The sequence below is a fragment of the Notolabrus celidotus genome, chromosome 12 (assembly GCF_009762535.1).
Source record: "Notolabrus celidotus isolate fNotCel1 chromosome 12, fNotCel1.pri, whole genome shotgun sequence".
Lineage (NCBI taxonomy): Eukaryota > Metazoa > Chordata > Actinopteri > Labriformes > Labridae > Notolabrus > Notolabrus celidotus.
The window spans coordinates 4188468-4259452 of NC_048283.1; the positions used below are offsets into that span (position 1 = coordinate 4188468).

Genomic DNA, 70985 nt, shown 5'->3' on the forward strand with positions numbered 1-70985 from the left:
GTCGTAACTGGCTCCCATAGCAACAGTGGCTGAGGCTCATGGGTATTGTAGTATGGGCTCAGCCATTTGTCATACCAAGCTGCTGCAAAAATTTGAAATACCTCAGAAGGATAAACCAAGCATAAAATTAAATTATGTATGAGCCTCCGTGATAACTTGTGTTCCCATGTAGAGTGTTTTTTTTCGGGTGTGTCTGCTGAGGAACCCTGAGGATATCATTAAAAGAATTATGGGAATTTACAGTGCAGGGAAATCCTTCTGAAACCATAATGCTCCTCCTCATTCTGAGTGTTGTCATACGCTGTAAAGAAATCTCACATGTTCACACAGCAGGACATTTTGTACAGTATTCAGCTGCATGCCGCCCAACCTGGAAAATAACTGACAAACTGGATCCTGCCTCAGGGCGACTGCCGCTCGGGTACAATCTGAAAGCATGGGTGGGAATTGTATGGATGAGCTACTCCAAACAAGCCACGCTGCATGGAGCAGGGTGCTTTTATTTTGTGTGGGTTTGAGTGTTTTCCTGCCAAGCACACCATGTGAGGTTAATGGGTTAATGGATGGCCTCAAGAGATTTATTCCCCCTAATCCAACTTTCACGTAAGACTTTACAGGAACAGGAGCGGATAAGGCTGAGACATACAGGGAAAGTGACAGAGTAAATCAATTTTGGTTGTGCAAGTCCGTCCACATGGATTTAAACATCAGTCATGAGAAGTAAAACACAGGACTGGCAGTAAGACCTCCAGCAGATCAAAAGAAAATGACCTGAGGTTAATTTTAAGGAAGGGAAGCAGGACAGGACATTTGGATTGATTTACACACACTGAAAGCTGACCCAGCAGGAAAAAGTGTGACTATACCTTTACCCTTTAGAGTTTCCTTCCTTGGCAAACACATAAGGAAGAGGCACCTGGGCTTCACAGCACAAAAACATGATTCATCAACATGTGACAAAACTGGGGCAACTCTGGGAAGCTGCCAACCAACACTTGACGTTCAGATCAAGCCAGGACTCTTGAGAGTCATTCATCCTCACTCTCTTGCCTGCCCTGTGCTTCAAACTATCTTCATATGAGAGCCTTTAAAGCTACATTCTGCTGCTGCGTCAAACTCCCACCAGCGTGTGAAAACTGGTGCTAAGGACATGTCTTTTCTAATTTTAAATGCAAAAACTCCCATGAGACACAGCACCAAAACCCCACAGCAAGGTCATAATTATCACATTTTAAGTGGAGCAGACATTTATGTGGAGGGGATGTTTGGCGATTCAGCCTGTGAGCAATGCAAACTTACCAATCTGCATCACACAGTTTATTTTAGACAGCCAGCTGCCACTCTGGCCTTTTGGGCTTACAGTCATTGATTGTTTTAAAGGAATGGGGGAGCAAATGGTGTTAATGCACGAGGCTGACACGTACACGCCCAGCACACAGTCCTAAAATACTCAGTAACAGCCCTGCCTGCACGGCCTCCTGTCCCAGCCTGTTGTACTGGGTCCTGCCTCCAAGACTGGACTGACGACATTTCACGTCCTAAAGACTGCCTGTGTACTCTGCAATGCTTCACTGCATCTATTAACCTTTTACACAACAACACAACTGCTAAGACTTTAAAGCTTTCTGACTGTGGAGGTACTTTGAGTCTTGTTTGTGTTGGTTGTAGACATCAATTCTGTGCACTCGGCTGACCTTGTGTGTGAAATGTACAAGACACACGGGAGTAATCTTACCTGTGTGAGTTAGCTCATTAGACATCATGCAAATAGAGCAACCAGGAAATCAAATTAGCAGCTGCCACAACCAACATTTATCCTGCAGCTGACAGGTGGCAGGAAAACATTCATGACACCAGCTTCAGAGATGTAGAGCTTCTTCCTCATTTCAATAAATCTTTTTAAAGCAAGCCTACGTAACGAATATGGAGGCGTTACGGTAATGAGGTATGTTCCATATGTGTAATATCACACACCCTTGTCTTTTTGTTCCTCCTCTGAAATCTTTGTACAATGATTCAGAGATGTAAACACTAACAGGTCAAACCGCCAACTATACTAGCAGTACGTACTGATTTGGCCAGAATTCAGTATGTAGTATGTGAGCAAGAGCAAAATCTGCAGTATGTCAAAATTACACAGATGCCGTACTGATTCAGGAAAATTTCACAGTATGCATCGGACCAGTCTCCCTCGCGTACTGTTTCCCACAATGCACAGCACTCATTCTGCTTTTTCTTTTTCTTCTTTTTTGACGGGGGAGCTCAGGTTTTAGGTTGTTGTTTACTTCTGCTTTCTGAAACCGGAAATCCAGCGACGTCTGGCCCAACATCTCACAGAACAGATCCAACAGAGCAGTCATACTACCTTCAAACGCAGTATATAGTAGGCAGTCAGATACAAAACTCTAATCATGACTTACAAAGCAGTAACCAAAACCACTCCTGTTTACCTGGAACCCCTCATCCAGGTCTACTGCCCTTCTCGCCCGCTACGCTCAGCCTCTGAAAAGCGCCTAGTGCTTCCAGCACACAAGGCCTCAAAATCACTAGCTCGACTCTTCTCTTCTGTTGCCCCTAAATGGTGGAATGAATTGGCCAACTCCATTCGATCTGCAGAGTCCCTCTAAAGACAGCTAAAGACCCAGCTCTTTAGGAAGCACTATGCACTTAGCTAGACTGTTCTCCACTGTTGTCCCCAGAGGCAGATCATGTCTTCCAGCTACAATTGACTCACACTGTCCTGCTCTACTCTGGGAATCTGTGTTCAGGTCTGGAGTGACCCAGCACTTGGTACTTTGGTCCTTATTGTGGTGATGTTAATTGTTGATGATGATAATGGAAGGTCTTAAATGGTTTGGTTGCTTCATTGTAGATGTTCCTTATTTTGTAAAAAAAAAAAAATAATAATTCCTTACTTACTTTTGTGCATTGCCTTTACACTGCTTGGCAGTACCTGCATGCAAATTGACTTGAAGCACTTTGTTACTCTTACTGATCTTGTTTCCTCTTGTCTAGATCTTTGCTTGTGTTGTTCTTTTTCTCGTATGTACGTCGCTTTGGATAAAAGCGTCTGCTAAATGACATTGTAACATTGTAGTATGTAGCAGGCCGTTCCGAAAACAGCCTTAGTATTAACATTCCTCCAGGGTGATCGGATCAGAAGTGGACAGCCCTGAGTACAAGCTCTCACACTTAGCTTTATCATGAAGCTCCAAATGTGTGACCACTTGTGATCTTCATGTTTTCTGATGTTATAAGAAAGTGAAAATTGAAAGATTTCCTATAAATAAAGCAGAAAATTTGAGAAATTAAATCACTCATATATAGAGCAGGTGGTCTGTTACTTCACAATTGCTATCATGGATAAAGGGAGGGTGGGCGGTCCATAATGTGGTGCACTCATGCCACACCAATGTGAACAAATGTGTCCCAGAATGACTCTGACTGTGGCCTGAATGATGATCTCCATGGGTGCTTTCTACCTGTAGTCCACTTGTGATTCGATCACCCAGGACAGATGTTGATAACAGACATAAACAGGGTAGAAGTGGGGATTGCAAATATTAAGTGAGCTGCCGATGAGGAGGAAACTTTCATCACAGACTCTGGATGCAAATCAGCATGAGCAGCGTTTGTATCAAAGCTATGATGCAGCATCAAATCAGGTTTTAGGTGTGTTCCTAAAACAACAGTCATTATCTAAGTTATTAAAAATATTACGGAGGAAGATTAGTTAATAATGCAAAGAGTGAAGACTAATGTTTCAGGTGTTTTCTTTTCTTTTGGACACGCCTAGGATCACATGTGATGGAACAGGACAATCAGTCCTGCAATGTCGCAATTCAGCAGCTCCACAGGGAGAACCGGTGGTTGTTTGGCTTCTTTCAGGGCACAATGATAGATGTGTTCACGTAATACTTGCCCCAATAACTAACCCTGCAGATTCCAACCTGCTTCTTCATGCTTAAGTATGCTGCTATGCAAATACACTACCAGTCAAAAGTTTGGACACACCTTCTCATTCAAGGGTTTGTATTTATTTTAATTATTTGAAACACTGTAGATTAATACCAAAGATGTCAAAACTATGAAAAAACATATATGGAATTATTTAATGAACAAAAAAAGTGTTAAACAAAGCAGAATCTGTTTTATATTTTAGATTCTGTAAAGTAGCCCCCTTTTTCCTTCATGACAGCTTTGCACACTCTTGGTATTCTCTCAGTCTGCTTCATGAAGTGGTCCCCTGGAATGGTTTCTAATGAACATGAGCCTTGTCAAGAGTTCATTTGTAGAATGACTTGCCTTCTTAATGTGTTTGAGACCATCAGTTGTGTTGTTGAGAGGTAGGGTTAGTACACAATGGATAGCCCTATTTGACTACTGTTGTAATCCAGATTATGGCAAAACCAGATTATTTCATAGTTTTGATGTCTTCAGTATTAATCTACAATGTTGAAAATAATTAAAATAAATGAAACCCATTGAATGAGAAGGTGTGTCCAAACTTTTGACATTGAAATCACTTTTTGAAATGCTACCAGTTCATGAATAACAGTGGACATAATAATACCCTTCAGCATCAACATTGCTCTATGTTTTATTGTTTTATTAAGCAAAACATAACCTGTCTAATGACAACGTGGCCAATATGGACCAACTACATCTCTTGTTTTTTGCCCAAACATTTCTGTGAAAATCCAACACGTATGCTCTATTTCAAACTTGTAAACTTCATACGAAGTGATAATCTAAAGTGCTCTTAAAAACGAGATATAAGCCTGCAAACATATCGATAACAATGCATGATAATACTTTTCTTAAACAAAGAAAGTCCAGTGTAAAAAAAAAAAGAACAAATTATAATTACATATGAAACAGTGAAATATAACTCACCCTGGTGTAATAACCTTCAACCTTTTACCAAACATCCCTTCAGCTTGTCCAAAACGTCTCTTAAATTATTTTTGGTAGTCATGTTTTGAACAGCCCCTCATGAAACATACAGCATCCTTAACTTCTATCACCCATCCAGACCCCTGACCCTCAGTGCTTTTGGATCCGTATAAAAGCTCTTGATAAACATATCCACACATGTCTGAATCTTTCTCTTCTTCATACTGTATTCCTTTTAACGCATCACTTCCTGATCAACAGCATCATCTCAAGAACAAGGCCGGGGAATCCTACATCTCAATATTTGGACTGATAAAACTCAGCATGATGAATCAGGACCTGCACCCAGGATCCTTTGTTTCCTTCACATAATAACACAACAGTCACAAGTCTCTCTTTGAACAGCTTTATCTCTTTTTCCTCTGCTGCCGGAGTACCTTTCTCCTTTTGAGGATCATGTCATGGAGCCTCTCCAGGCCCTCCCTGAGTCCATCTCCTGTGATAGCACAGGCTGACTGAAGGTGCCAGGGAGTCCCGGGGCCCAGTTCTTTCAGCGCCAGCAGTTTCTCGATTTCAGCGAGTCCCAAAGAGTGCCTCAGGTCCTGTTTGTTGGCCACCACCAGCAGAGGCACCCCCTGGTTCTCTGATGTCTTAGCGATTTTATGGAGCTCAGTCTTAGCCTCCTCCATGCGCTCTGCGTCAACAGAGTCCACCACGAATATGATGCCGTCCGTGCATCGTGTGTATGATTTCCACAGGGGGCGAAGTTTCTCCTGACCGCCTACATCCCAGAAATGGAACGTCCCCGCCCGGTGCCCGCCCAGAGACAGCTTCACCTTCTCCGCGTTGAAACCCTTGGTGGGCACTGTGTTCACAAACTCATTAAACTGCAGTCTGTAGAGAACAGTGGTCTTCCCCGCAGAGTCCAGGCCGAGGATGGCGATGTGGAACGACTGGAAGAACGGGATGTTTGAAAGGACACTGGGTTGCTCTGACAATCCGTTCCCCATCTTTCCTCATGAGGAAGGATTGGTGATTTAGGAGACTTGATCCAGTTGTCTGGCAATAATCCTCAGAGCTGATAATATTCCAAAAACGACTGCGGCACTGACCTGAAAACATATTGCATGTTATTTAGGGTGAAAAACAGGCTCACAGACGCATTTGCACTTAGAGTAAACTATGCAACTTTGACTGCACAGCCTCAAGCATCAATAAAACAACAACATTTCAAACATGATCTTCTTCTTTGGGCTTTCAAGACATCAATAGTTGACCTGTATGACCTAAAGTGTTGTGCAACTCAGGTAGAGAAAAGTCAACAACCAGGGTAACAACTTACATAAGAAAATCTATCAAAGTTTGACAACTTAAGCTACCTTAATCTACCGGTCGTACCTGAACAAGGAAGGCAGAGACAACCAAACACTGCCTGTACTGATTTCAGCATCAGTGCATTTATTGCTTAGCAGCATTTTTTTATAGTTACGATGGATCAATCACTTTATGTAATGCAATAGGCACCTCTATTACATTACCTTTTGTGTCATGTGAGTTAAAAACCTTGTATTTTATTCATCTGTAAAAGGATAATGTACAAAATTAACCATAAAGGTTGCTATTTAATGTCAAATAACTCATTAGGCGGGTCACAATTAAAACACTCATTATAATAAATCAGCCGTGAGCAAACTAGAGGACATCACCCAACATGTAATTATGATTACACTCAATACCTTGATATTTAAATGACGCTGTAGTTTAAAGGTTTGTTTTATCATGCTATAAAAAGGATTCCACATGCAACAATTTCTTGGTAGATGACTAGTAATGTTGATTATCAGTCAAAGTCCACAGTGATGCATCATTTACAATACAACTTTATGAGCAGGAAATTAGCCATTTGTGCTTTATGTGGCCTGACATCAAAAAGTCACCTATGAATTTCACAAGGTGAGGTAAAGCCAATGCATTTTGTTTAAAAAAAAAAGGACAAAAACTCTTAAATATTGCTTCATGTCAAATTAAGTGTGAATTAAAGTCAAGAGGTTTAACATGTTGTGCCTAAAGCTGATAAGTTAGAGACATTTATCTCAAATGATGCAACTGTAACGTGCCTATAAGGGCCTTAATGCTTAATTTGCCTTATTTATAATAAATACACACACTGAACTACATTGATTTGTCTTAAAAACACAAATGTCTTTTGTATCTATGAATGAGATTGAATTCAGATGACTGACATGAAGGTGATCAGATGCATTTTGATGTCCTCTCTGATTTTACCTACCAGTGAGCATTCAGCAGACAAAACACTCAATTCAATCCTCTCACAAAACAACCACGTTATCCTCCTCCGATTAAACAGCATTCAATTCAACTCACTTTGTATTTCCACCTCGTATATCAGCAGAAAAACGACGCAAAATCCTCCCCAGGATCAGAAACACTCCCTGCTCTGTGCTCTGCTCTGTGCTCGGTGTTCCACTGTGTGAATCCACCGCTGATGGCTCTGCTGTCAGTCTGGCTCCACGCCCACACTAACACTGCGGACGCACCTGATTGGTCATTGGGCTCCTGTCTCTGCGAGCTGATTGGCTGAACCGCCTGTCAATCAAAGTGTCTGCCCGGGAACCAGGAACACCTGTTGCTTCATCTATCTGTCACCCCATTTTACTTCAGAACGTTAATATTTTATCACTTTCGAGCCTTTTGGAGGCGTTTGAAGTCAGTTATGTGTTAGAAAAACGACTGGAGATGCAACAAAGGTAGACTTCATTCACACTTGTGTATGTTACTGTTTTAAACTGCCAAAAAAAACTGACTTTCAGTGTGTTTTAATGGTAACAGAGGGTTAAGTACGTATGCATTCGAAGAGTATAGCTTCAAACTAACTTCTAAATACCCTTTGAAGTACAACACAGAGCAGTTAGTCCTCAACTTTATCACCCGGGGTGTTTTGTTGCCCATATTTAACCATACATGTGCCCAAATGTGTCTTAAATAAGATAACATTGGCAATTAGCCCGTTAATAACCGTTAAAAGCCTTTTAATGACCGTGAAAACCGGTTAAAACTCGTTTAATAACCGTTAAAAGCAACATTCGAACTTACCGTTTGGTCCAGCGCGTGCAGGTAGTGTCTTTCCCCTGTTTAGTCCAGTTTGTGTGTGCGCGTGTGTTTGTGTATAGGGGGCTCCTCTGCAGTAATAGCCCCGCCCCCTTTTCCCTCCTCGTGTTTTTGTTTGAACTGATTGGTCAGAGAGGGGCAGGATTCAGGAAGAGCACCACGCTGACTCTACAGCAGCCCATCATGCATGAAGGATAACAAACAGAGAGCTGCCTTCGAGCAGGCTGGCTTACATAAGCTGTCTCTGTTTTTCAACGGTTTAGGTCACACTCACAATATGTTATGTATCTGATGTATTTTTAACACAGAGAAGAGGGAAATCATGGGTCAGTAGTGTAAAGTACTCACTACAATTTGGAGCAGTGCTGCTTTCATCAGGGGAGGAGTGGGTTACTCAGAGGGGGGCAGATGTTTTTATTATTATTTAGGTAGTATTGCTGGCGTGTTTTTAATTTTATTAATTATTTTATATTTTTACATTCTATATTTCCAATCTTTTAATTGTTCTATTTTTTAAAAATAATTTCTTTCACATTTATTTATCTTATTTATTTGTCATGCAGGTTTTTAATCTTTTTTTTATTATCAATATTTTTACATTTGATATTTCTATTTTTTGTATTTGTGTGTTCTTTTATTTATTTATTGTATTGATCTGATCTTTTCAACTTAATCTTATTTCTAACTTTTCTTTCTACTCTTACTTATTTTATTGATTTCACTGTGTTGATTTTTTTTATTTTCAAGTATTTTATTTATAATCATGCCTTTTATTATTTGACCATTGCTGTTGTTTTCTGTCTCTCTGTTGTTTTGTGAAGCACTTTGGGCTGTATACTTGTATTTATGAAAGATGCTATATAAATAAAAATGAGTTGAGTTGAGTTGTCTTTTGTTGTTTTTAGTGTCCAACATTGTTTTATCTCTTTGTGGTCATTTCTTTTTGCTGTCAGTTTTTTCTTTTTTGTACTTGTTTTTATTATTTTTGCCTTTTAGTTTCTTTCCTATTTACCCTGTTTTGAAAAGTGCTATAAATAATAATAATAATAATAATATTATAATTTCCCCCTTTGAGCACTCATATCTGAAAAAAGCTAAAAAATAATAAAGAACAAAGAAAAAACAGAAGTTCTAGTATTCCTTATAACTTTAAAGTTATTATTAATATTATTATTATTTAATGTTCACATGCTGCATTTGCCTTCCTTTTGTATTGCTCCTGAATAGACTACTCTTGCCACCATCAGTATTGGAACGCTGAGGGGAGTTATTTATCAGCTACGCCTACCTCCTATTTTTATTTCCATGACAAGAAAAGGAAAGGATGGGGAGGGGGTTTAAATATGAAAAACATATTGCACCCTTGGGGTCTTGTGCTTTAATGCAGCAACTATTCGTTTCATTTTATATTTAGTCTTTGAGTTATTCACAGATGACTCATTAAATGCATATGTGCAGCTATCTCAGAAATGCCTTCAACATGGGCAGGCTTCACATGTTTATCATTCTTGGGGTACTGAATTAACAGCTGTCAGTGGATTAGCAGGATATAACGTGCAGTGATGACCTGTATGACACCAGAGTCTTTGCATTTCTGCCTTGAGGAATGTCAGATTTATTTTTGCTTTTCAGTTCTTTGTGTCTTTACTTAATATAACCACAACAAATAAAAACACTAGATCACAAGTTAAAGTCAGACATTTAGATTCTGATCAAAAGTATCATCTGCAAGTTTAAGTATCAAAACTAAGAGAACTTGTTCTGCAGTCTACCTTTCAAGGGGTCTGGTTGATTGGTTTTGAAGCCAATCGTCGGCGGGAGCCATATTGGAAATGCTGAACTCAACCTAACTTCTGTAGAGCTAGTGTGAGGTAAAGAGGTGGGCTGTGAGCCTCCTAGCCAACAGCTACATTGTTCCTGCCTGTCAGTCAAGTCGGCTGTGCCTCTCATTATGCAGAAATTGTAATCTTAATATCTTTAAAATTGCTGCGTTATGATAAAAAATTCATCCCCGTACAGTGTGTGCTGATAGAGAAGTGAGCTATCTAGACTACACGTTTTTTGTACCAGGCTGTAAAGACTGGCTTCTTTGAATGGGTGTGTATGTGTTTTATGTTACTTCCGGAGCCAGCCTCAAGTGGACACTCGAGGAACTGCAGTTTTTAACACTTCCGCATTGGCTTCAATTCGCGTTGCCGGAGGTTGCTGCTTGGTCATAACATAAATCTCAGAGTTCATTTAATGATTAACATACTTTGAGTGTAGAACAAACATACAAAACCAAAGTTACATTTTTGAGACTTTCCTATAATCTTGTTTTTGTTTTTCAAGAACAGGGACAAAGGAGGAAGGTTTTATAGCACTGATCACAACTTTCAGTCATCTGACATAACAGTACATCATGCCTGAGCAAGAACAGATGACCTACCTGATTGCATAGGTTAGAGGACCTTGACTTTTTGCTTCAATAGAGTGTTGTGTATCTCACACTCATGTTAAACATTTACCTGAAAGACAAGAGGAACTTGTCTTCAAATAAACACAGTGAAGTTGAAGTTACATTATTTCCATTCCAATGAGTACCATTCATTTGAATGTTGCTTTCCATTACGGACTGTGCCACACCTCATTTATACTAAAGCATACCTTTGAATTGATGCAGCATAACAATACAGCCCTTTCTATTGTCTGTTAGTTTGACCACAACATTTTTATAGTAAGAAGTCAAATATGCACATTTAATAGACCTTTCTTAAAGTTTATAACTGATACAGAATCATGACCTAGTGCTCCATGAACGTGATAGTTTCTCCTCCACACGGTCCAAGAAGGCGCTGTATGCTCCTCTTCTCCGCCTGTGTCTCTGTGAAGCAGACATTCAGTGTTAAACTGGAAAAGATGTAACTCCAAAGTGCTGAGACTGCAGTAAATAATAAATTAAACGCATCTGTAAGATACTACTGATAGCTTTAGTCAAGAGAAATGAAATAAGACCTGTTTCCACTTTGATAAATGTGCTTTAAGTTTCAAAATACACTCTGTTGTTGAATCATATGTTTGCAGTATTTACTGTTTACTAGTCAGACAAGTTGGTGATGTATTCACTTATAAGTTCACTTCATATACTGGTCAGAAGTTCAATCTTGTAAATTGTGGTTTATTTCCAAAACTCTTTTAAAGCTTTCAATATAGTGGAGTAAAACTTTTGGTATCTCCCTCTGAAAGATGGTGGAGTACAAGTAAAAAGCAGGGGAACATATTAAAGCTGCTGTGAGGAGTTTTTGAGTGGTTATGAAACAGGCTGAAATCAACAACCATGACTCTTCATGACCCTCAAAATCAATCAAAACCATTAGAAAATATTTTAACAGTTTCTGTTTTATAATTTTTAAAGCCTGAACAGCTCTGAGGGGGTAGGTGTCAGACAAGGTGATCAACAGCACATCAAAGAAAAGCCCTTTTAGTACTTTTTCTACAGCAAATATTCTTAATGAGTAAAATATTTGACTATTAATTGGAGCAGAAGGAGATTTCCTGTCAGAAACATAATTAATTCAGCAACAATAGAGGTATCACTTCGTCCACAGGGGGCGCCAAAGCCAACACAAACAGAAAGTTCCTCACAGGAGCTTTAAAGTGCAACATAGATGTAGTTCATTGTGTAACTGTGAAACCAAAACAGCACTGACGGTGTAGGAAGCTGATTTGGGAGGCCAAGGCATTTCAGGCAGTGTTAGCCTTGCATCCCATTTTGGCTCTGGAGGTTTAAAGGTGTCCATCTTCATCATGTGGTCCCTTGAAGTGCAGCCTGAGTCAGATCTAGTGGTCCGAACTGGAGAAGAAATCAGTCGGTCATTAGTGCGAACAATAATAAACATTCTGCTTAAAGCTGAGATGTTGTTAGTCATTACTGGGGGTGGCAGGACTTGTATTCTAAGAGAATTAAGACAGAGCTTCAGCACAAATTCACTTATTGAATGATGTAAAGATTAAAATATAAAGATTATCTTACTTACTAACATCCAAGGTCTTTAATTTTAAGTTCAGGTTGCCAGGGTCTCTCTCATACGAGGTCACTATGTCTGGAAGGTCCTCATCGAGCTGAGATCAGTGATGAAAAGAGAAAGAGCAAAGCTTTAGTTTGGTGTTTTTCGCCATCCTGTGGTTGAATCTGATATTACAACTATCACTGGTTGAGATTGTTTCACTGAGTTAAAACTAATACCACCATGTGAACATACTCCTCTAAATGTAAAAGTCCTGCATTGACAACCATACCCAAAGAAATATATGTGCTATCAGTTGCATTTACTTAAAGTGTCAAAGTTATTATTATTTTTATTATGCAAAAAACAACAGCTCATTGTTCTGCAAAATAGGATACATTTTTGGAACAGTTTGCACATTTATTTCCATTTTGTTTTTAAGTTTAAACAACATATTTCTGTGTCTACAGGTACACTCACCGGTCTGAAGTCATGAGGTTTGGGGTTCTTGTACGTCCCAGAAGGATACTTCCCAGTCCTCACAAACATCAGCTCCGACTGCAGAGCATCAGGAGGCCGATACGATGTGAAGAACTGTGGAAGCTCTGTCCTCTGGTACCTCTCAGGTAAAGCTGTTGGTGAGATCACCTTACATCTCTTCTTTGTTGACCCAGGCTGAGAAACGGCTGGACTTGAAGCTTCTTTCCTTTCTTTCTTTTGAGGGACTGTCAGAGACCGGTACAGTCTCACAGAGAAATCTGGTGGCTTGATGCTCCACACGTCACTTGGGCTCTCAATCTCTGGGAGTTTGAAGTTCTTGCTTCTTGCAAAAGCGAGTTCCTGACTTGCACAGAACTGAGCTTTGTCTTCAAAGCGGACTATGGTCAGTGGATGCAGCAAACTGTATGGTGCCATTTTCCAGAGTACAGAGTCTGACTTTACCTCCTGTCCTGTCACTTCCAGAGAAAGTTTACATTCCCAGTTTGAGGACGAGCTTGTTGAACTGTTTGTTCTTATGTCAGAGAACTCAGGGGTTACTCAAGGAGAAAGTCGCACAGTGGCACAAGGGTTGATTACAGACACAGCACGTTAAAGTGTTGCTTGGTAACGAGGGCCTTTATTTCTACTTCACAAAAAGAATCAAGTTTAGTGGGCTGAGCTCGGGACGGCATTCAACAAAAGCAGGAACTAAGCAACGCTGCAAACAAATTCCCTCTCTGAATAGAACAATACTTTGCTTCTCCTTACTGTAACAATTCATTTAAACTTCTATCTAAACTCTGAAATTCGACTGAAATGACTAGAAATCAGTTGTTTAACCTTTTAACTCATATTTGTATTGAAAACAGAATCTGTTTGAGTAACATGTAAGTATAGCTGAGCAATTAATACAGCAGGTAAAATGACAATACCCTCCTCTTGTAATGTCAGGATCCTCCCCCCAGATGGCAGCAGATTATTCACAGGGTGACAGTACTGAGGAGGAACTTAACTGTTGGAATGAGGTGCTACTTTAATTCCTAGCAGAAAGAAGCAGTTCACTCCCCTCTATGATTTTCTTTTTATTTGTCACCCTTTAACATGAGACTGAAGTTAAATCAAAACTTATCAGAATGGTTAAATGTCTCCTGTATGAGATGAACTGTCTCCAGCTCAGTGTATCTCAGCAGCCTCCTCAATGCTAAGAGTAGTCTCTTGAGGCAGGCCAGGAATTGGCATCCAGAGATGATGCTTCTACCAGACTCATTCTTCAACCACCCTGAAGAGAGAGCTGTGTAATGTCTACCATCGCTACACAAGACATTTTACCACAGACCAAACCTCCAAGAAAAGTCAGGGTCTTGTTTTTTTTTGTCATACCAATAGCATTATTGATTAAATCAAGAACATTTATTCACCCTCTCCCCCTTGTTTGGGAACCAGTTTTGCACTCTTTAAGGTTAGAAGTGTTTGCAGAATGTTCTGTTGTCCCCAACTTTTAAATAGGACAGAAAGCAGAAAGTGCCACAACCAGATTATAATACCAGATAAAGCAGCAGTACAGGCTTTGACAGTTACATGTGAGGGTTAAATGGGTCTAAAGCTAATCTCACAGCTTTTATTCCTTAGTTGTATTAATTAAATCATAAAAAACGTATTACTTAATTTTTTAAAAATGTTTTAACCTTTATTTAACCAGGTTGGTCCCATTGAGATCAAAGATCTCTTTTTCAAGGGAGACCTGGACGGAATAGAGGCTCAAGGAAAAAGGGTAACACAAAAAATATAAATGCTTGTCACAAATCACACAGCTGTGGCAACAAATCTCTTAAGAATGTACATTAACTGAGAGAAAATAAAGAGACACACTCGCCATCCCGCCCAAAACCCACAGACTTGATTGTGTTCCTTTTTAAAGAGCGTATACTCGACTAAACAAAAGCTTCACATCAAAATCTTGATATCAAGACATCATTACAGTTAAAGACTTGTTGTTGGTCATTCACAGTCACAGTTTTTGTGTTCTGAAAGGTATTTACAGTAGAAAAACAGGTCAAAGCTGTGAGAGCCAAACAATAAGTAGACGAGCTCCCTTATGTAAACAGAGATCTGTATGCAGCAGGGTTTTCCCAGACAGTTGTTGCAGCGGCCACTTTGTTCGTACCGACTCTGACAGCTGACACAAGGGGGCAAAGGCAACAGGAAACCCGAGCTGAGACCAAACAGCGCCTGTGGAGGAGCTGACCTCGCTGCCCCTGTTAAACCAGGAGCTGCCACCTTCAGAGGCTTCTTTCGTCCGCTGACCCCTCAGCTCTGCAAACTCCAACCATTGTGTCCAGTTACGTTTACAGCCACTGTGCAATCAGCAGCTCAGCTGAGACAATTACAGCGGCCTTTTGTAAGACGTGACAGTTAGAGATGCCAAAGTTGACCCTTTTCTTTTCAGTGGCCTCAGAGCGGTCTCCGTGTCACTCTGACGACATGATGGAGCCTAATTGCAATGTTGTCCGAACACGAAGAGATAAAGTACCTCAAATAAATCACGCTGGAACACACAGAAGCTTGTAAATCACGTCTATGTAACTGCTGCAGGAAACAGAAACCAAGTGAAACAGAGTCTCCAAGACCAGGCTGATGAAACTACTGGCCTCATTTCTGGACTTTCTCTTGTTCCTGTCCAACGTCTGACTGTGTGTCAGGACCTCCATCTGTTTTTACTGTTGTTTCAGGAAAGTCACAGACAAGAGCAGGTTTTTAAGGTTTCCAGCAGAAGCTCTTCCTTCCTTCTGCTCTTTGCTTTCATTTCAGGTCAGACAGAAGAGGGCACGGACTGTAAATCAACGAAATGATAAAGCATTTAATGTCAAAAATGTAGATAAATCACACACTCTCACTTTATGTTTTTGTGTTTCCTTTTTTGATAGAGATCCAAACTTCTTTTTCTCCAGCCGTCCATTCCTGTAGGTTATTCCTTCATGCCAAGGAGTAGGAAATCAAAGTCATCCAAACTCTAACACAGCCCTCGGAGGAGAAATGTTCACATAATGAAACTAAAACAGTACAAATCATCAGGCATTGCTTGAATTTTTGTTTGTCAGATTTGTGGAAAACACAACGTTTGACTCAACTTTTTGACTCCAATTCTCTAAAAACCTGCTGAAAATGAGATTACCTGGCAAAGTTTGATCAGTACTTTGGTCTGACATTGGTAGACCAACCAGCAAAGTGGAATGAGCCTCAAACCTCTCAGTTAATTTAAGATTCAGTTTCCAAGTTGCACTCTCATTAGCCTCAAACATGTTACTCATTGCTGCTAAGGTAGATAGGTTCCAAAAACCAATAAGGACCGGTTCGATATAATCGTGGTTTAGCAGGTTATCCAAAAGAGGTAAACCCAGAGGAACTGAGTATATCATCACTTTAAGTTTCTGTAACTTTGCGTACAAACTCTCCAGGTGTGTTTGACTTTGACAGGATTTGAGTGATTTCTCAGTTTATTGCTCAGAGACTGTACACGCATTGTTAGCATTGTTGGAGGACAGCGTTGACTGGTCAGTCTGGGTCGGGGTATGTGATGGGAGGCTGGACGTCGGGGGGTGGAGACAGGAATAGCTTGTGTCATGACCCAGCTGCTCTGAGGTCATATTTGTCTTCTACAGTAACTAAACACAAAGCTGTTCCCTCTGCAGCACACACTACAAAAGAAACTCTACCCTGCTGTCTGGGTGTGTTTTATTCTCTCCAAATGAGGAAAGTTAAGCTGCTAACAGATACATTGAACCTTCATATCACAATATCTGAAATACCTTGCATCGCCAGAGCACTTTTCTCATCGTACTTGCACATACATGGGCTTTGCAAAGGGCGGCAGGAGGCTTTTCATCCCATTGGGGGAGAGAAAACCAAAGATCTGGGGCGGCTGTGCCTTAGTGGTACAGTTAGTCAGTGACAGTCATTTTAGCACATCTTCAGTTTCTGTCATCACCAACATTAGGTATATGTTAGCCAAAATCTGACCCAACAAACCATTAAGAGTTTTTACCCAAATTCTCTCCACAGGGTCCTAAAGGTAATGTATAAGGGAGGTACCATCACCCTTGTGGTCTTTAGTACTTAATAAGAATTTATTTATTTTACCAGATGTAGAGAACCTCAGATGGGCTCTAAATAAGAGACCTGTAAAGTTGTTGAATACTTGACTTTGGTGATAGAAATAGAAACAGCTCTGAAGACAGAGAGGTAAAATTGTGAAACTTAGTCCATGTTTTGATGCAGGCCTAAACCTGGCCTGTTTAAGGTTATTACTTATATAATTTCCTCCTCTGCTGGCTGATGTTCCCCTTATGCACTGCTGAAGCCTTTTAAGTTGCAGAAACACTTTTCCCGTCAGGAGCAGAGGTTAAGGTCATTACATATACCATAGTTTGCTCCCCCTGCACCGTTTAGCTGATATCAAATCCCACAGGGAATGGAAGTGCTGCTTTTTCCCACATCTTCAAAGCTAATTATAATGAGAGAAAATTGCACATAATGAGCTCATGTGTGTAGATTTAAGTATTAAATGAGGCAATTATCCCTATTTGTTTACCACTATTTTGCTCCCTGGATGCTACTTGAAAGCTACAAACTAGCACATGTTTTGCACAGATATTTTCGCTTGACATAGATTCATGTTTTTCCATCCAGGAGGCTGATTTGAATCTAATTGTTGGTTGTGTTAGAGGAAGGCATGAGAACAGGGAGAAAGTACCTGATGGCTATTCCAGGCTCTTAGCAGGTTGATGGTCCAGGAGATTTACGAGGGAGGGGTTATATCCCTCCTCCGCTCGGGGAGTCGAACAGACGAGCCTCCTGACAAGACAGTCAGGCACCTTCGTGTTGCAGAGGGAGAAGACAGTCAAGTCTATGACCTGCACAGCTGTCACTTTTACACTGGTTTCTATCTGACCTGGCAAGAGGTTTATTCATCATTAATCACAGAATACAGTCCTGCTGACTTTATTTCAGCTTCATAGTTTACTTTAAGTGTCCACTTTGTACTTGGCAAAGTCATCGGTCTGACTAATGACACTACAGCAGTCTCCACTTCCCGTCTATCGTTAATTCTCCCTTTTCAGCGGCCAAAATCAGCTCAGATTGCTCTTTGATTGGAAAATTATAGAAGTGAATGGCAACTTTTTTGATCAATGATTAATCACTTCAATCTTTTTTAGGCTCCAGCTTCTGGAGTGCAAGTATTCCCCACCTTTATGTACTTTATATCACTGTAAAGATATTTATGAACTTTTGATTGGACATTTTGAAGATGTCCCTTTGGGCTCTGTGAAACTGTAACTTCATGACTTTATCACATTTATAGAAAAATGTATAATCATTTAATTGGCAGGCAAATCACTAATAAGAACCTCTTTTAATCGCCACCCTCATATATATGAAAGAAAATCTATATTCTTGTTCATTAATGACTGCAGAATAAGAACATCTAATCCTTGCAGATTTTCCATTATCATAGACTTTTTGGTTTTGCATATAACTGACTAAAAAAACACCTTTTACGCTCAGCTCCTTTGACTCTTCATCTAACATCCTCAAATGAACTAGCCACTCATTTTTGTACATTTAATATCGAGCTGTCACTCCCTCTGTTCCTCATTTCCTCCTCTTAAAGAGATCAGCTTCAGGTCTTTGTCAGAACAATCAGCTGCAGCTCCTCGGCTCCTGACAGTGAAACTTGATATCCGTGTAGCGCGTCTGCAGTTAAAAAATGTAAAACAGAGTGGTTGGGAAAAAGGCTGTGGATGTGATATTTAGCTTATCCAAAATCCCACTCCTTGGCTGACACCGTTTCCCTGAAAAATGCAGCATGTGGGTCGTCTGTTTTAGTGGTTTGGAGGGGTGGCTAATGAAATATCAGCGGCTGGCCAGAAGTGAACCTCCATGATTAGATAGGTCTGTTTTTTGCTCTTTATAAGGAATGGAATAACATTCTTTTGTCCAGAAGGATTTACAGACTTCATTCAATTCAGTTACTTCATTAGAAATCAACACAAGTCAAAGTATGTTGGATTACCTTTGTGTAAGCCCTTATTGGACTGATAATGTAGATTAAAATGGAATTTGATGGTTTACACATCATTTGATCCCTGTTTTAATTTTAAAAAGTGCAAAGACACCATACCAAATGTTGAAACTGAAAAATGTTGTTGTTATTTAAAACATATATGCTCCCCATACCATCACAGAAGCTGGCTCTTTACCTGTATGCTGATAAGAACCCAGGTGATTCCTCTTTTATAGAGATGACGACTGGGTTTCCATGATTTCCAAAAAGAATGTCAGATTTTGAAAAGTCAGACGACAGGACAGTTTTTCACCTTGCCTCAGTCCATCTTAAATAGGTCCAGAGAAGTCCCTATCATTTCTGGATCATGTTTCTATAAATTAATTGTTGCATGGTCCACTTGTAACCTCCATTTATGGATGCAGCAAACCAGAAAACAGCTTTTGGAAGTGATTTTGAGCCCATGCGGTGATTTCTACTACAGAATCATGTCTGTTTTTCATGCAGTGCCGTCTGAGGGCCCTAAGATCATGACCATACAGTAATGGTTTTCAGCCTTGTCCCTTCTCAACAGAGATCAACTCAACTCAAACTTTATTTATAGAGCACGTTTAAAACAACCAAAGTTGACCAAAGTGCTGTCCTGATCAAAAGCAGCACAAATGCCAAAAATAACCCAAACAATGCCAAAGATACAACACTAAGATATATAAACACAGTGCAAATATATAATAAAAGATATACAAAAAAAATCTAGAGATATCGCCAGATTCTCTTCATCTTTTGATGATGTTATGTACTTTAGACGAGGAAATCACCAAATTCTTTACAGTTTGATGTTCAGGAACATTACTCTGAAACTGTTGGACTATTTGCTCACAGTCTCACACAGGTGATCTCTTCCCATCTTTACTTCTGATAGACTCAGCCTGTCTGATGCCCCTATTATTTCCAGTCATGTAACTCATTGAAAAGCAGCACATATTTGTTATAAAACAACATTTTCAAGATTCAACATTTGATGTTTTCTTTGCACTATTTTCAATTCAATATTGGTTCAAATGATTTGCAAACCATCTATTTTTATCAACATTTTTGGAATTGGGGTTATACTGAATAGTAATGAAACTATCAAATCTAGCAGGACAAAAAAAAAAACATTTTATTTTTTTATGTAGAAAGTTTAAACTGTTGTTTAAGTTACAAATAAGTAACATTTAGCTAAGAACACAATCAATGTGGGGCCGAGTCTTCAGTCTGTAACACTGCAGCTCAGAGGCAGATGTGTGCAGAGGTGCTGGAGGTCTGGGTCATGAGAAGGTGTACCGCTGATGCCCCTCCTAACGCTCTGTGATGCTGCAGCCTGCAGCAGTCTGTGATCAGCCGCTGCACTTCAGCGTCTCCGATCAGCCTCCACTCTCTGTCCTCCGGCCTGAAGTCACTGAAACCATCCTGGAAGAAGGATTTAATCCTGCTCCGCGTGTTTTGGTTCGGATTACTGAGAGCACGGCGCGCTCCTGTAGTTTCAGAGAGGACTCTCGGTGTAACGGTGATTCGGTGAATCGGTGCCAGTGCTCTGTTTGGTTTCGAAGTTGCGCGCTGGCCGCTGCAGGACGATGACACTTGGAACAGTTTTGAAACTTCTTCAGTGTGTCGTGTTTTTACTTCCTCATGCTATGCAAGCTCAAACAGGTAAGATCGACCTCTTGGAAATTCACTAATTCAGATTTTGGCACTCATGACGCAATGCTGGATATGTTTACGCACGAGTTTCACGCATCTTGTTTAACTACTCTGAAGTGTTCGTGCTGTCTTATCTTTCTTCTGTGAGTACAGTCATAACTGGGAAAGAAAAAGTAACACCTACAAATCAAATATAATCACTGTAGGACCTCCAAGTCCTCGGACTCCTGGTAGTTTCTGTCTGCTATCAAGAAGCTTACATATCCTCATCCATCATGTACCTGTCATCCAAGGCCACATACCTCCAAGTCTCATGGTCAAAGTTAAGATGTATTGTGCTGTCATGGAGAACAGAGAAAGCACTTCACCATCTTGTCTTTTTCGCTCACACGAGTCTACAGTTCTCAAGCCAGCCCCTCTGAGCAGCACAGGGGATGTGGAATCTTCTGAGTTCCTGTCCAGCTCATGAAGATTAAAGAGACCAGGTGCCGAGAATAAAGATGGATGTCTAAATGCAGCTCTGACAGCGCCTGTCGTCTCCCTCAGCAGCTCGTCTGCCTGTCACCACTGTGGCACACCAAGTCAGCCTATCACCTTTCACTTGACCTCTGAGGTCAGGGCCAGAAAACACTGACATGGTGTACAGGAGCCCATGGCCTCTTGATTTCAGCAGAGGGCCTTCTCTTTATCCCTGATCTCATCTTTGTGGTCACATACTCCTCTGCTTTACTTCTGATTACATGCACTGTAAACCTTAAGCCCCCCATGTGTCTTTTGACCTCAGGTCTGTCCTCACTTCCTTGCCTAGTCTGTAGTTGTGCTACAAGCATACAGGACCAGATAGCTCTTATTCTTACTTGGACATATTTGATAATTTGTCATTTAGATAAAGAAACACAGGTTTCTCAATGATGATGACTTTGCAGCATGGCAACAGTGGTGGAGGGTTTCAGAGTGCTGTGTCCTGCTTTAAAGGGCCTTAAAGAGACAGTAGTTGAAATGAAGCGCTTCAGAAGGAGGCAGAAATTAGGGTTTTCAAAGACACCAATTTGAGATAAGATAAGGAATCACGTCAAGCTGCTAGCAAAGCTATCAGAGGGATTACTTAATCTTTACTCTATTAGCATGTGCACAAATCTGATGAGCAACACTAGATTTCCATCCAGGCAAAGTTTGGCTTGTTGGATTTTTTACAAATTCACCTTAAGAATATATCAAGGATTAAAGGACTTATGTCTCAGCAGGATGCAGAAAAACTCGTCCATGCATTTATCTTTAGCAGACTAGACTACTGTAACGGGGTCTTTACAGGACTCCCTAAAAAGTCCATCAGACGGCTGCAGCTCGTACAGAATGCTGCTGCTCGAGTCCTAACAAGGACCAAAAAAGTAGACCACATTACTCCAGTTCTTAGATCTCTACACTGGCTTCCTGTCTGTCAGAGAATAGACTTTAAAATCCTGCTGATGGTTTATAAAGCACTGAATGGTTTAGGCCCAAAATACATTGCTGATCTGCTACTACTTTATGAACCACCTCAACCTCTGAGGTCATCAGGTACTGGTCTGCTTTCAGTTCCTAGAGTCAGAACAAAACATGGTGAAGCAGTGTCTAGTCATTATGCACCATATATCTGGAACACACTCCCTGAAAGCTGTAGGTCTGCTCCAACTCTCACCTCTTTTAAATCAAAGATTAAGACTTTCTTATTTGCCACTGCCTTCCTATCTTAGATTATTTTAACCCACTTTAAATTAAAATTTTAATGTAATTTTTAATATATTTCTAATGTTCCTTTTCTTTTCTGTTTTATCATATTTGTCATTTTAATTATGTTCTTTTATGCCTGTCTGAATGTCTCCAATGCTTTTAATGTGTTAATGTAAAGCACATTGAGTTGCCCTCGTGTATGAAATGCGCTATACAAATAAAGCTGCCTTGCCTTGCCTTGCCTACAAGCAACTGCTTTTGCAGCTTTGCCAGGAGCAGAAATCTGAACATGTTTCGCAATCGACACAGAAATTATTCTTGAAAGTAGAAATTTAAAGTAATCTTTAGTTATTAAACACCACACTTTTCACTCTTCCTCTGAAGCTAGTGACATTAAACGTCTTGTGAGGAACTTTCAGGACTTTGGTGCAAACTTTGGATAAAGTGGTCCATCTTACCTCTTTGTTGATCTTGTCCTGCCCATGCTTAGAATGTTTTTTTAACAGCCAAATGTTTCACTCATTGTGAATATTAGCTTTAGAAAATGTGAAAGACATACTGGTCTTCTGAGTGCTGTGGATTATATCGCCTTACATCTACCCCATGACAGCAGTTACAAGCATTAAAGACAGCTATGTATAAAGACATAACAAATCTTGTTGCTGATGGTGCTGCTCAAAATCAAAACTGATGCCACTTCATGACACATGAAAGCAGTCATAACCAGCTAAAACCTCCTCACAGTTTGCTCTGTGTGACAATGATTACCTCCCCTCCTTGGTTTAACTCATGGAAATGGCTGACATGACCTTAACACCGTGGAGTAATGTTGGGTAGTTGCAGACTTTTTGCACACAGTTGTACAATGACCCTGTGTTTTATTGGCTTCTCTAATGATCCCAAAGCACTCACACTGTGTGTTTAGAGTCCTCCTTTAACCTTTAACCTCCTGGCCCCTCTCTCTTTTTCTCTTTCTCTCTCTCTCTTTTTCAGTTTTAGGACTCCCATCCAATCAGGAGTGGTTTAAAGAGGATGACTTTCACATAGATTTAACTCTAGAAAAACACCAAGGATTTACCAACACACCCCTTTAAATTCAAAGATACTCCCAGATTCACTTTAAAAGCTGATCCACACCAATTACTTTCTTCCTTTTCCCCAACCAACCTGTAATTATGTCTTAAAAAGTGCATATGAATATCAGCGGGCACAGCCTGCTGGGAACCTCCATTCATATTAGCTCTGTTAGCTTGAGCTCAAACTCATGTCTTTGTCATCATCAGAGGTCTGATAAAGATTTCTTAGGACCTGGACTAACCTTTCCTGGACCTTCTTCAGGGTTCAATCATGTAAAACCTGGAGATTAGAGTCTTTCTTCTAGATACTGATTTTTATATCTTACCCTGGTGGCTCATGGATATGATGGCAGCTGTTTTATGTTGATCGACCTCCCAGCTTTCTTGACCTTGCCAACACGATTGATGCTCCTGTGAGATAGCCATGCATTCTGGTTGGCTAGTTGGACCTCAAAACTCACTGGTGCCTCTTATGAAGGGCACAGGCCCAAGCAAGGTGGCCCCCGATTAAGCCACTCTTTGTGCTCAGAGAGTTTCTGGACTTTATTCCCTTCTCTATGAATCTTCAGAGCAGGTTGACTTGTACCAGACATCCTTTTTCTGGCCTGTATTTTTCCTATGGGTGCCTCACTGGTGATGACTGCATAGACGGACAGCAGACCCCTTAGCGCAGTCCCCCATCCTTGCTTGGATCAGGCCATTCTTAAATTTGTCAGTTATTGATTATTTATCAAAGTAAGAGACTGGAACGTAACTCTTTGAACAGAAGGGCTTTAAATGAATCATATATGATGTTAATCTTCAAACAGATTTGGCTTGTGACAAACTGTATTGGATTTTGTGAACTGAACTGACCAGATGTAGCTCCTGTTCTCTACTTGCTCCTTAGGATTCATACAGTTTGAAACAGCGAATATATTGGCATTATTATATCTCTATCATACCTTGAACTACATCAGCCGACAAACACTGGAGTGTATCTTGAAGCCAAACTCTTGCTCTGATACTAAAGTTAGATTACTCACATGGTTTGTTTATCTCGACTGATGTTGTTCCTCTGTCCTCACTTGCAGTGCTCCCTCCAGAGTGCGCACCAGGAGGCCACTCCATCCTCCAGAACCCCTACCGCAGCACCACCTTCAGCTCCAGCTGGCTGCAGCAGTCGGCCCTGCAGGACTTCATCTGCGACCACTCCCTCTCCCCGGGATGGTACCAGTTTCAGATTTTTGACAAGCCAGCAAGCATGCCCACCCAGTGTGTGGAGGTAAGTGATCTCTTGTTTTCTAAAGCAGCTTGCATAGATCAAGAATGAAGGAAGTGCAATTTTCATTTAGCTAAAAGTTTATGGGTAAAATGGTAAATGGACTTGTACTTATATAGCGCTTTTACACACCACTCATCGCATTCACCCATTCATACCCATTCATACCCATTCACTCACTGATGGCAGAGGCTGCTATTTAGTGAGGGACCATCAGTATTAGCTAATCTCATTCACACACCACTGAACAACAGCTTAAAGCCTGGTTTGCGCTTCTGCTGCTAATCGGTAGCCTATACGCTGTAGCCCATCTCCAAAATGTAACTAAGTATTGGAACAACGCAAACTGCAAGCCCTTTGATTGGTTTGCTTGACAGCCTGGTATTTCCTGCATTTACAACAAACCCACACATCGACTGTACTTTCCATCTCCTCTGACCTCTCCTTTCTTCTTCTTTGTGATATATGTTGAAGTGTAAACCAGGCTTAACCCTCCATAGATGAAGCCCATATGTGAGGACGGGCTCATTGTGCACACACAGAAATGCAAAATTCATGATGATGAAAACCTTTTTCTTGGAAACTGGTTTAGAAAAGTTCCCATTTATCAAGAAGAAAAAGTTAATTGTGCTGTCCCTGCTTGTCTTTGATGGGATTAGTGTTGTACGGTTCATGTCTTGTAGAAGCTTGTTACATATTTAACCAATAAGTTTCCAAAAGCTCAACGTTAATCAAGTTGAATTTCAGGTATCCCTGGGTTTTTTAACTTATGCCGGCTGTGACCTCAGTGTAAGGTCGTAAAATTCTCATGACCCTGACCCACAATTAGAGAGCTTTCATTCTATCACATCACTCATGGGTTTGCCTCTGTTGTCCCCCTTTTTCAGAAGCGTGTAGTGTGGTCTTCAAATTCTTCCTATTTTTCAAACATTCATTTCGTTTCCTCATCAGAAATTTAAATACACACTTCTCTCAAATCTCCAGTTACCTCATTTATGACCTCATGTGGAGACACCGAGGTGGTCTCTCTGTCCTCACCTGAATGACAAGATGAGCATGCCTGCAAGCATGATTGAGTTTGGACACACACGGTTATCGGTGTGTGTCTCGAGCATATGATGAAGGAGAGAGCAAGGAGAGCTGGAATGTGTCTCATTTCCTGCGGCGGCCTGCTGTGAGGAGCCTGCAGGATCCATCTGAAGTGTCAGCCTCACTCTGCCTTCCCAGGGCATCGCTGCTCTCCCTGGGTGATGGAGCTCCATGGGAGCAGGCAGAGATAGGAAGAGAGGATCACTGTGAGCATGTGTTACACTACGAGAGGACTTCTTTGTGATGATGGCGGATAAATGGCTGGATTTGTCAGGCCAGCAGGACGTTTCAAAACTGTGAAAACTGTAGCTTTGTAAAAATCACATCCAGATCTTTTTGATCTATGAACATAGCATTTTTTTTTTTTTTTTTTTTTACATCTATAGTGCAATGTGACACGTTTTTTGTGTTTCCCTTGTTCTGTTTTGTTTTGTTGGATATTGGGTTAATTTTTTTGGGAGACAGTTTGGTTTTTGAGAGTCTTAAGCTTTATGTACCAAGTAGGTAAATACACCGGTTTCAAGTGTCTAACACACTTACATAAATGATGTTTTTTTGATTGAATAATCATCATAACAGCCTAAACAACAAATTCATCGAAAGAACACAAAACCACAACAGAACTCAAACAACCAAAGAACCCAAACTACATGAAGACCCTCAACACCAAATAAACCCAAACGTTACAAAACCAAAACAACAACAGAACCTAAACTACAAATGGACCCAAATGGCACAAAACCAAAACAAAAGAACCCAAACAACAGAAGAACCTAAATAAAGAAAACAAAACAATAAACAAAAGAACCAAATAAGAATTAAAACCCTAACGAGAAAAGAGCTAAAATAAAAAAGAACCCAAATATCAAAGGAATCCCAAAAAGACAATCTGAAACAACAAAGAACACAAACACCACAAGAACCAAAACAACAACAAGAAACCACAACAGAGCCTGAGCAACACAATAACTCAAATAACAAAGGCACCCAAACAACATAGGAACCCCAAAATGCAAGGAACTTAAATAAAATCAGAACCAAACAACAAAGAACCCAAACATCAGGGGTCATGCAGCATGTTTCCCATATTACCTCACTTCTAGGGTGATTTGTTTTCAAGAAATTAAGAGAGAAAGAGAAAGTAGAAAGATGGAAGCAAAGGAAATAAAACAACTTTAATTGATCTGATTTTCAACGTATCAGAATATGTTCACTTTTACAAACCGTGTGAATCTCTCTTTCCAAACATGCAGGTGAACCACTGTGGGACCCAGGCTCCTGTGTGGCTGTCTCTGGGTGACGGTGAGTCCCTGCCGGGCCCTCTTGAGGTCAGGCAGCTGACAGCCTGCGCTGCCTGGCAGCTCTTTCCAAGCAACAGCAGAGACTGCTGCATGTTCCGCATCCCGGTCACCGCCCGCAACTGTGGAGACTTCTATGTTTACCTGCTTCAGCCAACGCAGGGATGCATGGGGTACTGCGCACAGGGTATGTCGGATCAGACAGACACATATTCATCACTATATCCTCATGTTCTTATATTGTATTATTAGGAAATACACAAGCAGCCTCTGGTAGAAGTTCACATTCACTTGTATCATAGAACTTGATTTGTGCCTAACATGATGCACTCATTTAACTCATCAAATTAAAAGCAGCAGTTCTTGCTGGTCTAAGATGTTCTGCTGTCGTGACAGGTCAGATTAACCAGAGCCAGGTCTGCCAAGTCCATTACTTTCTATATTAGAGCTCTTTAGAGTGTAGTATCATTGTTAAATGTTGGCCATATACCGCAGCTGTAATAGACCTGAAGCCAAATTGTCATCTGTTTTTTGCAAGTCTTGAGTTTGAAGGATTCTTTCTCGGCTTTGTTTCCCCTCTGAGAGTTTAATAATAACAGAACAAAGCAGAAATGGTTTCTAAAGTTATGGTGCTACTTAATAAACCTCTTTCACTGAAGTTAAAAAAAACAGTTAAATATTCTTTGTAAACCGTGTGACTAAACATCTGCTCAAGATGTTTGAGACGTTCATGTCTGCTTTATGGAAATATGAGGCTAGATTACTGTGATGTTCACATATACAAGTCGCCACATAGATGCAGGGATACATATTTATCCTGACAGACTCCTTATTAAAAAACACAATCTTCAGTATCACACTGCGACAAAGAATGTGGATAAGATCTTGTAGAGAGAGTAATAATTCTAACCCCTAATGAATAAAAGCTTTATCTATGTTATATCTTTAAATACAAGAGTGTACATAGGGTTTTGACATTCAAGCAAGAAACATGAGACATAAAAACAAACAAAAAAGAAAACAGAGCTACAGAACCCCCCAAAAAATGTATAAACCAAACATCAAAAGACCAAAAAAAATCAAAAGAACCCAAATGACAGAACCAGATCAACAGAGAACCCAAACATTAGAAGGACCCAAACAACACTATAACTAAAACAACAAAGAACAAAGTACTTTTAATAAAAAATAATCATCATAAGAGCCTTAAAAGACAAATTAATCCAAAGAACACAAACCACAACAACAGAACTCAAACAACCAAAGAACCAAAACAAAGTGAAGACCCTAAGAAAAACCTAATTAACAAATGAACCCAACAAAAGAACCCAAGCAACAGAAGAACCTAACTAAAGAAAACAAAGCAATCAATATAAGAACCCGATATGCATTAAAACCCTAACAACAAAAGAGCTTAAATAAATAATAACCCAAATATCAAAGGAATCCCAAAAAGAAATTCTGAAACAACAAAGAACACAAACACCAAAAGAACCAAAACAACAAGAAACCACAACAGACCCTGAGCAACACAATAACTCAAATAACAAAGGCACCCAAACAACATAAGAACCCCAAAATGCAAGGAACCTAAATGAGATCACAACCAAGACAACAGAGAACCCAAACATCAGTGTAACTCAATGACCATAAGAACCCAAACAACAAAAAATGTAAGAACCCAAACATAATAAACCTAAACATTAATGGAGACCATTTAACATGAGAACCCAAACAAGTAAGAGCCTAAACAAGAACACAAATGACATTAGAACCCAAATGACAGAGAACCCAAGAACATTAGAGCCCTGGTAAGACAAGAACCCAGTATAATGGTGAGTGGTAAATCTGAAAGGAGAGCAGTGATGTAAGAACTTTAAAACACAGCGTAGATGAAACAGTGAAAAAAGGAAAAGCCTTAAAATCATTAAAAGAAAATAAAGGAACAGAAAGAAAAAAGCAATAAAAGAGATAAAAGTTTAATTTGCACCAAACAGAGATGTTGTGTAATCTGTTATGTCTGATCTGGATTCATAACTCTGTGTGTTTTTCCTTCTATCTACCTCACAGAGATGCCAGACACGGCAGCCACACCGTCGCTGACCTGTGGCCCCGATGAGGTGGATGTGGATGGAACATGTAAAAGTGAGCTTCCTGCTGCTGTGTTTACAGCCTACGCTTGTCTCCTCATGTTAGGTCAAACACCAAAACAATCAGGAGGTCAGGGAGTTGCCATGTGGTCAGGAATGCACCGTCGGCCCCCTCACCGCTCCTCTTAATGAGCTGAGCATGTGTCCCCCGGCGTCCGCTGGGCCACGTCTCCATAACAACGGCCCTCAGCAAGGTTGTGAATTACACCAAGGCAGGTTTCAGGAAGCATGCAGAGGTGGGAAGGAAGAAGGAATGAGGAGGGATGATTAATTAGAGATCAAAAAGTATTATGAAACGTGTTCATTAACTTGTGTAATGTGATAGAATCCACGCAGAGCTCACTTTTCACCTCTACAACTCAGAGAGCAGACCTTTCTGGATTTGTAGATTTGTTGACGACCCAAATAAGATTATGCTGTAACCTTAGACTTTCCCTAAACTGGAAGCCCCAGCTGAAACTCTGAAACTGTCCCAGGTTACATGATCTTTGGAGACTAACTGCTGTCCTATCTTCCCTTTTCATCTCTGTTGTAGACTTTTCACTTCCAACAATTTGCCTAACGTCACCTCTGTCTTCCTCTCTCCTGTCAGCAAAGCAGCCTCCCGCTCCCTCTCCACCAGTGATCGTTTCGGAGGTGACTGGAAACACGGTCTACCTCAAGTGCAGCTTCGAGAGCAGCTCCAACAGCTCTCTGGGATACGTGGTGGCCTGGTCGCGTCTCTCACCTGAGGGCAGGAGGGAGGAACTCAAGCAGGAGACCACAATCCAGACCTCCGACTTCATCGAGCTGGACGGCTTCAACCTCCGTCTGGGTGACAAGGTCTGACGCTGAGACTGAGGTGGTTTTGAGAGGGTTCTGTCAAATCCAGTGCAGTTAGTCTTTTTAATTGAGAGTGACTGAAGATGTTTTGAAGCTTTGCAACATGTTGTTTTGTTTAACGGTATGCTGGTCATGTGTGTTGCTGTATTTGAGATCCTTCTCACTCTCCTCCTTCCACAGATCTACTGCTCCTGCTCCAGTTTCTTCCTAGACTCTCCTGATGTCCACAGTGCTTCAGTGGAAAGTCAGGAGTTCTTTGCTGGAATAAGGGTACATCACAGCACTCTTAAATTGTGTCTTTTAGTCTTTTAGGAAATAGAAGATGCACTTTACTGGTGCAATAAATGTTTCTGCACATCTGTTTGAATATGTGTGCCTGTGTACGTAAAAAGAAAAGTCACAGTTCTACATGTGGATAAAAATTCAGACGAACATCTCAGTATTTCAGCATTAATCTAGGTCCTTTATTTGCATCAATAAGTATTCAGTATATGTTTTCAAAAGTGGTTTTCTGATGTTGCATAGACAATTTATCTTCATGTTGGTGTTTTTTTTCTGGTTGCATTTTGTCTGTATCTGCAGAAATAAAGAAAGTGAAGTGGGAACAAACAGTGTAATTTAAACGGGCCATAGATCAGTTATGAGCTGTTTTTATTTGACTGTCTGCTCATACCCCAGAAAAGCTCTGATAGAAGTTGGTCATGAGACTCAATACAGACCAAAGTTATATGATCACTGGGTTGGTTATAAAGTTTACATGTATGAAGTGTTGTTGTGTTGTTTTGTTCAGCTACGACCGGAGGTGAACAGTGTGTCTGAGGATGGGAGGCTGTATGTGCTGGTGGTTGAGAGCACAGTTCCTATCCCATGTCTGGAGGGTTCATCCTTCTCTACAGAGCAGTGCACCCTGTCTCTGAAGCTCAGCACCAGCAGTCAAGGTGAGAACTCACAGCAACACAATGACAACGGATTGTAAACCTGCTAAAAAATTTTAAATGTACTATTGAAGGCTAAATATGTGATATCAGGTTAAATTAAGTAATCAAAATGTCTTTAGATTTACTCCAAAAGATCAACTGCAATAAAAAGTTTTCTTAATGTAACTTAAATCTCTCATATTTAATGTATTTAACTAGATAAACCCTGCTTATTTTAACCATGGAGGTCACACAAGGTTCCTCAAGTTCAATACAATTCAGTACAATACTTGAAAGTACACTGGTTGATCTATTTAACAACACCAGCTCTTCATCCTGTGTGCATTTCTTTGCTCTGTATTATGTTTATAACCACACAAACTCAAACTTCATCCTGTGTTGTCTTACAGATGAGTCCTTCTTGGGTGCAGATCTGTCTCTGTCCTCCTGTACGGTGGATCTGACCGAGGGGCCCTGTAGGGATGGGATCTGCAGCCAGTCTTTGATCCACTTCAGCCCCATCACTGACTTTGTCAAAGACGGCAACAAGACAACTCAGATATCTGCGAAATCCATCATCACAGAGAACTTTCTCTGGAATGGGTACTCGCCAGAACCAGTGGAGGTAAACAGGATGAAACTACCCTACAGGAAAAAGATGATTTTTGACACTACATGTAGTATTGAATTTTGATTATATTATGATTTTTGCTTAATTAGAATATGATCCTATTATTTATTAGACATGAAGTAGAGAGGCATCTTTACCTTCTTGTACTGTGATGATGTATTTTCAGGAATTGTATGTTTGGTCTCTCTAACAGATCACAGTGAAGGACGTCCCTTCAGCTTACTGCTACGCCTTCTCTGATCCACACATCATCACTTTTGATGGCAGGTACTTCCCCCTGTTTCTTAGTTCATCTGAAGCATTCTGTCTATGAATGATAAACTTTACTGTCTGTGACTGTAGTTAAGCAGATGTCATTATATGTGGAAATTCTTAGGTTTTATTTTATAATGTGTGTAGCAGCCCTGTGTAATATTCCAGGAAACATCTTCTAATCTATAAAAAGCTGTACGACAAAAAAACCTTCCATGAATATATTTCCTTTGTCTCCTCACAGGCACTACGAGAACTACCAGATAGGCACGTTTGTTCTCTATAAGAGCAGCCTGTGGTCGTTTGAAGTCCACGTTCGTCAGTGGGAGTGCGGCAGCGTTGTGCACGCCGCCTCCTGTGTGTGCGGCTTTGTGGTGAGGGACGGCGGGGATGTCGTTGCTTTCGACATGTGCAATGGAGAAATGGGAGAAACCAAACCTCACCTCTCTGTGAAGAACAGAGACCTGAGCAAGAGCGGCATCCGCATCACAGAGTCCTACCAGGGACGCAAGGTCACGGTGAGTGAGGAGGAGGGTGGGTTGAGTGTATCCTTACATCCCTAACAGCCAGCAGGACCAATATATTTTACTTTAACATGTCGTCAACAATCTATAAATGTTGCTTTTTCAGAAGGGAGGGAAACGAGAGATATTTAAACCGTTTATTAACTTTGCTGTTTACTGATGAAGCCAAATTGATCTCTGTCTTCACCCGACTGTCACGAGTTGATCTTTTGAATGTGTTGCAGATGACCTTCTCATCAGGAGCTTTCGTTCGAGCCGACGTGTCTAACTGGGGAATGAGTCTGACACTGAGAGCTCCTGGTTCAGACTGGAGTCACACTGAGGGCCTGTGTGGGACTTATGATGGACGGTCAGACAACGACTTCCAATCAGCCGGGGGCGCCATGTTGGAGGATCTCTATGCTTTTATCTCTGCATGGAGGTCAGTGTTGTTTTTCTTTGGTCCTCATTTTTGCTTTTGGACACAGAAATATGTTGTTTCCTCTGCAGTTGTCAGATTCTTTAAAGATTAATAGACACAAATCCAGATTTGAGGAGATGAAGTGTGTATAGAAGAGAATTTAAAAACATGCCAGGGAGAGACAGAAAGTAGAATCACAGGGGCCACAAAATCTGTCTACAGAGACTTTAAATGTTTTACCCACTTGATTCAGAGTTTCACCAACAATAAGTGTTGTTTAAAGTGACGTTACTGTCAGCTCATGAGGGCTGTGTTTTGTATGAACAATTATCTAAGACTTGTTGTAAATAAGTCCAGGAGCCAAGGATCCTCCACTAGGTTTTTACTTCACTGAAAAATCCTGCTGTCAAACAGTGTTCCCTCCTCACTGACGTCTTCTCCTCTGCTCTGTCAGACTCCCTCCAGGCAGCAGCCTGTTTGACACCGTGCCATCCCATCTGAGTCCCCTGAGCCCCCACAGGTTCTGTAACTGTCAGGTGGAGCCCCGCCCCGCATCCCCCAGAGCCCGATCTCAACAAGCCACCTCCTCTGGCTCCACCTGCTCTCATCACGGCAACGTGCATCTCTCCGGTGTCATCCCCACTCTGGATGTCACCGCTGAATACATCAGCTCAGTGGAATTACTCACAGGTGATGGGAGTGACAGACAGCCGCTGCCTCCGGGCCAAAGCAGCCAAAACACCCAGAGTAGAGGTCGGGATGCTCGGTCCAGGGACAGAGCTTCAACATCAGCTCACCAGCAGCGACGTAGAGGCAGAAGGCAGACTCACCGCTTTGTCTCCAACTCTCCACACCAGAGTCTCAGCCAGTCGGATTTAGAGGGCTTCACCTACTTTTTCCCAGAGGACCATGAAGCTGCAGTCAAACCAGACTCCTCGCTCACCTGGCCCACACCTTCTGGCCTGAGCGAGCAGCAGGCCAGGTCTCACTGCCAGCAGGCCGTGGCAAACTCCAGCATAGCGACAGGATGCAGGCGTCTGCTTCCAGAGTCAATGATAAGCAGCACTGTGGGTATGTGTGTCGCCGACCTGCAGCTGAAGGACGAGCTGTCGTGGCTGAATGCAACGTTACCTCTGCTGGAGAACGAGTGTGAGAGGAGACTGATGGAGGAGAGGAGGAAAGAAGAAGAGTTCCAGGATGTTCTCTCCATCCTCAAGTGTCCAAACCTGTGCAACTGGAACGGCCAGTGCTCCGAGTGGGGATGTGTGTGCTTCCCTGGATTTGGCTCGTATGACTGCAGTGTGCTGGCTGGTAACATATGATACATACACTGACACACACACACACACAGACTCACACTCACACACACACACACACAAACCAGTCCGTGAGAAGTCTTTGTTTAAGCTGATAAATGAGCCCATTAGCTCATCACAGATATACTGGCTTCAGTGTATACAATGGTATTAAACAGGGATTCCAGTACAGAAGTGTCATTTTCATTATAGTTTGTCGATGAGTGAGCACTAAAACTTTTATTCTCAAACTGTGAAATGTTCCAAAGTTTAAAGACAACCAAAAAGTAACAAGAACAATCAAATATAATAAAACCCCCAAATACAATATCAGCCTTCACTTCAAAACCGAGTGTTGGGCTCGACTCCAGCCTGCGGCCCCTTACCTGCATGTCACTCCCCCACTCTCTCCTTGTTTCCTGCTCTATCCACTGTCGTCTCCTTTCTAAAATACAGGTGTAAAAGCCCCAAAAATACAACTTAAAAATACTCCCCAAAGAACAAGTGTTATTAAAAAGCCATTGACTGACATCACCAGATCTTTTTGAAGATCTACATTGTCAGAAACAACAATACAACTTCAGTTTACGTCTAAAATCTTTCCCTTTTACAAAAAATTGTTTTATATGGATTTTTAAAAAACTAATGCTGAAGCTTGCATCCCTCACAAGCGGCAACCTCCGGTCTAAAAATATGAGTCCAATGCGGAAGTTCTAAAAACTGCAGTTCATCGAGTGTCCACTTGAGGCTGGCTCCGGAAGCACCGGAAACCACATACACACCAATTCAAAGAAGCTGATCTTTACAGCAGAAATAAACATGTTTACAGCCTGGTTCAAAAGACGAGTGTAGTCTGGATAGCTCATTTCTCGATCGGCACACACTGTACAGGGGGGGGGGGGGGGGGGATTTTTTCATAACGCAGTAATTTAAAAAATATTGAGATTACGAGTCTTCCAATGAGAGGCAAAGCTGACTTGATTGACAGGCGGGAAAACTGCAGCTGTTGGCTAGGAGGCTCAAAGCCCGCCCCTTTACGTCACACTCGCTCGACAGCAGCAATATGGCTCCCGAGGACGATTGGCCTCAAAACAGTGCTTCAGAAACAGATCCACAGGGTGACGTCACGGAAATACGTCCATTTAATGTACAGTCTATGATCCCTCACCACACATGTTTTTGTGTGGAAGCAAATTGACATCCTGGTGGCAACCTTGCATTTTAAATCACACATGAAGTATCTGTTTCTATGTGATTTGAGATTGTCAAATAAAATCCTGTAAGAGTTCAGATTTAAAGCTTTGTCTGAGGGAAACTGTTTCGGTTTTAGGATTCCAAACATGTGGGGACAGTTCAGCCGTCAGAGTAGGGTGTGGAAGACAATACTGAAGACATTGTGTCCCACCCTGATGCAGCTCGGTTCAATGCATTTGTCAACGTCCATCAATTTGTGTTACTCTTTGCAAACACATTTGACACTCGTCTGTTTAAGGTCATGATGCAAGTGAAAGTTCTTCATTGAGTGTTGGTGCAGTTGGTTAATCAATGATTTTGGTTGAAAGATGCCATGTTTGAGATTTTTAATGTCAGTTTTTAACATTAATTTTAGTTGTTTAGCTGAACACGCCAGCTGGCTACATGACTTCATAACAAAAGTAACATCCAGCTGTTTCATGATAGTACGTTTATAGTGCAGTATCAAGCCAAAGCTATTTAAAATGTTATTAAATTGACCTGCAGCCACACTTCATATATCTGTGATATATTTGGCACTCACTTTCGCACATCTGTGTTTCCACATGTCTCTGTTTTTGATGACAGAGTTATCATTGAGCTGTAAATTCTGAAGTCTAACCGTGCATGCTGGTCTGCTCTTCTTCTCTGTGGTTGATGTTGTGAAGACCAGATCCCAGAGATCACTGAGCTGGAGAAGGAGGGTCTGTGTGACGTCCGGCAGGGAGACTGCTCCGCCATCCAGGTCTACGGCCAAGGGTTCAAGGACTCCTACGAGCTCAAGTGTGAGTTTGTGAAAGAAAAGGTACTTTATACTTTGTTTCCTGTTCGTTTGTGACCTGATCATGTAAAATACATCAGTTTAAACAATGATACTGAAGGATGAAATCTGACTCTGAACAATGAAACTCATAACAGCATAACAGTAGATGAGAATCCAGTTAACCCCTAATGTTTACAGCTGTCATGTCCCACTTCATCCCTTTTCTTTGTCCCTCTTCATCCTCTCATGTCTTATATCTCACTCTCTCCTCCCCACCCTGCCAACGATGGCTTCCCCCTCCTCCCTGTGTGTCTCTTGTCAAGTTTGCAGATGGAGACTGGGTTCTGGACGAGCCCCAGTTCATCCGGGCCGTCTTTTTGGACGTGACAGCTCTAGAGTGCCAGCTCCCCCTGCAGGACAGCCGGGCTCCTGCAGACCTGGACCTGGAAGGTGCAAAGAACAGACCCCTGGCTCGCTGGCAGATCAAAGTTAGTCTCTCTGCCTTTAATCCTCCTTTCTTTCTCTTGCTGTGATGTTTTATCTCTTTTCAATCCCGGCCTTCAGTCATTCTCCCGTGCAGGGTGTACACACGCTCTGTTTTTATTCTGCAAGATGTTAAATCATTTCACAATCCCTCCGTTTAAGATGGGGCTGTGTGTTTAGACTGAAGTGATGAAAAGCAGACAGATGTGAGGGTTGTTTTCATTGCTGGCTGCAGCCGTGGAAAGAGTCCACAGCTGGAGGATTTCACAAGGACTCCCTGGTGTGAAACAGTTTTAAGACTCATTTGCCAAGTGAATAAAACAAAGTCGAGTTCTGGAGTATTTTGTATTTTTATAACTGTTGGATTCGGCAACCTTAAGAGCAGTTATTACAGAGCTGGGTTCTCCCAGTATCTCTGCACCTGTGGTTTATATTGTTGACCTGAAGGAGAAATACAAAAGAACACATCTTATCCTCTGATAGTTCAGTTCATTCAGTCAATTTGTTTGATGCATTTTCCAGTGTTTGGCAGTAATTAAGCTTCTGCTGATTGCAGGTTTCCAACGATGGCTACAGCTACAGTAACGCCAAGATCCTGACTCTGTATGACGGAGCCTGCCAGATCTGCAGCCTCAACACTGAAGTCCTCTGTACCCTCAGAGTAAGATGGCTTTCTTTACAGAGATAAGGGTTTAATACATGGATCATTTATTTATTTTATTTTTTCAACCAGGTTTGTCCCATTGGGTCAGAATCAGAAATACTTTATTTATCCTGGAGGGAAAAGCACAGTGTTTATAAATTAGCTTTGTTCAACAGGGCAGAGAATTGTAAAAGTAATATATACTGTAGATGAAATATGTCATAAGATACATCTTCTGCTTCTCTTATTCTTTGTAACTATCACATCTTCATCCATTCATTCAATCCCAGAACTCTTCATCAGGTTTTAGAGCTCTGTGTCCCTCTTTGCTTGGGGAAATGATCTTTAAACATGGAAACGTTCATATCGCAAACTGCAGCAAACTTAGGGACCACTTCTTGTTCTAAACTAAGAGACAGCTGCTGTTTGATGATTACTAATGCTATTCTTTACACCAAAATATAATGCATTACACATTTTACTGTACAGTTGTTAAAGTATCATAAATAACCATGCTCTGAGCTCTCCTTAAAAACCATCCAGAATACATTGCAGTTAATAAATGCAATATTTATCCACTCCCATCTACAAGCAGTATTGAAGAGAGGTTGCACATGTCTATCACATGTATTGTTTTTGCATGTTAAATCATGCAGCTGTAACAGTAATGGTAACATCTGCTGAATGCGTCAAGTTTCCTTAAACACTGAAGTTTGATTTTAGTGTTTCAATAACTCGTCTCAACATAATCTGTGCAGCTCACTGAGGCAGGTCAGGGTGGCACTTTTTTATGAATGAACAACAAAATGTCTGTCAAATTCTGAAACACAATTTGTTTTGAAGATAAAATAAACACTGAGATTTTATTTCTTTGTGAATGATTGTCTTTCCTTCCCAGGAGAAAACCTGCAACATTGACGGTCTGTGTTTCAACGAGGGGGAGTCCAATCCCAGCAGCCCCTGCCTCACATGTCGCCCTGACTCGTCCAAACACACGTGGTCCATCGCAGAGAGTACGTACACGAACACGTCTTTGTTTCTTATCTAGTTTGTCTCTCAGCTCGTTCATGGCGGCATAAACAGAAGAAGTGGAGCCTGAACTTTTCACAGAGTGATTGAAAAAGTTGTCCATTTGTCACATCCTCGGTACAGCTGAGGTTGGATAGCCATCGCCGAGGTTCCTCTTTCCTGCTCTGGGCTGTTGTGATAATTTGTCAGCAGCTCTGTGCAGATTGGAGTCATTGAAGTTGTTCAATCCCGAGGCGCTGATATGAGGACAGCTTACCTCATTGTTACACTTTTGGACCAACTTTACTTCTTCAACTTAAAGTAGGTCAAACGGTGCTCTGCTCACTTTAAAGGCAGTGACTGAAAACGATCCATTGATTTCACTGAGGATGAATTATTGATCTCGTTGATAACGACAGGACAAGGTGTGGATTACTGACCGGGCTGCTCTGAGATCAAATCATTTTTCATGCATTTAGTTGTTGAATTATTCATCCATATATTCAATTCTAGGGACCAGTGGCGCTGAGTTTCTGAGGCTGATGACATAATCAAAACATTAAATAAGACGTGCTATAAGTAGTTATTTATAATGCCTAAAAACACAGACACCAGTTATGTGACAGGCTAGGTGATTAACAACACGATGCTGAACCATCATTTGTTTACAGTGAAAATATTCATGTGGATAGTATGTTTGACAGTAAAAAGGAAGCAGGAGGAGATTTTTGTCAGAAAACAGGACTTATGTTCAGGACAGGACATGTAGAGATAGGCAAAATGGTAAGAGGTACAACTTTGTCCACCACAGGGGCACCAAAGTGGACAAAACCTGAGCTCCTTACATCCTTCCTAAAATTGAGAAACATAATAATAGCTCATACATTAAATTATAAACTCTTAACATCAATCAGAAAATAAGTATGAAGAACTAATTGTCATTAAGGACTTGTTTCAAAGACACAAACAATGCGTCTTCACTCTCCATTGGCCCCTTTGAATGATGACAGAAACTCCCAGCTAAACACTATTGATAGAAACTCACAACAACCAACAAACCATGAACATACGCCAAAGTTAAAGGTCCTGCAAGGAATTTTCAGTTTTTTTTATTATGGCGCCCCCCTGTGGACAAAAAAATACCTCTTACCTGCTGATTTTCCTTCAGGTGCGTTTGTAGCAATTTTAACAAACAAAAAAAACGACTCTTTTTTTCCTTTAACAGTCAAATGTATCACTCAACATCGATCTTAGTTGTGGAAACTAAAATAAATATTTTCAGCAGCTTGCAGTGAATCACTCCCACTAATACTTCTTCAAACATTAAGTATAACTAGAAAGAAATTGTTGATCTACATGCTGAGGTTTGTTTGCTTTTGTGGGTCATAAATAAGTATCAACATTAACTTCAGCCTGTTTCATAAACCACTAAAACCCCTGACAGCACCCTCAGTAACTCACCTATAGTTTTTGTTACATACTTACTCCCTTCTTTGTTTCCCCTCAGAGAACGAGCCTCCAGCGCTCCTGTCTTCATCGTTTAGTCTCCAGTCCTTCCAGGGTGAGAGTTTCATCTACCAGCTACAGGCTGAGGACCCCGAGGGCTCAGCAGTGCTCTTCACTCTGGAGTCAGGCCCCGAAGGAGCATCTCTGTCTCCGGCCGGTCTGCTGATGTGGAAGGCCACATCTGAGGCTTCAGACACACACACTTTCAGGTTCACCGTGACAGACGACTGTAACGCTGAGACCAGATCCTCCTTACAGGTAAAACTGACGTCAGAGGAGGTGGTTAGTTTGACTTTTATCTAATGATTACAATTGTAGCTTTTATAAGTTTAAGTAGCCTAGATCTAAGGAATAAATAACTTGAACTGCATCATTTAAATATAATCAACCCTCTAAACATCTAAATCTAAACACTTAGTAATTTGTAGAAGCTGTTTTAGTGACTTTTTGTTTAATTCTAAAGTCTTTGGTTCAAATAAAATGATTTTTCCCTTAGTTTGTTTATTCCTTTAACTTTTTTTTTGACACTATAGGGAAGTTAATAACTCATTTTAATGTGGTATACAGCCTTAATCACTTTTTAATCACAAGCCAACAGTGTGGATTTACAGGAAAGAGTACATTTGTGGTTTAAAGACTTTTGGTGCAGTGAGAGCCACATCTTTTCACTCTCTATAGGAAGTGTTATGTCCCTTCGTCCACCAGAGGGAGCTAATGATACGTAGTTTTCTTCTTACAACTGATCATGTCCTGACTGTCTGTCAGAGTCATTCTGAGGAGGTTTCATCTTTGTTGTGTTTAAAAACTCCATCAGGTATCTGTGCGCTCCTGTGAGTGTCTGAATGGAGCTTCCTGTGTCACCAACGTCAACTTCCCAGCCGGCAGCGGGGAGTACCGCTGCGTGTGTCAGGACGGGTTCAGAGGTGAAAGGTGTGAAGTGGACATCGATGACTGTAAACCAAACCCCTGCAGACTGGGCCGCTGTATAGACGGACCCAACTCCTTTTCCTGTATCTGCCCGCTTGGAATGACGGGTAAGGATCAACCTGCAGATCTGTACTTCTTCAAAAAACCTCAGGAGGGCTTGACAAAGAGGATGCAGGGCTGCACTTTGAAGAAATATTAAGAGATGAGATAGCTACAATAACACTAATTCTTCTGCACAAGTTAAAACCATATTGATGCTCCTCTTTAAATAATTTTTTGAATGACCTGGGTTTAAATTGTGGGATTTGTGACCATTACTCCTGGGGAACAGAGGAACCCATGTGATATGAAAAATCAGAAAATGTAAACAACTGAAAATTTGTTCTGCAGATATTTTTGGATTATCAACTCAGTCATCAAACCTTGTTTCTGATTTAAAAGACGACATCATTTATAAAGTTTGTTTTATTTATTTTACTCATGAAAAGTACACATATTGTTTTGTCTGTTGATTGTTTTGCTCTCAGGCCGCACGTGTAGAGAAGACATAGATGAGTGCGTCTCTCAGCCTTGTTCTCCTGGAGTGAACTGTAACAACACGCTGGGCTCCTTCATCTGTGGACTCTGCCCTCAAGGATACAGCGGCGATGGGAGAACCTGCACACGTAAGTGATCAATCAACAGTTTCATTTTCATTCAGCTGTGCAAAGTCGGTTTTAGTGAATGATCCTGGAACAGGAGGAAGTGGTTCTGTTGTTGGAGGATAGAGAGATAAAATGTGTTTCTCTGATGTGTTGTAAGTAGTTTTTGTAAACAATGGAGCTCTATGACACAGAGAAATGAACTGACACACACACAGTGCTTGTGTGTTATGATAATGAAGGAAAAATACAGAATAAAACCAAACATATCCTTTAAATAATGCCTGTTTTAACAATAAACACATCTAATGCATGTGTTAATTCTTTGATTTCAAGAAATATAAATGTGTCCACCTCTTCCTCTTCCTCATTTTTTTGTATTCTTGTCACATTAAAGGTTCTTTTATTCTTGTTTTGACCCTTCAGTCGTAGCAGCGACCACACCAGTAAGAGTTCCTCAGGTTCCTCACAGATCCAAACCCTCGGGCCCGTCACCGTGCTCCAGGCGGCTGTGTCACCCGGGGGTTCAGTGTTTTGAGAGCACCCATGTCTCAGCGGGGTTCGTCTGTGGACCCTGTCCTCCTGGTCTCATTGGAAATGGACGGACATGCACGGCAGCAGGTGAGAGAAAAGGGGGGTCGTTCAACTCAGAATACCTAAAGATAAAAAGAGCTGTGATCTGTTAACTTTAGATTTTAAGATTTTAAGACAGTGTTAAATCGACATGCATGTTTGAGGGCTTTTCATACTAATGTATTAGAATAGTTATGGTTGAACTTATTTTTGCATTCAAAGCAACATCTCACTTTAAACTTGTTGACGTACCAGAGTTTTAATTTGGACTTGTGTAGGGAAACACTGAGACTTTAACGAGTTACTGATGAACCACAGGTGTATTTGGTAGTTTTTAAGTCATTATCCTCTAACTTCCAGTATTTTACAGGTCAGGTCACCAGTGGAGCAGATGGTCAAAATCATTTCCTCAAACCAAACTCCAGCAGAGAAACATCTCCCACTTCCTCCTCCTCATCATCTCCCACCTCACCCAGAAGACCCTCGGACAGGAGGACCAGACCTGAAAGCACCGTCTCCAGTATCAGGAGGACGTCCTCCAGCGACAGAAAGACCACGGCTCTGCCACAGAGTCAAACTGAGGTGGAGCTGAACCACGACCTCCTCACCACAGGGGTCAGATGGGGGTCACCGTCTCACATTGTGACCTGTGCTGACTCGCCCTGCTTCCCTGGTGTTCCCTGTGAGCCCACTGTGACAGGATCCTTCAAGTGTGGACGCTGCCCGTACGGATACACCGGAGATGGAGTCGTATGTAAAGGTACGTAGAGTCAAAGTGGTCTCAAGATAATAACTCAGATCAGTATAAGAGTGTGAGAGTTGACGTGGGACTTTTTAATTTATACACTTAGTTTCAGTGGGTGGCTGAATACAACATAAAAAAAAATTTCTATGGGGCTTGAAGGAAAAGATTGATGAAGTGATTAAAGTTAGTAGTTGATTTTCTCTCTGTAAACGTGTGATCTGGTCTCAGCTGTGTGCAGGTATCAGTGTGGGAGGAACATGGAGTGCTCTCTGCCCAACACCTGCACCTGTAAGGAAGGCTACACCGGCTACAACTGTCATATCGGTGAGAAGGAGAACATGATTATCTATTTTGGATAAAGATCTGTAAATCACACGTTAGACCTTGGAGTCGTCTGCACACTGTCCCAGCATGTTGGTGTTTAATCACCTCTGAGGATTCGGCTCATTAATTTCAGCGCCTCACTTTTCTTCCTCTCAGCTGTGTGTCGACCCGACTGTAAGAATCAGGGAAAGTGTGTGAGACCCAACGTGTGTGAGTGTCCTGTGGGCTACGGTGGGCCTACCTGTGAGGAAGGTAACATGAGGTCACATCTGTTAAGCATACTAACACACACACACTGCAGAGTAAAGACTGATACTGAGTGTTATCTTTCCATCCCCTTTGATTTGTAGCTAGCTGTGAGCCGTCCTGTCAACATGGAGGAACCTGTCTGGCCAGAAACCTGTGTACCTGTCCGTATGGATACGTGGGACCCAGATGTGAAATCAGTGAGACGACACTTAAAACATCAGTGACACATTTTGTGACGTGTTTTTTCAAATCTTTTGAACGAAGGGGCTTCCTGAATGTGGGTAGAAAGATGAGGACATGTTTTGTTTTACTGGATAGATCAGGAACTAGAATAAAACAGTTCATGTCAAGTAAGAGTAGAAAAGTTAAGAAGAAGGGGAGGAAGAGGAATGCACAAATCAAAACTAAAGTAAAACAGAAGACAAATAGTACCTCCACGTTTTATGATAAGATGTGAAGCTACAGTCAGCTGCCAACAGAGTAAACTTGGCTTAAGTACTGTAATCTGGGGAACACAGCCACCATGGCTGACACCTGGCTGAAGTAAACACTTTATATCTTGTTGATTTAATCTTTAAAATAAGACATATTTCATGTCTCAACCTGTAGTCGGGAAAAAAGCTAATTTCTGACTGACTAAAGGAGATACTTTTAAAGTTTGTGATCATTAGTTATGGTAAAAAGGGAATTATGTGACTATAGGTGTGGCTTTCTGTTTCCCCTTGTTCAGGTCTTTAAGCTGAGCCAAGTATAAAATCTTCTGGATCTAGGTTTATATTGAACACAAGGGTGGTATCCATCTTTATCATCATTTACCTCTCCGCAAGAAACAAATAAACAGTATTAGTTAAATCTCTGTAGGCTGACACTTTGAGGATAGATTTAGAAAGGTGTGTAATCTTCCTTTATCTTTTTCAGTGGTGTGTAACAGGCACTGTGAAAATGGAGGTGAATGTGTGTCTCCTGATGTCTGCAAATGCAAACCTGGCTGGTACGGACCAACATGCAACTCAGGTACAACCCAACACCTGTGAGCAAATGTGACATTTACCTCCTTCCATGTAACACAGATCTGATGTATTATGTTATAGAGGGCATTAACTATCAGAAATGTTGATCCTAAGTCAGTTAAGCCCTGAAACTTTCACAGTTTCCTTGAAGATTCATTGAACCTGGTGTCATGCACAGGCTTTTTTCTCCAGACTCAAAAATGTGTCTGTGTGTGGTATCTTAATGTGAACCTTGTCTTCACAGCTCTCTGTAACCCGTTTTGTCTGAATGGAGGGACCTGTATTAGACCAAACATCTGTTCCTGTCCTGGTGGCTTCTACGGCTCTCAGTGTCAAATTGGTGAGACTGTGATGAACACTTGTGTGCAGGGAAATGAACTGTGCAGAAAAAGGGAAAGTTTTTACATCCTAGCTGCTTTGAGATGCAAAGAAGGACGTCTGATTTTGTGTTAATATGACCACACTCTTCAGTACAGTGTTAGTTAGGTTTGAAGAGTGATATTTTTATGCTGATAGTGTCTTTCAGAAAGGTCTGTGATGAATAAACAAAAAGAAACATGTTTACCAAGTTAGGTGTATTTTATTGTCCCTATGAGAGGAAATTTGAATTATGCAATAAATGGAAAGGGAAAGAACACACAAGTCTCAAGACCACAAATACAATCAAGTACAGTCTAAAAACACTACATTTATGTTTGTTTAGTGTGGATCATCAAGCTGCAAAACTTTAAAGGCTGCCTTAGTCTGAGGCCTTAAAGAGAATTTGATGTAGAGTGTCCTTTCAGGGTTTATTTATTGTACGATTGAATCACACTGATCTCAGCAGGCAGACTTCACCTCACAAGAAGCTCTGATTTCAGGTGTTCACACTCCAAAGAGAAGTTTCCTCCTCATTTAGATATAATATAACAGTTTGCTTACTGCAGGAGACATAAACAGGCCAGTGTTCATAAATCTGAGTTGTATTTCTGTTCCCCATGTGCATCGACTCCACATATCATCACAGTTTAACATTGATGTGTTTTTCAGCTGTTTGCACTCCTCCCTGTAAGAACGGAGGTCAGTGCATGAGGAACAACGTGTGCTCCTGCCCTGAAGGCTACACAGGAAAACGCTGTCAGAAGAGTAAGTACGATCACTGACACAGTCTCATTTAATGCTAATGTGTGTCTGTAATGGTAATGTGGTTTCCTAATGTGTAAATAAATGTGTTCCAGGTGTGTGTGAGCCAATGTGCATGAACAAAGGCAAGTGTGTGGGACCCAACACATGCTCCTGTGCATCAGGGTGGAGAGGGAGGAGGTGCAACATACGTGAGTGACTCCATGTTGCACTTTTGCAGCTCATGTAGATCACATGTAACAAAACCAATATGCAGTAGTACCTATAGATAGTGGTATCATGTAGTTTTGATGTAGTAAAAGTCTTCTTCCAGGCTGCTGTAGACTGTGTTTATGTTCATGTCTCCCTCTCTGTCCTCTTTGTAGCTGTCTGTCTGCAAAAGTGTAAAAATGGCGGTGAGTGTTTGGGACCAAACACCTGTCACTGTCCCACCGGCTGGGAAGGTCTCCAGTGTCAAACACGTGAGTTTGATTAGGATTAAAGTATAGAAGCTGCATTTTTACCATTCAGCAGTTTGTGGTTGGGGTAATCAGACGATACATTTAGACGAGTGATTTTTCTTTACAGAGGTGATACGATGCTTTTTCATATTTGACAAATATTTAGCAAGTTAAAATGTTGAATCTGTAGGGGCGCCATTGGCCTAGCAGTCTAAGCACGCGGCCCACATAAAGAGGCCATTGCCCTCATTGCAGTGGTCATAGGTTAGATTACGGCCTCAATCATTCACTGCCAAGCGGCAACCTCCGGTCTAAAAATATGAGTCAATGCGGAAGTGTTAAAAGCTGCAGTTCATCGAGGATCTGCTTGAGGCTGGCTCCGGAAGTACCGGAAATCACATACACATGAATGGGGAAAAGACGATCTTTGCAGCATTAATAAACATGTTTACAGCCTGGTACAAAAGATGAGTGTAGTCTGAATAGCTAATTTCTCGACGTCCTCTCACTGTGAGGGGGGTGGATTTTTTTCTAATTCGGCAATTTCAAAGATATTGAGATTACCAGTCTTCCAATGAGAGGCACAGCTGCCTGTGGGAACACTGCAGCTGTTGGCTAGGAGGCTCAAAGCCCGCCTCTTTACGTCACACTGGCTCGACAGAAGCAATATGGCTGCTGCAGCCGATTGGTCTCAAAACAGCTCTTCAGAAACAGATGGGTGACGTCACGGATACTACGTCCATATTTTTTACAGTCTATGTTCACTGCATGTCCTCCCCCCCTCTCTACTCCCCACATTTCCTGTCTCCATAGCTGTCCTATCCATCAAATGCAAAAATGCCCCAAAAATATAACTTTGAAATGTTGAATCTCAACACTAAATGTGGGCAAAGTTTCAAACTGTTAGACCGCAGTCTTCTCTGAACAACTTGTTCAAAAAGTCACACAAGAACTAAGTCAAGAGGGACACCAGATTTGACATCGTCGATTAGTGAAACAGAGCAGGTAAATGTAAAACAAGCCAAACAGAAACATCCTTATTTGTTGCTGCTGGTGATTTTTTTGTCACTCACCAAACTATCCAGCTCAGATTTGGGGTCCATAACATCTCGCCATGTTTCCTAATTGGTCTTTTTAAATAGAGAAATGATGGCAAAGTTTGTAGCATGGCAAAAATGGAGGAGGATTCCGGAGTCCTGGGGGGGGGGGGGGGGGCTTAAAGAGACAGTAGCTGAAATGAAGCATTTTAGATAAGGCTGAAATGAGGGTTTTCAAAGACACCAGCCTGAGATAAGTTAAGACGTTTTGAAAACCCTGAAAATGAGCACAACACCCTCTCTTTAAAAAACATCCTGTGATATTGATTCTCTCCACAGCGGTCTGTAAACAGAAGTGTATGAATGGAGGGAGGTGTGTCCTCCCTGACTACTGCTACTGTCGGAAAGGCTTCAAGGGACTCACCTGCACAATAAAGGTCAGCATACACTGCAGCTACAGAACCACAGAGACTGAATGATTTGAAGGTTACAGAGGAGTTACAGAGCCAGAATGAGTGCTCCTTTGAGACATGCATACCTGGCAATGTTTGAGAAACACAGGTAATATAACAAAATGGTCCAAAGTCCTTATCATGGATCAGATAATGGGATTTATTTTACTTTTGGACGTCTAACAGAGTCTCTGGTGAATCTAGAAAAAGCTGAAGAACTAAAGCAAAAGATGTAAAACCACCAACCTGATATTTATCTATCAGTAAGATCCTCTGTGGCTCATGATGTTACACTTGGACTTATTCTATTCATGTTACAAAAATGTACTAAAACATCACTACGTTTAGATTAAACTGAAAGACAGGAAGTGTAAATTCAATATGTGTATGTTTGCATCTTTACAGGCATCACAGGTATGATGGACAAGAGACGATAAACGGGATGAAAGAAGTTACAAAATGCACAAGGCAAGAAGAGAGCTCCAGAAATGTATTTGAATGTGTGTGAATGTGTGTGTGTGAGTGTGTGAGTGTGTATTGGCTCGTATGAGTGGCTCTGTGCACATTTGAAGGCCAGCAGAGGGACATGATGTATTGCACTTGTCTGTTCATCCCTTTAAATCACTACCTCAAGGCTGAAAGAGACACACATCTGTGCAACACATCTCCTGTGCGTTCAGAGACTTTCTACAGAGAGGTGTGTCGCTGCACGGTGTTCTGCAAAAACAAGTCAACGTCAGATGAATCGGTGTCGCTGATGAATCACTTGTAAGCTTTTATAATTATATCCTGGTTTATCCTCCACCACACTGATGTGCACTGTTTGTTTCTTAGTTATGAGTATGATTAACTAGCGATGACTTATTTAGACGGTACACATCATAAACTTGTTAAAAACTGATGACATTGATTTAAGTTTGTGGGGATTCATGATAGGTCACATTTGTTTGTATTTTTTATCTGCTTTCATTAATATATTGTTTGATTTGGCCCCTTTAAGTTATGAAATGTTATCCATTTACACTGATACTAAAAGTATGTATTAAAGCCAACACTAGATTACACTATGGTACAAATAACCTGTGACAAAATAAAGAAAAATGTACTATTTTAATGTTTTTGTTTTGTCAAAGAAGCATTGAAACCGCACACAATTCACTCCTTTATTCACTTCTCATCAAAAATACAGTACACGTGTTTATACAGTCCAATGAGGACATTAAGAAGGTTGAGTCAAATCATACAGTAAAACATGTTTAAAAGCACCACTGTAACTGTTCCTCATTGACCTTTGACCCAGGCAGGGTCACTCTAGTGGGACTTTTTCCTCTCTTCACAGTGAGGGCCAGAGAAGGGGAGGCGACAGCGGCATTTGTCTGGAGAAATGCACTTCCCTCCATTCAGGCAGGGCTTCGAGCACACAGCTACAGCCGAGACGAAGACAGACAAAGGAGACAACAGGAACACAAAAAGTGTAAATCAATTAAGGAATACAAAAGTTAACGATGGGGAAAGATCTGAATGTGTCCATGTCAGGGTTTTATCACATCTGGAAAAACACTGAGCTGCTGAGGACTTTCACTCAGACCAAATTTAACTCCACCTTTGTAAGCTGATTCAAAGACGTAGACAAAAAAAAGCAGGAAGAATAGAGACTAAAGATTCAATTGTGCTTGTAAAATGCATTGATGCATGTTAAAAAGCTTCGTCTGAACTCACCAGTGTGACAGGCGCCACCCAGCCATCCCTCTGGACAGCTGCAGATTCCTGGAGCCACACAGAGTCCCCCGTTCCTGCAGCCTTGAGGACAGATCGCTGCAAACAGAATCAAGAAAAGAGAGGTATTTTCAGCCTGCTAGGGAGAAGTTCATCTTTAGGGTTAGCTGACAAAATGTACTGAGCTGTCCTTAACTTAATCTGGATTAGTTGCTGGAATAGTCAACAAGTTGAGGAAGTTGCCAATTTTCATTCATGATTTGGATAGGTCAGAAAACAAGTCTCCAACATGTCCAAGCACCGTCATTCTCATGGACTGTCTCTTCAATTTCAAGAACAAACACACCCAAAAAAGTTTCACTGTATCCAAATAAAAGGATAGATATTTAACAGGATGGTGTTCTTTTCTTAGGGGATCAATAAGCTAACATATTGGCCTGAGTGCTGAAATCAAACATCCTGCAAAAGCTTGGTTTGAGGAATAAACTTAGACCACAAGAAACTTGACATGTTGCTCTTTCACTTCTCCACTTTACTAAAGGTCTAACTCAACAACTCAAGATTTAAGAAACTTAAACGCCACAATGACCACAAGCCGCTCTCTGCAGAGGAAGCCTGCATGTCGCTTCTTGACGTGACAGCAACTTGGACCTGGAAAAGCATTTAAGAAGTTTTGAGGAGGTGTTAGCTGCTGATGAACGGCTGCAGCTGAGGGAGCGGCTCCATTTGGTGACTTTGACCTGTGGTGTGAATGGGGTGATTAGACTCTGCTATAAACAGACCCTCTTGGCATTTTGAGCCGCTCCAGCTTGAGGGGCAGATGCACTTGGCCACGCCGTTGACAGCAGAGCATTCTCCTCCGTTCCAACATCCGCCCTCGCAGGTCACTGCCAACACACAGACACACACACAGATCACACATCAGCAGCGTGATTGATACAGTGGCTTTACCTGGCCTGGGCTCAATGGTTGAAGGCTGCATAACTTGCTTCAACTATTTTATGTTCAGTTACATCTTCTGTAAAACCTGAGTCTAAAGCACTAATTATCAAACTTTTTTGGCCCTTTAAAAATAATCTTGCATGTTTACAGGACCCTGAGTCACATTAAGTCACAAGTCCTCATATTTTTATACGTCTGATGATCAAATTATCAAGACAGTCATGACTCATAATTTCTCAAAGGCAAACTCCTGTAAAATATTCATGCAAGACAACAAAAACTTCTTCTTTCTCAGGCTGCACCCTGCACTTCATTGCATGTGTCTTTGTGGTAAATCAAGATTTCTTTATCTTTGAGCAAATTTACATTTCTGTTTCAAGCACATAATGACTAAACATATGTTTAACATGCTTGCTGAACTACTGCTGCACCTTTATTCCTGATAAGCAGTGCTACTTTCCAACCAGAGGCTGGGAGTAATTTAAATATGTCTAAAGAGGACAGCATTGTGTTGGAGTATGGATATATTTCTACTGTTTCATATTGAGGAAGAAGAAACACTGGATATTTGCAGCAGGCAAAAGCAGCAGAGTAAGACTGATTTCCACATGGATAACTTGATGATTGAAATGTGAGCTATTCTGGAAAAATGTAGTTTAGAGTACAAAGCTTTTAAAGTTTCTAATTTCTGTCAGTTTATATAACTATTGGATGAATTATTTATTTTAATGCAAACAATCCTGCTCACCTGTATGACAGTATCTTCCTCCATATCCCGGGCGGCATCTGCATTTCCCAGGACGAAGACACACTCCTCCATTCTTACACTTGGGGTAACAGTTAGCTGCATCCAACAAAGGAACACAACATTTTGACATTAATGTTAAAATTTGTGAAGGTTCTCAGTCATCCAGGTCATTCAAAGCTTGATCTGTAAGGCAACTGGACTGGTAGAAAATTCATCTTTCAAGAATTTTCTACCAGTCCAGTTGCCTTACAGATCAAGCTTTGAATTACTGTTAAAATACTCTAGTTCAAAGGTTATTGTGAATATTAATTGCAATGATTTTTCCTGTCATGTGGGTTTATGCAAGTGTTGTGCTTCAGTGCCAGAAAGCTGCTCTGAGGAGAAACATGCTCTTTTAGTTAAAACTTCTATTGCTTACTTTATGTGAATGCATTTAGCTGCAATACTCAACAACATTTACATTTATGATCTACAAATCGAGAAAGCATTTGTAGTGTTGCAGAACAGTAGGCTACATTTAACACAGACAAGTTGAAGCATAATATAAATGTACTTTTCTAATTTAATATTTGTTAAATCAGATTTTCTGACATGCATTATTCTAATAAAAGCAGAATAAAGTGTGTCACATCACCATACTGGCAGGTCTCCCCCTCGTACCCTCTGGAGCAGTAACAAGTGTTGTTTCGGATACAGATCCCCGCGTGTTTGCACGGAGGGTCGCAGGTCGCTTTGGGGTCAAAAACGAACCCGATCGCGACGCCCCGGGGCGCGTCCGAACCCGCGGAGCAGACTCCGAGAAGAACCGCCAAGGACGCGAGGAGCACCACTGAACCAAGACCCACTGGACCGAGACCCACTACACCCATTTTAGTCTCCTCTAAACTGGGATGAGGAAAAGAAGGAGAAGACAGCAAAGCAGTGGGATGGACGGAGATGCAACAGAGAGTCTCCCACACAGGAACGGAGACCCCTCAGACCCCTCCACGACGCGTCGCCCCCGCTGTCAGGAACAGGAGAACTACAACCAGATTAGAGCTGAGGGGGAGCACGTGGGGCGGGGAGAGAGCCTGCTGTGGGGGACTGTTTAGTGTGTAGTGACTTGTGAAAGTTGTTACAGGTGAATTAAAATAAGTTTGGTGAATATCATTCAGAATACCATCTCAGTTACAGATTTTAGATTTTTAACATTATCTTGATATTGCCATAACCTCATGTCAAAATCAAGCAGATCCCCAAAACCATATATGGACCTGGTTAGTTGGCTGGACATTATGCTAACTTTATTTTTCTACATTTAAGATCATAAATGTTTCAAAGATCAAGTTTATCAATCAAAATCAATGAATTGGTTCAGTTATAAACATATGACAAGTTATGTATTATAATAATAAAACTTTATTTTGTATTTCACTTTATTTTCACCTGTTTCGTACTTCCGGTCAGTGATAAAAGTACACTTCTTCATGTCATCCTCTCAGGCTCTATATCGTTTTATGTGACATAGAATTACCATTACAGCTTTTAATTGAAATTTTGAAATGTTCCCAAAATGTTTTAGAGATATTTGTGAAGCTACGCAAAATAATGACGAATATTATGAACCGGATATCCGGCACAAAATGCGGAAGTAAGGGATAGCTTTACTTCCGCATTCAAAAATAAAGTGCTTTGACAAACAAAGCATGGCAGGATTTGGAAGACTAAACAGACCTTTAACAGACAGAGAGGAGTGTAGGAATTCTAACAATGCAAAAACAAAATACATTGCTAAAGAATAAAAATAATAAACGTAAAATAAACAGAATAAAGTGGTGAGACAGTAGACCAATAAATCATTGTTAAAGAGGTTTTTGAAAAATAAAAGCATAAATAAATAAATAATAAATAGAAGCATTAAAGAACAATACAAAGGTTTGAAGAATAAGAAGAAGACATCACATCAAAGAAAAACAGAAATTGGAAAAGGATAAAAATTACAATAATAAATGAAAAAATAATTATGAAACAGTTATTATTAAAAAAAATGATCAAATAAAATGTAAAAAAATTAATTAGTTGGATAAAAACTAAAAAAAATAATAAATAAAAATAGAAAGTGGTTAAAATGATGAAGTCACATAAAAGCAAGTCTGTAAAAATGGGTCATAAGAAGAGATTTAAAGGCCCTGGGAACCCAAATCAACAAAAAGGTTCTACCTCTGATATTTCAGACCATATGTAAATACTAAAAACTATGTAAAAATATTAGAACTCAACTTCGTTCCATTTTTCAAATATGTTCAATTACGTTTTTTAACACGTTTTCACACTGGGTTTTAAGGCGGCTGGTTTAACTTATGTATTACTCATTAAAAATCAAACCATTCATAAATGAAACACTGAGTCACATGCACACATGTTCGTTATATATCATATCATTAACAACAAAACCTACAGCATCAAAACTGCCAGTTAAACTGTTAAAAAAATAACAGGTTTGTCATAATATCTCAAATTCCACTTGGATGTGACTTTGATATGGTTTCTTAGGTTTAGTTAGAAGTATGTAGACCAACCAAGAAAAAACACAATTTTAAATCAGGTTAAAAATTTCCTTCAAAGTAGTGTAGACTCACTCAGACTCAATGTAGTATTTGAGTGAGGAGTAACCACAGCAAGCTTAGATTCACAGGTTAAAAAAAAATGTTTCAGTGCAGAGCCATATGGCGTTCTATTCTGAAAATCCAGAGCTGTTTTACGATGTGAGTTCATGTAGTGCACATAAGGAAAAGTCATTTCCTTTTACCTGGTGAGAGGAAGTGCTGGGCCGTCATGAGGTATGAAGTATGGGGTGAGAGGGAGGTCTGCTGTAATGGCAATAACACAACCAAGTCAGCACTGGATGTGATGTCTCCTCTGCTGCTGTCTGAACTGTGAAATCTGAAGACTGAGAGCAAACAGGATGTGCTGTCTGTGTGGTTCTAAAGCCTTTTTCTGCTCACTCTCTCCAGTTTATCCTTAATAACATACAGAAACGCAGACACTGTCAGCTCACAGTGCATAGCTTAGACAGAGGGAAATCTGATCATCCTTAATGTGTATGTGTGTGTTGTGTATGTGTGTACCCTGGTGTAGCTCCGGTCCAAACCACTGACTTGGATCTCAGACAGGAAGTGAACTGATGTTTAAATGAGCTCAACAGATGTGAACATACCGTGATACACCGGAGACATCTTGTGTTTCTGCTGCAGCTCCAGAATGGACTTAATGAGACGCTGTACAGTGTTACAAGCTGCCTTACAGAATTAATCATCTAATATGTTCACTCTTATCATTACCTCAGGAGTCATCTGGCAACAAAAAAGGCAGAAAACTCACTACATTTTATTATTTGCAAGATTTTATTTAAAATTTCATGACTATTTCTGTTGATATTTTTAAAATAATGGCTGAAATATGCAATTTTATATTACTTTAAAACACTAATAACATTCGGGAAGACATCTCGCGATCCCCCAGGGGGTCCTGACACACACTTTGGGAACCCCTGAAATAGATGAAGCTGTAATCAGAAGGCTATGGAGTTGTTAGGGCTCTTTCACTTGAGTGGATTGTCTTTAGTAGCATGTTTAACGCCCTCTAGTGGTGGGACAGGGTATGACGCTCACACAGCTGCTCTGTACAGTCATTCAACAGGTCGTTCCCAGAGGAGTCATTCTGGACATTTACAGACTGTGGTTTCTATAATAATAATAATAATAATAATAATAATAATAATAATAATAATAATAATAATACATTTTATTTATTGGCACCTTTCAAAACAGACAAGGTTACCTTACAAAAGTTTTAAAAGGAACAACATTGTAAAAGTTAGATTGATAAAATTAACAGGACAGGAAACAGTGCAGTGCAAAGGGTTACTGTGATCAAAGTGAATATGCCAGTTTAAAAAGACGTGTTTTGAGGTAGGATTTTGTGTTTTTGGTTGCAAACTATATTTTTTTGTGAACATTACAACAGTACTTTTTAAATAAGTATTAAAACTACAGTATTTTTACACGTTAGAGCTGAAGATTATTAAGGGTTAGCTCATTTAAACCGCTTTTTATAATGTTGGGTTGTTAAATCTTAAACAATGCATTATATTCTGAAAGATCATCGCGTGTTTTAGGAACACTTTTCTTTAAAACACCATAAATGTCTAAACAAGTTAGCTTCCAAACAGCTTTTAAAAATTGCCCATTTTCAACTTTTTAAAGTTGCATTTTCAGATAATTCTAGGGGTGTTAAAGAGTACATTGATGGATAAGAAGTTTCAAAAATACGATAATTCAGAGTTATCTAACTGAAGATAACATGATTTTTTACTGGAAAAGGATGGATGTGAAAAATTGCTGTATGAGTGGATCTTGTGTTTGCAGGGAGTAATTCGTGGTTTATCAGTCTAACGGGCACCACCCAGTGAGAGCACAAAATATTACAGGCACACTCAAGAAACTTTCAAAATAAGTTGACTTTATTTTCAGCTTCATGCATCAGAAACAAAAACACACTTTAGGGAGGTTGTAACAAAGAGATTCAAATCATCTGTGAGCAAATATCAAGAAGGTTAATCCACAATTTTCTTTGGAGGATGTGTCGACGGATTATTGACTTTATGAAAACTTGCAAAATGACATTTTATTAATCTGTTTGAACAAAGATCAGAAACTCTAAACTGAGAGAATGAGTGTTTGTAATATTTCTGTGGTATGGGCCTTGAGTTCATGACATTATCAGAACATGATTTTATTCACCTCCTTTAATCATCAGCCAATTCAAAGTGATGCCGCCTGATAAAAGTAACAATCATAATCATAAAAACAAAAATGAAGAAGGACAGCATGTTTAAGATGCAGAGCAGATGTATTGAAAAAGTGCAAAACTCACTAATGCTAATGACACCACAGTCCACAAAAGTAGGACAGCCTCATTAAAAGGAAGGAAGTGTCTCTCACACAAGAAAGAAAGAGTCATTAAAACATGTCATGGAGCACGCCGAAGGAAAACTCATATCAACATGTACACATCTCTGCTTCTATCGCTATCTCTGAAATTAAAAATATCCCTTTTACAAACTCTCACTATGTTACAGTCTTCACAGTAGTCACTTTGCTTTTAAATTACCCTCTTAAATGATACATAAAGAAGACTAGAACTACCTGAACTCGAGCATGAAGAAGCAAAAAACAGGAGAAAAGATAAAACGTCATCTATACTGAGCTAATGAATATCATTTATCAAAATAAAAAGGGAGCCACGCTGTAGGGAGGAATGACATGGTGGTTTTAAAAGAAGCAGTGTGGAACCTGCTGCTCAGTGGTTTTCTCAGTCTGAAGCTCGCCCTGCCTCTCAGGTTTGTTGTGTTATTCAGTTAAAGTGGTATTGAACAGTAGACGGTGATAGCAGTGCAGTATTCCTGACGTACTCACTCAGAATTCAAATATCTAAAAGCAGGGTTAAAGTGCATTATATCAGAAACTACTGCTTCTAGCTGTTTATTTTATTATTGAGGAGTGACAGTGTAAACATGATGGGAATGTCAACCAATAACCTGAATAATAAATCATCTGTTTACTTTGTTGGCACCAGGGTGGAGAATGATAACAGACCTCGAGGCGAATCCTGCAAAACGCTGTCTCTGGAAGGTAAGATTTCTCTTCTTTACCCGGCTCTGTTTGACATGTTACCCTCCGATACCTCTCCGAACATCAAAAACTGACGCGTGAAAGGAAGAAAGTGGTTGGGAGTTAAAGAATGGATGAGCCATGTGACTGATTTAAGAAAGATTATGACCCCGTTCATGATTCAATAGTCACTAAGCAGAGATTCAGCCCATCATCTCTGTGAGTCCCTCGGCCACAGCAGTATGTGACACCCCATCTGTGCCCTTCTCTTTGCCTTCTTTAGTAGACCTGCATATGCCCGCGCAAGGTGGTGGTGTTTCCCCCGCAGTCCACGTACTGGTACATCTCCTGGGAGACCTGCTCCGCGTGGCCAAAGTACGATGTTGTCACCGTGACCCTGGAAAAGAAGCACACGGTTAACCACTGTGCATCAGACATCAAGGTAAGACTCACTCACTAATCCTGGGACACTCCCTTTAACTAAAGGTGTGTTCAGACCAAAGGTGAAGCAAATGTAACGTCCTTATCAGTATAAAGATATGAGTAATGGAGATGGTCCAAGGTGACTTGTGTCCTCGCTTTTTCAACCGCAGGAACTTTACCTCTGAACTACGTGCATTTCAACCAGAGGAACAAGGGTCTAAATTTAGTTCAGGGGTAGATAATCTTCCCCCTGAAAAGCCCCTGCTAGGGTACTTTTCAAAAGTCCCGGGACTTCCAGGAGGCGGGGCCTGCAATGCTGAACGAGTCTGATTGGTAGATTAACCGCAGTGTTTTTATTCTGCCCGGCGTCCACAATAACATCACACACATCTGTGATTCACTTGATTTCTCTTTCTTTCATTAGTTTTTATTTGTTCTATCTTTTTTGTATGTGTGTGTACTTTTCAAAAGAAGAAGCTGTGATTCTCTTGATTTAGCAGCTTCTAACAGTGAGTCTTCTCTCAGCCCACAGTGAATGCGTCTCTCCCGGTGTTCCGGTTTTAAAAGTGACCCTGTAAACTGGAGACCTTCAGCTGAACGTGTCAGTGTTTGTGGAGTTTACACAGCTGTTGAAACACAGAGGGAGTTCCTGGGAATGCAAACTAGTTTAGTTTTTATTAAGATTTCAAAATATCCTCATCAGATATTTAATAATCGTCTCAAGACGTTTATGAGGGATGCATCCGGCTGAAAGTCTCCAGTTAACAGGGTCGCTGTTTAAACCAAAACACCGGTATATCTCTGCCACGGCTTTTTGAGTTCAAAAGAATTTTAAAGCCGTGTTGAAACGTCTTTGCTACTCGCGCTTATCTCCTCTCACGTGTTGATTCAGTGAATCCATCTGTGATGAAATATAGCACCATGTAAAACAGCGCCAGCTGAGTCTCTTCATGCTAACAGGCTAACTGTTGTGTTGCTCATACTGACACCTGCCTGTCCGTCTGCTTCTATGGTGTCATCTGTGATGAATGGCTTTGGTCTTGTTTTACTGCCCTCTACTGGTCTGGTGGTGTAGTACGTTACTTTTTTTTTCTCCATACGTCACTGGCCTGATTTGCACAATCTACCCTGGACTTCAGCCCACAGTCGAAACACAGACAACAATGGGGGCACAGGAACCTTTTAGTTCAGGGTTAATAGTTCTGGGGGCTACAAGACCTCTGGAAGATTTTGACCATCAGAAGAATCCTAGTTTTGAGTCTAGAGAACAGAACATGATGGCTTCCTCTTTTAGTCTTCACACATCTAAAGCCACCACACTGCAGCCTGCAGCAGACACTCATAAAAGGCATTTTGAGCATTATGGTCTGGATGTAAAACAACTTTGTTAAAAGAGCTAGTTTTAATGTTAATCGCTGCTTCTTTTCTACTCCAGATACTCTGGGATTCATCCTCATGTTGCTCTGCTACAGCTTTACTTGGCGTTGACCACACGGGGGGTTAAGTAACACCGCAGAGTTCGACTCTGATTCAGAGAAATGTTTTCTTTGTAACATTGACAATCTGTTTGAATGTCAGCATTGACGTGTCAGCGAGCGCTGCACCCAACAAACCCTGCAGATCCCCCTGCTGGTCTGAGCAGGGCTTCAAACACAGGGCTGTGTTGTTTCTTGCAGCCATGCAGTGTGTGTGGGTGGAACTATGTGAGTGTGGAGGAGTGTGTTCACAGGATTGATAATCGCACAACAAATATTAGATCACATAGAGAACGGGTGATGTGCAGAAACAGATGCATATCAGATATTGTAGTTGGAGGTGTACTTACTGCATCATGACCACGATGTTGTGGACTTTGATGGTGGACAGGGTGCAGTAATCACTGAAAGACAAAGTGATGAGTAATGAAGAACGATCAAAGTATCAACTGTATGTTTTTATGCTTTGATACTTACAACATATAACTCATCTCATCAGCGATGGTGGTGGGAACTGTGTAATCAATCTGCAATACACAGAAGAAGAACATAAATACAACATGATAACATATTCCAGATTCATGCATTAAAAAGAAGGAACTCTGTTGAAGTCATGAAGTCTGCCTGATCAGCGGGCAGTGGTCCGTTAGCTCTGTTAATGTCACAAGACTTAAAGACAATGAGGCTTAAACAGTGCTTACACACTTGATTGAAGTCTGGATTTCTGCAGGAACAAAACTGAAATTATATTTCAGTGATCATGTGAGAAGTCTGAGGGTCCAGCTGAATGAGGGTCCTTGGTACTTTTGTTACTTTGGTTTTAACAATGAGCTGTTGTGTAGCCTGTGCAAGATGAATTGGCTGCAGTCCACCAGAACTTCAGTGTTTTAAACCTTTGGTGCACATTTTTACAGTCTTTGATTTGTGAGTGTGGATTTTTCTTTGTGCATGTTCTGCAGAAGAGATTCTAACCCACAGTACCTGCCGCTCATCCAGCGGGATGATCACTGAGCTGTTGCTGAACTTGGTCTTCCCTATCACCGTCTTGGAGAATTGCACCTGGGCTGTGATGTTGGTCACAGACACGGCGTAGTAGTTGTTGTTGGTGATGTTCAGAGTGCTCTGCAGGGAAGAAGACAGAGCTGTGAGAATCTGGCATTATGGGTCCATCTTTCCAGAGTTTTAATTCACAGACCCATCCATCCATCACATGTAAAGAGTTGATGTCTAGGGATGATTGTTAAGAACTTACTCAAACACATTTTTTAGTTTTGATTTCCTATCACATGGAACAAACATCATGTGGTCTCATATTTGGTTCATCTATCAGGGAGGTGTTTTAAGTTTAAAGCATGTTTGGATGTGAATCAGCTGACTGAAGGTGTTGCACACAGCAGAGATGCTCAGCTGGGGGCTGCAGCTGAGTGACAGGTCTCCATGAGCGCTTTTTTTCTCCACCGTAGGACTGATTATGACCCAGTGGCGCTCCCAGCTGACACCTGACCGCGTTCACATGCTCATTTTTCTCAATAAGAACGAGTAGACAGAAAACTGGACACTGTGAGTCTGAAATATGTTTCTGTTCAGTTCCCTTGTTGAAGTCTGAGCCTTCACTTTTATGACTGTATGTCTGCAGAGATTATGAGCCTGCTCCACACTTTGATATTCAGGGTGTTCACATTTTGAACACCTCAATACGATCCTTAGCTATTCAATACTGTCAGTTATATACATTATGTTGTGAAGGAAAATTTGATTCAGGGGAAAAAACACATTTTTCTTTTTTTTATGATTAATCGATAATTGATCGTTAACATTTCCAAAGATCGATCACGGAAAATCTTGAAATTTACATCCCTATTAAAAACTATTAAACATGACTTATATCATGAAGGAGGACAGCTAGGTTTCTTCTTTAACATTCAATTAGATCTAACAGGTCAGAGCAGAGATAAACAGACTGGTAGTTCGTTTGGATTTATGGTGCATGCACAATACACATAAACAACTATTGCCATGCACATGTTGAGGTAATGATGTCAGTGTGACCGAAAACCTCAGTTTCAGCTGTCCCCACCATTACAGACAGAACAGAGTTTTTAAAAATCTCCACCTTGGGAGGAGTTTTTCAAAACCTCTGTTTTCAGTGACCTAAAACTTTAACGTGTGAACGTAAGGCCAACACACAGAGAAAACACTGTTTTTAAAAATCATTAAAAATAAAAATAATCACACTTCAGTTTGTAATTTCACAGTTGCACAACAGAATTGTATAACTCATACTCTGCTGACATAATTCGTTCCTAATTTCATCACATCTGAAGCTGATATGTAGAAATAATGACCAAAATGTTGCAAATCCACATCCAGCAGAGATGGAGTGACAGTACATTTCACCACTTGATGGTTAAAACTCTGGCTAGCTGCTGTTAAGTGTTGAACAAGTGACATATAAAAGGTGTTAAAGAGAGATTTTATGTGTGAGGATATCGCTGTCTTCAGCAGTGACACAGCACTGATGTAATGTGAGCCGGGGGCCTGATAACTAAGCTGTAAGACAGAACTAAGCTCTTCAGACCAGGTCTCAGTTGAGCTGCAGAGTCAAGTGACATCGCTCGGTGTTTTCATCACTTTGAGAAACCCCTCTCTCATGCATGTGGTCATGTGCTCCAGCATCAATGTGAAAGTATTGATCTAAGCTGCTTTAAGGCTCAGACTGATAAACAGTAGAGAGTCAATCTAAATGAATGCTCAGTCTTACGGTGATGTTGAGATAGACGATTCGTTTGTCCAGGTCGTAGGAGACGTAGGCGGTCTTCACCCCCACGTAGGAGACATCAATAGAGCGAGGGAACAAAAAGAAGACAGCCAGACAGGACAGCAGCAGGCACAGGGCCACTGATATCGTGACATACAGCTTTCTGCAGGAGACGGAAAAGAGAAGTGAGACGCTGAAAGCAGCTGATAACTCCAAAGTCTGTGCTGACTTGGTCTGTGAGACTCACGTCCTGCTCGGCCTGAGCCTCTGGTCGCTGTAAGGAATCAGAGCCACCAGCTGATTCTCCTGACCTGTTGATGAAAGGAAGTCGGTATCATTTCTCTGTTTGTTTGAGTGTGTTGTTAGATTTCCACATGTAGCACAACTCCCAAGAAGAGTATCAGCCTTATCTTGAAGTTGACCTTAACAAATCTCAGACTACAATCCTATGCATTGATGATTGACTTCTTGGCTATAATTAGATCTGTGGAGCAGTTTGACCACATTCCTGGTTTGGGATGCTAGATAAAGAGCAGCTGTTTGATCTGGGAAAAAGTGGCATGAGTCCCATTCTCTAAAATAGCAACTGCAAGAATGTAAGATGAAGATAGCTGATAGAGGAAAGTGATGTTTAACTTTAGTCACTCAGTTGACTTACTTTGTCTCAAATCATTGACTGGCACGCCAAATGCCATTTGACTTCAGCTTTCTCTCATTTCTTCTTGCATGCTATTATTTATTTCTACATTTGTGATCTGCAGTTTTATTGAAGATTGTATAAACACAAGTTTTATATCAGTACAGGCAACATTTGCATTATTATGCTAGGACTTTGGAGGGTGTTGGCTCTAGCCCAGCAGTCTGGTGTAACAACTGAATGCTTCTGTCAGGATTTTAGAATGTAATATGTCTATTTATTTTATTTTTAATTTAAAAGGACCATGCATATTCATTCACATTTTGTAAATATGCCAGATTTAGCCAAAAGGCTAGTTTACAATTACTCAGGCTTTTGAGTTTTTACAGTCTTTAATGTTGTTCAGTCTCGTCTGCTGAAACTAAAACTGGTCTTGAATGCAGACAAAACCAAACTAATGCTTTTCTCTAACTCAAGTGAGTCCCCAGAAAACGTCCCCTAGGTCGTAACTTCACAAGGGAAACCCGTAGAACTTGTTACTGTGTTTAAATACTTGGGTTTTAAATTCTGTAAATGCTCCATTCTATTGAACTGTACTATTTATTTTGACATGTGCTGCTGACCTCTTGGCCAGGTCGCCCTTGTAAAAGAGGTCTTGATCTCAATGGGTTCTCATCTGGTTAAATAAAAATAAATAAATAACATCTGTAGTCCCTTGCCAGATGTTCAAAAATCTCCCTAAAAAGATGAAGATGAAACAAAATAAAAATAAAATGAAGTTAAATTAAATGAAAATAAATAAAGGGGAGAGGAGAAACCAAAACACAAACAAAAAAAGAAGAAAAGAAAAAAAGAAAAGTACAAATATGTACACATTTAATGCATAAAACTGTAAAAATATCCTTTTTTCCCACTGCAATTTCACTATAAAAAAAGCTACAGCTTGACTTGACTCAAGTTGGGCTGAGATGTGTTGTCAAAGGTCCTGTTTTGCACGGTTGAACGCCCCTTGTGCCACGTAGTTAAAGGCGTGTTCACTTGTTAAACTCAGTTCTCAACCAGCCTGAAATGCAAGCTGTCATGTTGTTAACAACAGAGAGTGAGCTCTACAGTGAGCTGACTGCAGACATGTATTTGTGGTAAAACTTCTCTTAAAGTTAATGAAGAAGGTACTGATAATAATTCAAATCACTCATGTTTCTTTACCTCTGGGGATTCTGCCGGTGCCCTGACATGTGGGACACGTGACGCTGTCTCGTCCCGTGAACTCCACGTAAGGGAACTGAGAAACGTCTCCGTTCTTTCCATCCTCTTCTGACTGACTGTCGCCCGCACCCGTCAGCGCGTCCTGACTCTCGTCTTTGTGCTTGGCCAAGTGTGACTGGGACTTGCCCATAGCTGCAGCTGTCTGTACACAACACCAAAAGATAGCATGAGGAGAGAGGAACTGCCATTTACAGTTGGTGCAGCAGGATGTGCTGACTAACCACATGCCACACACGCATCTGAATGTGAAATTGGTTCTGGACGGATTCCAGAGCTCATTTCCCAGGAGGACAGGCTGCAACTGGTGCACTGTCCATGAAAAACAAAGTGGCTTGTAAAACTTCACATCAAAATTTTGTTGGGACTTTACTATGCATGTTAGAAACGCTTCTGAATTCATTCAGGGCGTGAAAACAATCGACTTTATGACGTAATGACTGTTAGCAGGGTTTTTGTGACATTTTCAGTACAAAATGTTCTCTCTTTAGTTCTGTAACATTTAAAAGCTATGCTTATTGAAGTCAAACTTTATAGGGCTTCTGTCTTGCTGTGCATTTTGAGACTATATGTAACAACCAGCTTATTTAATGTGAGGTTTGTACTAATTAAGTACATCTTAAGATACATCTTAAATAATTAAAGTGCTCATTGCACAGTGCAATAACACTTTATCAAAAGTAAAAACCTGCATTATGAATCTTACAGCAACCAGAGAGCTTTCTGTTTATACGCCCCTAAACTATGGAACTCTCTGCCTCTGGGCATCAACACGGCGAGCTCTCTGAGTGTTTTTAAAAGTAAACTTAAGACTTACCTTTTTAATGTAGCTTTTAATTTGGAGTCATTTATTTTTAGCCCTGAGCTGCATTATTATTATTATTTTAATCATTGCTTTAACATATATATATATATCTTATTTAATTATTTATTTATCTCTTTATTTCTTATATTCATCTGATCTTGTTAAAGCTACCTTATTTTTAACTTTTCTTTCCACTATTACTTATTTTATCAATTTTACTGTATTGATTTTATTTTTAAGTATTTTATTTATAATCATGCCTTTTATAATTTAATATTTCTGTCTCTCTGTTATTCTGTGAAGCACTTTGGGGCTGCATGTTTATATGTATGAAAGGTGCTATATAAATAAAGTTGAGTTACACAAGTAAAGCATGAAAGTATTGCATCAACACATCTTCATGCTTACAGTAAATATAGTCTGCATGGAGCTGCACATTTCAGAATAATGTGATATTTATTATTGGATTATCATAATGGATGCATTAATGTGTGCATCACTTTAATGCTGCATCAGGTGAAGGTCAAAATGAAGACACAAAATATAAATAACACTAGTATGTGCACGGGCAAGCAACTTTATACAACAGGTTAAGCATATCAAATAAAATGAGCTTATCCATAAATAATGATACATCAAGATTTTATACATCTCAAACCTCAACTTAAATATTTAAGTAAATGTAAATAGTTGGATTGTGCCCAAGTTATAATACAAACATTTATCTTATTGTTGGATTATTTGATTTTATTTATTTTTGCTTAATCCGCATTTAGAAATATAGCCATGGACACAATCAGTCAGACATTATTAAAAAAGTGCTTTTTATAGATATTGAATTGAGTTGAGTTACACAAGTAAAGTATGAAAGTATTGCATCAACACATCTTCATGCTTACAGTAAATAAAGTCTGTATGCAGCTGCACATTTCAGAATAACATGCTATTTATGATCGGATTATCATAATGGATGCATTAATGTGTGCATCACTTTAATGCTGCATCTGGTGAAGGTGGGGTTCTATTTAATTTATTCACATGTTGCTGTGTATACACCATTCCCATACTAAAAGGATACATTTTTCATTTTAACATGTTTATACTCTTCTAAAATAATGTGGTATTTAGGTGTAAATTGGAGGAAGAGACCCAGTTAAGTAGGGATAATTAACAATAACACTGTGTCTCATGTTGGAGTGAATGTACATCCAGTTCCTGCGCCCTGCTGTAGAGCAGGCCCAAGCTTTAACAACACACTTTATTAGAGTTAGAATAATCAGATCATCCTCTCTTTATGAGGATAAACAGTCCTGTTGATAAAAACTGTATCAGCAGAGATTACTATAAGGATCTAAAGGCTGAAAACAGTCCAGCACACTGCAGGTCTCTCCCTGTCAGCCTGCAGGATGCCTTTTGTAACATGTTAAACAGAGACAGGCCGCCATGCCACTGAGCCCAGCCTCAGCCTAGAACACAACGTACCGGCCTCACTAACACACTCACAACGCCTTCATCTGTCCCACTGGAGTCCACATTCTGAATTAACAGGTTTATTTTTACACTTTGAGACACACAGGATCTCATGACAACATGTTATTATGATTTATATTAAATAAAAAGACTAACAGTCGCTCTGCAGAACATCCTGCGGTGCTCGAGACAGACACATAAATCATCCCACCTTTAAATATTCTACATCCATTAAATCCGAGCATTGTTTTAGTTTTTAAACATCTTACCTGTTTAATGTTTTATTCAGACTTCAGCCATTCGTGTTGTCTCCGCTTGTTGTTGTGTTCTCAGCTCAGTGAAGAATGGAGCCCAAGGACACGCCCCCTCCTCTCCTGATTGGTCAGCGTCATGATAAGGGATCTGCCTGTTTCCACCGCTCAACGACACATGGACCGTTTATCACTGTGACAGGACACAACAGACACACAGACATGGAGGAGAAGATTAAAAATAACAGAAGAAATAACAGAATTTTTTTTTATTAATGTAAGAGAAGTAAAAAAATAATCTTTACTAACCAAATGTAAAATTAAATAAAAATAAATAAATAAATAGTAATAGTAAAATGAAAAAAAGAAAAATGCAATAGTAATTAAATTATAAAAATAAATAAATAAATAATAATAAGTTAGTTTATAAAGCACCTTTCAAGGCCGAGGTTATAAAGTGCTTTACAATACACAAACAAATCATCATAATTCACAAAATCAAAATGAAGACAGAAAATAGAAATAACTCTAGTATGTTCACGGCAAGCAACAGTATACAACATGTTAAGCATATAAAATAAAATTAGGTTATCCATAAATAATGACACATCAAGATTTTTTACATCTCAAACCTCAACTAACGCTACCTTATTTTTAACTTTTCTTTCCACTAGTACTTATTTTATCAATTTTACTGTATTGATTTTATTTTTAAGTATTTTATTTATAATCATGCCTTTTATAATTTAATATTTCTGTCTCTGTTATTCTGTGAAGCACTTTGGGGCTGCATATTTATATGTATGAAAGGTGCTATGTAAATAAAGTTGAGTTACACAAGTAAAGTATGAAAGTATTGCATCAACACATCTTCATGCTTACAGTAAATATAGTCTGCATGGAGCTGCACATTTCAGAATAACGTGATATTTATTATTGGATTATCATAATGGATGCATTAATGTGTGCATCACGTTAATGCTGCATCAGGTGAAGGTCAAAATGAAGACACAAAATATAAATAACACTAGTATGTTCACGGCAAGCAACTTTATACAACAGGTTAAGCATATAAAATAAAATTAGCATATCCATAAATAATGATACATCAAGATTTTATACATCTCAAACCTCAACTTAATTATTTAAGTAAATGTAAATACTTGGATTGCGCCCAAGTTATAATACAAACATTTATATTATTGTTGGATTATTTAACTTTATTTATTTTTGCTTAATCAGCATTTAAACATCTAGCCATGGACACAATCAGTCAGACTTTATTTGTAAAGCGCTTTTCATACAATGATATTGTAACATGAAGTGCTGTTCATAAAATAATGTAAATTAAATAAATTAAAAGTATTAGAATAAATAAAAAGACCTCCATCCCAATCCAAACCACAGCTCTGACCCCAAACCCACTCCACAATCCATATGTAAGCTTAACAACATGATATATGCAGAAATAATAATAATAAAAATGATAAAAATAAAATAAATAAATACATGCAAAATAAAAAATAAGTTGCTGAATGAGTTATCTTAATGAGGAAACACTGGAGGTGAAATAAGATGTTAAAACTTGAAATTTAAATGAATTGATAGGATCAACACTAAAAGATTAAACCAGTGAAAGAAACTAAGATTCTACACTAAAAGTAAATACAGCAACGTAAAACAGAATAAAATGTTAAAATGCTGAGGGGTAATCTGTTAAAATCTTAAGATGATAAGATCTAATTAATAACACAATTTAAAAAATGAAATAATGTAAAATAAATAATATAACAAGCACCTTACGGTTTAGTTGTGAAATATGAGAAATATTTAAGATTTTTCTCATATGTGTGATATGTAAACGCCTTTTCTGCAGAGTAAAAATACTAAAAGCTGTAGATTTTATGAAGCAGTAAACATTAAGATATTTGTCACTTAAATGCACTAAGTGGCAACATAAAGAGAAAAAATACAATCATTCAAATCCCTCAGAAATAAGTTTTCTGACACAGAAGTTCTTCTGAAACTTGATTAAACACTTAAAGCTGCAGATGGAAGAGATGCAGAACAGATATGGTATATCAGTATAATCAAAATGTGTTCTGTATACACACTAATGTTGAATGTAGACACATTGTAGTTGGACATTGAGAACAAAATAATCCACAAAATGCTGTTAGTTTACTGTAAATAATACGGATAGCAGGCCATAGATGATTTTAAACAAACGCTCAGTTATGAGCCAGAGGGGAAATCGACCTGCTTCGTCTGTTCTTGTTTGTGACCCAGATATCAATGTTTCCACCTCCAGTGTCCCGCTGACACAGTTTGGAGTTAATAATCAACCTTCTCCTCATACCGAGAGGTGTCCCCGCCGGAGTTTGTAAACTTTGTCCACTATAAGGTGAACCAGTCAGCGTCATGCATGTAGGATGACTGCATGCTGTTCCTGGAAAATTGTGTCATCTGACAGCAACACGTCTCAGAGGTTTCCACGGAGAGCAAGTTTTTCCACAACCACCACCATTGTCACTCTTAATTACTCTAATTCACCACATGAATCCATTAAGCTGTCAAAATCAGATCCACCTCAGGGGAAACTCAATCTCAGGAAATAGGTAAAGGGTTTGATAGTGAAAGGAAAACATTAACTTGGTTTCACAAGACTTTTATTTAGACAAGGTTCTTAATTTTGATCAATGTTATTACCCTTTTTTTGCCCCTTACCGTGCGGATGAATGTGAGATCATAGCAGTGCATTCTTAAAATAAATTGAAAGTCTGTTTTTACAGTTTTAAAAATCATTAACATGTTTTTAAAATCATTAAATCACATTTAAGGCACAACAGCTACACAAATATGCTCAAATAGAAAGATTAAGTAAATTTTTTGATGACTGTATTTTATCATAAACCTTTAAACAAGGCCCTCTGAATAATGGAGCACCATGATTTAGCTCCAAAATACTCCACAGATTGTAAAGTTGAACATGTCAGCAGACTTGTATCTCCAGAACACAGCTTTACTTCTTTCTTTTGGTGACATGAGCGTGTGCAGTCAGTCACCGTGCGTGGTTCTTCCTCCCCTCGGCCAGGCGATGGCAGTGTGCTGCCATGTGTGAATGCATGATTCAGCTGCACCAAGGAGAAGACTCCTCTCATCGTCAACAACAACAACAACAACACAGTCATTAATGCCTGTGAGCAAACATCAAATTATTGTCATAACAGATTTATCTTAATCTATTTAATCTCTATGATTTCAGAGGGACTGCTCTGAATAATGCAGAACCTGCCCTGCTCAGAGGAAGGGACAAACGGAAATGACTAATAAGAATAATAACCTGTTATTCTTCTGCAGCGCGGCGAACGCTGACCGGGGTCAAGTTGACATTTAAAAAAACATCAATTAGTTTCAAGTTCCAGATGGATTAAATGATTTAGGCCAAAACAGGTTTTCATTTCCCACACTGGTCTCAGTCGGTGACTCAGTCATTGTACATCGCTGTATGCAGGAACCATCTGGTATTAACTCTGAAAATATGCTAAAAATAGAAATGAATGCTGTTTGACACAGGTTGGCTTTGATAATGACCTACTTGGCATGGTCAACAGGTTAGTCATAAAGCCCGTGCTAAATGACAGAAATCAGCATCAGCTCTGAATGTCCCTGTAAACACGGATTTGCATCTTGAGTGGAAATGTGTTTCCATGATGTGCATTCCCAGTGTTTTCAAAGGCTTTATGAACTAACACTACAGAGAGTTTAACAGTAATTTACCAACAAGGAACATTAACTTGTTGTTGAACTTGTAAGCGCTGATATTTTCATCCAAAAGACGTGTAATACTGATATCCTGCTGCACACACACAAGCATTTGGGATCTGAATCCCTCCTCATTAACTGGGTTGGAATCACCACCTGCTATGTATCAGTAGGTGGTGGTGGGTTTGTCAAATCACAAGGCTCTTTGGCAGGAAACCAGCTATTGTTCAGAGCTCCAGTTACATCTAAAGGAGGCCATCGCTGCAGATTGTTTCCCTGATCTCAAGCATTGTGGGAAGTTCTCTGGCTGTGTGATCCTTCATCCCAGCAGGTTACAGATTGTGAAGGTTTGATTTGCATTCCCTGATGTGTTAGCCAAGATTGTACTCCTTCTTTCTCTGATGTTCATTCCAGTGAAGAGCTAGTTGAAAGTGTCAGTGCAGACTGTGCTTTTTCATCATTTCATTTTCTGCTTTCGAAGCATGTGAACTATTGCTTTGGACTGGTGCCAGTTTTTTCCTCATCCTAAAGCCATAAGGTGAGGGTGTTGTGATTTTTTCTTGCTGTGGGTTTGCATCACATTGTGGTTCTGGCTCAATGAAAATACTTTTGTTAGTACACTGCAGGAACACGCTGCAACTGCAGGAATTGCAAAAGGATCGTAGAACTGAAACCTAAGATGATTGCTGTGTTCTCAGGAAATTATGATCACAACATTTGATCATTTCTTCTTTGTCCTCTTTCTTTTAATGCTGAATTATATCCTTTCAAAGCATTTGACATTTATCGAATTAACAAGTTGACTAGGTATGACTCATCTCCTAGTAATTTTCACGGCTAACTGACCAGCCTAATGGTGAGGAAACACTCCGAAAAAAAATCAAAATTGAGCACAACTGATTCAACGCATCCAAACACTGGATCACATAGTCTGCAGGTAAACTATGCCAAATCTGTTTGCCAAGTTTGGCTAACACTAGCAGAGCTAGCACCACCAGCCTCAGATCCCCCTTGCAGGTTCCAACATCCACTCATGCTTGTTACATTATCTGCCAGCTTGATTAGCTGCAGCCCCGACTAATGGCAGGTGGATGCACTATAGCTTAGACGCAACATATGAGCAGTATTTCCAACCCCACCTCGATCGAGGCAGATGTCTGTCTAACATGAGTCTGGTTCTGCTCGAGGTTTCTGCCTGTTAAAAGGAAGTTTTTCCTAAACGCTGTAACTTTCTAAATACTGCCAGATGCAATGCTCATGGTGGATTAAGATGAGATCAGACTGAGTCTTATCCTGTCTTGATGTTTGGTCTTTGTTAATAATATAACAAAGAGTATTGGCTAGACCTGCTATGTTTGTAAAAATGTCTTGAGATAACGTTTGTTGTGATTTGGCGCTATACAAATAAAGATTGATTGATTATTTTGTGCCTATAATATTACAAATATTAAAGGGATAGTCCTTGTTTTTGAAGTAGGGTCTGATGAGGTACTTGTTAGTGTATTACCCACAGCTCTATAAATGAACATGACAGATGTGTTCTTCCGTCTGCAGTGCACTGAACAGACGATTTGGCCTTCAGGCTTTAAAGGAGACAAAAACACAACCAAACTAAATAATCAGTGATTCTAACAGCCGTATGTTGACCTGTGTTTACTAAAAACAATGACAATGAAAGTGGATAATGTAAATCTCTAAAGCCATTGGGACATATTTAAAGTAAAACTACACATCTATGAACCCACTGTTGCACAAATACCTCTTTTCGACCAACGTGAACCTGGTTGTAGTTCCAGGCTGGTGCTGGTGCTGGTTCGGAGCTGGTACAATTTGCGAAGCAACTCGGCACCAGTTTGTTTTTCCACCCTCACGAGCCGCATGACGTCACTTCTGAAGAAACTTATTAGGATAAACCCCATGAGATGTGTCATCTTGTTTTAGAGGGGGTCCAAAACAGACATTCACAAATAGAAAACTGTACAATACAAAATATACAACAAAACATGAATAATTCAAAAGTAAAAACCCACGGACAGTCAGACAGACAACCAACTTGACGATGACGACAACAACAACAACAACAACAAAACAGGGGTTGGTACAATTGACAAGAGAGAAATAGAATACAATTCAACTTCTACGTGACCACTTTTCCCAGCAGCACTAGTGCAAACTCACAATAACAACGATGGCGGACAACGTAACATGCTTGCTGGTGTTACTCCTGGCTTTTCGTAATCACATGAGGTCCCGAAGAGAATTTAT

At 40.2% G+C, this 70985-nt stretch overlaps 4 protein-coding genes and 2 long non-coding RNA genes across 10 annotated transcripts; 1 reads left to right on the top strand and 5 right to left on the bottom strand.

Annotated features, from left to right (window-relative positions):
- Positions 1-4582: 4582 nt before the first annotated feature.
- arl4aa (ADP-ribosylation factor-like 4aa) lies at positions 4583-8142 on the bottom strand. Of its 2 annotated transcripts, none has more exons than XM_034697708.1 (2): positions 8011-8142; positions 4583-6008 (listed from the first exon to the last, which is right to left on the bottom strand). In XM_034697708.1, the coding sequence occupies exon 2, from the start codon at positions 5904-5906 to the stop codon at positions 5304-5306; it is 603 nt and encodes a 200-aa protein (XP_034553599.1). In that variant the 5' UTR covers positions 5907-6008; positions 8011-8142; the 3' UTR covers positions 4583-5303. The 2 variants fall into 2 exon arrangements, with proteins under 2 accessions (XP_034553599.1, XP_034553600.1); XM_034697709.1 differs by lacking the exon at positions 8011-8142 and adding an exon at positions 7282-7448.
- LOC117822791 (von Willebrand factor D and EGF domains) lies at positions 7504-47942 on the top strand. 4 transcript variants are annotated; one of them, XM_034697702.1, is made up of 32 exons: positions 7504-7664; positions 12482-12649; positions 24095-24285; positions 26625-26856; positions 28740-28814; positions 29412-29641; positions 29822-29911; positions 30432-30579; positions 30969-31183; positions 31383-31456; positions 31686-31959; positions 32190-32386; positions 32820-33676; positions 35562-35698; positions 35980-36144; positions 36696-36800; positions 37681-37795; positions 39298-39554; positions 40111-40330; positions 40751-40888; positions 41291-41485; positions 41808-42197; positions 42411-42506; positions 42663-42758; positions 42857-42952; positions 43674-43769; positions 44010-44105; positions 44795-44890; positions 44983-45078; positions 45253-45348; positions 46704-46801; positions 47222-47942. In XM_034697702.1, the coding sequence occupies exons 3-32, from the start codon at positions 24265-24267 to the stop codon at positions 47234-47236; spliced, it is 5016 nt and encodes a 1671-aa protein (XP_034553593.1). In that variant the 5' UTR covers positions 7504-7664; positions 12482-12649; positions 24095-24264; the 3' UTR covers positions 47237-47942. The 4 variants fall into 4 exon arrangements, with proteins under 4 accessions (XP_034553593.1, XP_034553594.1, XP_034553595.1 ...); XM_034697703.1 differs by having other exon boundaries at positions 12482-12637; XM_034697704.1 differs by lacking the exons at positions 7504-7664; positions 12482-12649; positions 24095-24285; positions 26625-26856; positions 28740-28814 and adding an exon at positions 28871-29055.
- LOC117822795 lies at positions 10694-12138 on the bottom strand. The gene is made up of 3 exons (XR_004633248.1): positions 12042-12138; positions 11715-11857; positions 10694-10888 (listed from the first exon to the last, which is right to left on the bottom strand). It is a non-coding gene; the product is annotated as an uncharacterized LOC117822795 (long non-coding RNA).
- LOC117822794 lies at positions 40701-46520 on the bottom strand. Its single transcript, XR_004633247.1, has 3 exons — positions 46401-46520; positions 41219-41520; positions 40701-40880 (listed from the first exon to the last, which is right to left on the bottom strand). It is a non-coding gene; the product is annotated as an uncharacterized LOC117822794 (long non-coding RNA).
- Positions 47943-47965: 23 nt separating the features above from the next.
- Positions 47966-51322, bottom strand: LOC117822792 (von Willebrand factor D and EGF domains). Its single transcript, XM_034697706.1, has 5 exons — positions 50857-51322; positions 50223-50318; positions 49315-49419; positions 48536-48631; positions 47966-48240 (listed from the first exon to the last, which is right to left on the bottom strand). The coding sequence occupies exons 1-5, from the start codon at positions 51089-51091 to the stop codon at positions 48128-48130; spliced, it is 645 nt and encodes a 214-aa protein (XP_034553597.1). The 5' UTR covers positions 51092-51322; the 3' UTR covers positions 47966-48127.
- A 3380-nt stretch (positions 51323-54702) lies between these two features.
- On the bottom strand, positions 54703-65103 carry tmem106ba (transmembrane protein 106Ba). The gene is made up of 8 exons (XM_034697711.1): positions 64974-65103; positions 62373-62574; positions 60777-60840; positions 60533-60692; positions 58753-58893; positions 58249-58298; positions 58122-58175; positions 54703-56270 (listed from the first exon to the last, which is right to left on the bottom strand). Exons 2-8 carry the CDS (start codon positions 62560-62562, stop codon positions 56153-56155), a joined length of 777 nt encoding a protein of 258 aa, XP_034553602.1. The 5' UTR covers positions 62563-62574; positions 64974-65103; the 3' UTR covers positions 54703-56152.
- Positions 65104-70985: the final 5882 nt, after the last annotated feature.

Excerpts from the sequence above, each read along its gene's own strand:
- arl4aa (XM_034697708.1), bottom strand. The coding sequence starts at position 5,906 with ATGGGGAACGGATTGTCAGAGCAACCCAGTGTCCTTTCAAACATCCCG.
- LOC117822791 (XM_034697702.1), top strand. The coding sequence starts at position 24,265 with ATGCCCACCCAGTGTGTGGAG. Across the intron at positions 31,457-31,685 it reads ATCATCACTTTTGATGGCAG|GCACTACGAGAACTACCAGA; the intron begins GTACTTCCCCCT and ends GTCTCCTCACAG. Across the intron at positions 42,198-42,410 it reads AGATGGAGTCGTATGTAAAG|CTGTGTGCAGGTATCAGTGT; the intron begins GTACGTAGAGTC and ends ATCTGGTCTCAG.
- LOC117822792 (XM_034697706.1), bottom strand. The coding sequence starts at position 51,091 with ATGGGTGTAGTGGGTCTCGGTCCAGTGGGTCTTGGTTCAGTGGTGCTC. Across the intron at positions 50,319-50,856 it reads GGGGGAGACCTGCCAGTATG|CTAACTGTTACCCCAAGTGT; the intron begins GTGATGTGACAC and ends TGTTGGATGCAG. Across the intron at positions 48,632-49,314 it reads CGGCTCAAAATGCCAAGAGG|CGATCTGTCCTCAAGGCTGC; the intron begins GTCTGTTTATAG and ends TTCTGTTTGCAG.
- tmem106ba (XM_034697711.1), bottom strand. The coding sequence starts at position 62,562 with ATGGGCAAGTCCCAGTCACACTTGGCCAAGCACAAAGACGAGAGTCAG. Across the intron at positions 60,841-62,372 it reads CACCGGCAGAATCCCCAGAG|GTCAGGAGAATCAGCTGGTG; the intron begins GTAAAGAAACAT and ends TTTCATCAACAG. Across the intron at positions 60,693-60,776 it reads AGGCTCAGGCCGAGCAGGAC|AAAGCTGTATGTCACGATAT; the intron begins GTGAGTCTCACA and ends CGTCTCCTGCAG.